Source organism: Limanda limanda, chromosome 10 (genome assembly GCF_963576545.1).
Source record: "Limanda limanda chromosome 10, fLimLim1.1, whole genome shotgun sequence".
In the NCBI taxonomy this organism is placed as follows: Eukaryota; Metazoa; Chordata; class Actinopteri; order Pleuronectiformes; family Pleuronectidae; genus Limanda; species Limanda limanda.
This window is the reverse complement of record NC_083645.1, coordinates 7,168,260-7,238,860: the sequence shown is the minus strand read 5'-3', so window position 1 is coordinate 7,238,860 and position 70,601 is coordinate 7,168,260. Positions and strand designations below refer to the sequence as shown.

Below are 70,601 nucleotides of genomic sequence, written 5' to 3'. Positions count from 1 at the left end.
GTGTAGCTCGCTCCTGCGGACGAATAAAGTTATAAAGTGGTGCTTATGCACAGCGTTTGGCCCAGGGACTCTTTATAATTTGTATTTGTGAATTTTATTGTTGTTATTTTATTTTGTTAACTCTACCTGTGGAAGTGATGTTGCTGTGTACCACTTTTTGTGGTCCCCGAATGTTTGTTCCTTCCTGTCGGCTCCTCCTTCCCTCAGTGTAGTTTCTCATCACTGAGGGTAAGTCACCTGTGGAAGTTTTAAAGTTTTCCTTGATAAATGGCCAGTCTAAATTTCATGTTGTATATTTAAGTACCTTGCGCTGTTGTTTTGAGTGTTTATATGTTTTGGCAAAGTGTAATTTAACATCCACGGAGATGTAATTCACGTAATGCGGCCGTCATTTTGTTTTCGCGCCAAAGCTTTGATGTGGATGTGTTCTGTTTTGTAGACTTTGGAACAGAGAAAAAGGAGCTTTTTACAGCAAACCTATGTTGATTTCTGCAGGTATGTGGTTGTCCTTTTTGATTTGATGTTTGTTTGCCCCACAATGTGTTGCTGTTGTGTGTAGTTTTTTATGTAATTGATAAGAGTGTGTATACTGTGTTCTTTTATACTGGAAGAAGAGTATAGAGTGTAGTTTATCATCACTGAGGACTTTGGAACAGAGAAAAAGGAGGTCTTTACAGCAAACCCATGTTGATTTCTGCAGGGTGAATAAAGACCTCAAAAACTGAGTCCTGAGTCCGTCTACATCAGTTACACTGGATGAATCACCGCGTTTTGAAACACTCTGCTGATGAAGACACCATCCGTGAGAAGATGAAAGCTACCTTAATTTATAGTCAGTCAATGATCAACAATGAGAAGAGAGCAGGGGATGTGTTCTCAGTCTTCCCGAGATTTCTAGACACACCTGGACTGGTAAGACATCTCCAGTTGTTCAAAATGAGAAGGCGGCAAAATTAAGTTTCCCCAGAAACAGTCCACAAATGTGGGCATCACACATGCAGTGCGTCTCATCACTTCTTTCTTTGCACTGTATTTTTGCATTACAGATAGAACAAGATTTCAGACTGCTGTTTGAAGCCAACAAATTCTTGGAAAAGTGGGCCACTAATCTGAAAACAAAAGTGATAAGAGAAAGCCATGGACCGGTACCGACCACAGAGCTCTTGGATTTAACGCGCAATGCTGAGTCAACTGCTGAAATTGAGAATGGTATGACTGGGACTGGTTTTAATTGCTATTTTTTTGTAATTATGCCAATTAAATGTACATGTGGCATAAATATTTCAGACTTGAGATTATCTGAAATTAGGTAAAAAAAATGCCCACATTATCAGAATCAGTATCTGCAACCACTACTACTTTATATTTGATGTGTGAGCATGCAGGAACACTACTATGATCCTCAGGCCAATACTGGCTATCTTGCATGGAGACTCAAGACAGTACAACATGATGGCTTCCGTTAGTGTTCCAGGCCTGATTTCCACAGACAGTGTTTTCAGTTTCAGTTACCTCGTGATTGTGGCGTTGCTGCTCCAAGGAAGTGGTGTGTATAGATGAAGCCACTCATGGTCTCAGTTCAGGTTCCAGTTGACTGTTGGCTGCTCCACAGCACCCCCTCCTGATCAAACTACAAAGCAGCTACTATAGATTCTATAGTAGCCCAACGAGAATCTCCGTTAACGTTAACTGGTGATCAGCTCCTTGGTGAGGAGTGCAGGGAGGCTCTCTCCATAATGAGACACTGAACGGACAAATCTGTGGTTAAAGAGAAGATTAGTCACCTTTCACTACAGACAAAAGCTGGTTCATGACCAGGATGCAACAGCTTCAGTGCTGGATGTCTTCCCTCGCTTTCTTGATACAGCCGGACTGGTAGGAATATGTAGAGATTATTATTTTTATTGTAAATTATTTGAAAACTGACTCCTAATGCAAAGTGCATTTTAGTAAGCTGTATATGGACATTGTGCCTCTGTTTAAAGATTGAACAGGATTTTTCCATGATGTTCAGGGACCATGTATCTGGAAGGTTTCTTGCGACTTGGTCTTCACATTTCAAGCACAGAGTCATCACAGAATGCCAGAGTCTTCCCTCAAGTCCTTATGTTGACGAGCTGCTGGCTGCTTCTGATCTTGAGGTTGAGAATGACTACGGTAAATATGAAGTTTTTCTGTATCCAACATACAATCTGTTGCCCATTTCAATAAATCACAATATGCAACAGTCATCCAAAGCTAAATTTGTGGTTCTGAAATAAATTAATTGATCTCTATTGTCATTTTAATAATGACAAATATGAGGTTGAGTTTTGTTATTCAACAAAAACAATCATTTTATCGAAATGGTAAATGGTATCTGTAGTAAGCAAGAAATAATGTTTTACAATGCTTTTGTTGTCTGTCTCAAATATTTGTCTTCAAGGCTGGGATAGTGATATGTCTGCTCTCCTGTTGCTGTTGCATCTCCTGCCCCCTACATCAAAAGGCCAGAAAAAAACTCCCAAGATGAGCTCAGCACAGGCACCCAATCATGTTGTCAGATCCATTAAGGTACCATCAGCTTTTTGTACTACCGTGTAAGAAGTGTAAGGTGCATTTTGGACTGTAAGAATAATTCTTGCTGTGTATCTAGTATGTTATGCTAAGTATATGCATAACGTGTCATTCAAACTACAGGAAGGAGCCAGCATCACTACATTCCTGGATAAAATTGATGCAAGGCAGCCTTTCCTCTCTTGCATCGGAGAGCAAAAAAAGAAAATCGCAAGGTTCTTCATTGTTGTGGACCAGAAAGCTAACCCATGCAACGCTCAGACATCGGTGGCTGCTTTTAATGTGCTGTTCAAGACTCACTATGTCTTCAGCCTCTCCTATGATGAAGCACTTTCTGCATTCTACACTTTCATCCAAACAACGCTATAAAACATCGAGTCATCACAGAATGCCAGAGTCTTCCCTCAAGTCCTTATGTTGACGAGCTGCTGGCTGCTTCTGATCTTGAGGTTGAGAATGACTACGGTAAATATGAAGTTTTTCTGTATCCAACATACAATCTGTTGCCCATTTCAATAAATCACAATATGCAACAGTCATCCAAAGCTAAATTTGTGGTTCTGAAATAAATTAATTGATCTCTATTGTCATTTTAATAATGACGAATATGAGGTTGAGTTTTGTTATTCAACAAAAACAATCATTTTATCGATCTTGGAACCACAAAGGAAACCCCACGAGTCAAGGAACTGAGGGCCAAACTACTGCAAGACCATTAAAATGTCACCAGTTCACAAAGGTCAGAGCACAGTTGGAAAAAACTGTCTGATTATGTTCACGTTTTGTTTGTAAAAAAAGCACCACAAAAATTGTTCAGTTCTTTGTCAACATTTAAAATTTCAGCATGGACTATTACCAGCAAAAAACTTTCGTTTGAAATGTGGAGAGCAAGGATGTCCTTCATCTTTTTGTACATACAATGGCCTCAGAAAGCACCCAAAGACTGTTCATAAGAACCATGATGAACAACTTCTGCTGCATCCATGTTACAGGTTCCCCCTGTAATTACACAGAACTCACTTGAAAGAATGTGCGGTTCAGTTGTTTCACACTTACAAACCTCTGGTTGTTCTCAAAGCACTATCCAAACGATAGTTTGTTCGATGGAGGAAGTTATTAGTGATGTTCAAGGTCGAGCACAAGAAGCAGTTCTCCAAACATTTTCCTCTGAAACTAAGGAGTCGGAAATTTATAAGAAAGTAGAGCACCGTTTAAATCAATTAGACAATCCCTTTTCAAAATGTAACACCCAGATGAAGAGACAAAAATATTATAATGAAAAATAGTTGAGTCTAAAGAATTTGTCCTTGGTGTGAGAATGGATACGCGTCAAAATAGAACTACAGGTGTATATAGTCAGATTCCTGTAACAGACAAGTACATGTATGTACCCATTTTAGGTACACTGAAATCCATTTTAAAAAATAGTGAGATAAGAGAGTGCTTCTTGCAAGAGAAACACTGTAAAAAGGGGACATACAAAGACATTAATGATGGGTTTTATTTCCAAAACCATCCTCTTTTTTCACAACAGAGACATGCTCTACAAATTTTACTTTATTATGACGATTTTGAAACGGCTAATCCGTTGGGTTCTAAGAAGGGGATCCACAAACTTGGTTGTGTTTATTTTACTTTAAAAAACCTCCCACCCTAGGTGAACTCTGTGCTAATGAACATATATCTTGCAGCTCTTTTCTACACCCAAGATTTAAAGACGTACAGTTTTGAAGAAATATTAAAGCCTCTAATTGACAATTTGAAAATTTTAGAAACTGAACGAATCCAACTTCCATTTATTGAAGAACCAGTGTTTGGCTCTGTAATTCAAGTCACAGGAGATAATCTTGCTTTAAATAGTTTGCTCGGCTTTGTTGAATCTTTCAGTGCAACATACTTTTGTAGGTTCTGTCTGACAAATAAGGAAGAAATTCAGTCTGTTTTTTCTGAGGATAATCCAAGACTTACTCTGCGCTCCAGAGGGCTTCATATTGAACATTGTAATGCACTAAGTGAAGATCCTGCTCTACCTACTGTTTATGGTGTTAAAAAACCTTGTGTGCTTGATTCATTACAGTATTTTCAGTGTACTGATAATTTTGCGGTTGATATTATGCATAATTTGTTGGAGGGTGTCGTACAGTATGAGCTTAAGCTGTTTTTTCAGTACCTGCTTAAAAATGGTTACATCTCTATCAACACGTTGTCAGATAGGATACAGAGTTTTAATTATGGACACATGGAACGTAAAAACAAACCGAGTCACTTAAAAATTGAGGACAACAGCAAGCACTTAGGTTTAAATGCAATTCAGTCGTATTCTACGCAATACCCCACTTATTTTTGGTGATGTGGTTGAAAGGGACAATAATCACTGGAACTTATTGCTCCCCTTGATACAGATTGTTGATATAGTCTTCTCCCCTATCCTTACTGATGGTATGATATGTTACCTAAAACATTTGATCTGTGACCACCATAACATGTTCAAAACTTTGTTCCATGATAAGAAATCCCTGATCCCTAACCCTGATTCCCAAACACCACTTAATGATACATTATCGAAATCATAAAAAAAATTGGCCCTCTTATACATATGTGGTGTATGCGATTTGAAGCAAAACACAATTTTTTTAAGAAGTCTGTAAACATTTTTAAAAACCTTACTAAATCTCTAGTAAACAACACCAGCGTCAACTGGCATTTTACTATGAAAATTATAATTTTAAGCGGTTTGAGATTGATCCTTTAAAAATAAAAAGCATTGATAGCTTGGAAGGTGGAGAATTACTCTGTCATACATTTCAATTAGATCCATGTTCAGATGTTTCAACTACATGTTGGGTCAGAAATTATGGCACAGAGTGCCAGATTGACTTGTTGGTATGCACTGGAACATCCCATGATGACCTACCTGTATTTAAGAAAATCTGTAATATCATAATACATGAACAGCGTGCTTTTATAATAGGCTCTGCTGTTGACACACTGTACTTCGATGAACATTTTCATGCATACTGTATAGAAGAGCAAAATAATGAACATATTGTGATTTTCATTGACCAGCTGACGTATTTTAGACCGTTTGATAAGCAATACTCTAATGAGAGTGAGAGGACATACATTGTGCCTTACTGTTGCATGTTCTAATATTTGTGGTGCAAGTTTGAAAATAAATGTTTTTAAACTGCCAAACATGACTACCTTTTTATTTTAGCAAAGTTTTTTTTCCAAGCGCCACTTCAGCCTTCGGTGTTAATAACCAAGTGCCGGCGCGCTAAGGATTAGCGTGGCGCGGCGGTGTTGCTTCCGTGTCCGGTGTAAACCCGGCGTCAAACGCAAAGTACTTCCATACACGACTCTTTGTGCCTTTTTAATAAACAAGTCGAGGTGGGGCGAACCAAGTTGCCGTCTTGGTTTTCTGAATGCAAACGTTGACTGGCGCAGCACCGATGCTAATGCTAAGTCCTGTCCTATGGGCCTTATTCTATTCTTGACATTTGTTGTGTTCTTCCAACCTATTTTGAAGCCACAAGGTAGGATGAGATTGACCATCAGCCAGCTACGTAAAAAGTTAATCTCTGGCCAGTCCCAAATCCAGGCCAGGCCATCAGCAGCCAACATATGGATGTCAAAAATGTATGAAATCGCATGGCTACCAATGTAATAAGGATGCAACCAGGGCCGACACGGATAGCAGTGACTCATCTGCAGGACATCAAGCTTTCTTAAGAACTTTTCATTACGTAAACCACCACCTGCCATGTTCACACTGCACTGGAACAGCAAGTTGACGCCAATGCTCACCAATGTGCACCAGTTGGAGGAGCGTCTGACAGTGGTGGTCAGAGATGCAGAGCGGCTCAAACTGCTTGGTGTGCCAGCATACATGAAGGGAACTAACGAGCCATGCGGAATGATCATCGCCCGGCTGACATGCAAGCTGCTGCAGGGGTGGTGCTGCACCGATCAGGTTGTCAACATGGCATTTGACACCACCGCGTCAAAGACTGGCCATCTCACAGCAGCCTGCATTGCCATCCAGCTCTCACTGGGTCGACCACTGCTCTGGTCCGGGTGCCGGCACCACATAGGGGAGGTGCTCCTCAGCCACATTTTCACTGACCTCAAGGTGGAGACGTCCCGTTCGCCAGATGTTACATTGTTTACACGGCTCCGGGACAACTGGGACCTGGTGCCACATAAGGAGCGCAGCCCATTGTCCCGCTACATTCCTGACGAGGCTGAACCACCGTTCCTGGGCAAGTTGCGTGCTGAACTCATTGCGTGCACTGCAGGAGTGCTTGACTACAAGCGAGACAACTACCGCGAGTTCGTGCAGCTGTGTCTTGTGTATCGGGGTGCAGACGGTGCAGCACACACTCCAGTTACCTTCCAGGCCAGGAGCACTGCACTAGGCGCAGTGGATGGCCAAGCTGCTCTACACTATCAAGCTGGCCTTGATGGAGCAGCACATTGCGTTGCTTCCTCAGGGGACCATCACAACGTGGCAGCAGGTGCGGAAGATTCGGACATTTGCCAACTTTACGCACATCTACGCAACGTGGTAGCTGACCTGTGACACGGCCGTAGATGCCGAATGGAATGACCTCACACTCTACCACAACCTGTATGCGTACAAGTCTGTTGACGAGCGCATTGCAGCATCAGCTATCAAGGCACTGGAGCGGCACCTATGGTACCTGACAGGCGAGATGCTGCCCCTAGCACTCTTCAGCACCAAGGTGCCAGTTGGCGAGCGGCGCGCACTTGCAGATGCCTTCTTGGAGCACAAGCCGGTTGACCTCCCCATGCGAGCCCCACAGCTCCGCTTTGGCACTGGATTCGGCAAGCCGAAGTTCCCAACCTGACCACCGACCACCAGCTTGGCTGACCTCGCCAACCCAGACTGCTGGTTCGGCATGCACCAGCTGCACATCGATCCAGTGTTTCTCTCATTGGATGTAGCGGATTGGGCTGCCAGTGAAGCATTCCAGATGGGTGCTGTTTATGTACGTGCCGTGCTCTAAACAGCCAAATCTGTGCCACTGCAAGTGCAAGCTAGACCACAACTAGCACTCAATTTCAATGTTGTTCTTTTTGTTCTTCAATAAATAAATGTAAATGTTCTCAAAAACAATTACTTTTTTTTAATTGCCTAGGAAAACAGCCAAAACGGCCCATTTTCATATTTTTCACATGTTGTGTTCCACCTCTAAATCTCAATGAATTTTCCCAAAACTTTGCATAAGTCATTTTTATCTGTGTCCGAACAAAATGAATCCCCAGACAGTTTGATAATTTGAGATTAAAATTTTGCATTGCAATTTGATGCACCCTACTCTAGGCAGCTGAATGTGTCCTGACTGAGGGGAGATTTTTGCTCTTTTGTGAAACATTGAGAAGTAACCATCATCATCCTCCTCATCTGACACATTCAGATACAGCTCTGTCTTCAGCTCCCCTCGTCCATCCTCCACTTGTTCATTTCCACTATCTAACTCTTGATGGTGTGCCACAGCACCTCCATCACTTGTCCATGTGGAGCTTAACATTGGCTTATTCTGAAACGTGTCACTACTTCTGCGGCTCACTACATTTTCGGAAAATCGCCGCACGCCAACCGGATTGAGGCACAAGATGTTGTCAACATCGCAGTCAAAAGAAGATACTTCATTTATAAAAAACCTAGACAAAGCCTATATGTAAACACATTGTGCAGCAGTAGCAGCTCCTCTGCAGAACATTTTGATGAACTGAGAAGCTAAATATTGTGCATTGAACAGTTATTTTAACTTATTCAAGACTTTCATGAGCATAAAATTAAGATTATTTAATTTTAGAATTGTTTAGAACAGCTTTTGCTGGGATTTTGGAAATATTGTAATAACAATGGTCCAAAATTGTGTGGAAATACCTAGTCACATTACATAAACACCCCAAACACCTCCCTCTCAAAGCCTCACAGTACATAAGCCCACCAGAGAAACCCTGAACAAACATTTCCACATAATCAGAAAGAAGATGAGTTAGTACGACTGAGGCGACTCACCTGAACTTGTGGATATAAGGTGTCTTCATAACTGGTGTCAGTTGAGTGGACAGTGGATGTGTCTCTTATAACTGAGGCCTGACAGTCATAGACAGGCTCCGTCACGATACCAAAAATTCAGTAGTCGGTGCCAATACCAGTAAAATAACACGATTCTCGATGCCAATTTCGATACCACAGTAAAAAAAAAGTGCATTCTTTGGATGTTGTTAATGTCATATATGGTAGTTCAATGTGCTTGCACATATGCTGAGGGTTATACGGTAGTTGCGGACGCATGTGAGTGACGCTTTGTTGTGAGACACGTTATGCATTAAATGATGCATCTGCCTCACACTGGGTTTACACCGGACGCTGAAGCGACGCCAAAGCGACGCCAAAGCAACGCGTGAGCGCAGCAACAAGCCTTAAATAACAGCTGGCTCCCATCCACTCCCATGTTAAACCTTTGTGCGGGTCCCACCGGAGGCTGAAGCGGCGCTTCAGCTTCCGGTGTAAATAACCAAGTGCCGGCGCGCTAAGGATTAGCGCGGCGGTGTTGCTTCCGTGTCCGGTGTAAACCCGGCGTCAAACGCAAAGTACTTCCATACACGACTCTTTGTGCCTTTTTAATAAACAAGTCAAGGTGGGGCGAACGCTGCAGCCGCAGTTGCCGTCTTGGTTTTCAGAATGCAAACGTTGACTGGCGCAGCACCGATGCTAATGCTAAGTCGCTAACAGCTGCTGGCATCGAAGCTCACGGTGCCTACGGTGCTTAAAAAAATGGGCATCGTCTGTGTTTTGTTATCTTAGTATCGACAGGTATCGTAAGTATCGGTTCTCGTGACATCCCTACGTCACACCGTGCTGCACATCCTCCGTCACCTTCCTGCTCGGCTCCATACCTCCACTCAACTTCACTCTGACACTGTGGCACAAAGATGACTCAAACATGGGGCGACCAATAGTCCACACCTCTTCAGAGTCACCTTCTAACGAATCAGAGTTCGCAGACTCCACTTGTGGTCCGCTTACAGTCGGACACAAATCACTAACTGTGAAGGAAATGTGCCGGCTAGATATCGCAGCTTGTTCGGATGAACTTTCAGGATAGCACGCATCCCATGGCTCTCTAACTTCATCTTTCCAATGCTGAGGGCTGGAAGTAGCTCTAGGCAGCTGAATGTGTCCTGACTGAGGGGAGATTTTTGCTCTTTTGTGAAACATTGAGAAGTAACCATCATCATCCTCCTCATCTGACACATTCAGATACAGTTCTGTCTTCAGCTCCCCTCGTCCATCCTCCACTTGTTCATTTCCACTATCTAACTCTTGATGGTGTGCCACAGCACCTCCATCACTTGTCCATGTGGAGCTTAACATTGGCTTATTCTGAAACGTGTCACTACTTCTGTGGCTCACCACATTTTCGGAAAATCGCCGCACGCCAACCGGATTGAGGCACAAGATGTTGTCAACATCGCAGTCAAAAGAAGATACTTCCTTTTTAAAAAAAACTCTCGCTGTTGCTAACAGTCCTCTTATCAACCCTTGGCCCTGTTTAGGAGCCATATTCCACGTGGTCTGAGCGCAAGGGGACAGTGAGTGGGGGGCTGCATTGATCATTGAAAGAGTCGAAAATGGCTGGAGTAAGCCTACTGCAAACTGTGCTCCTGAAGGGTCCTTTTAATTCTTTCATCCATGTCGGCTTTAACGAGTCAGGAGGGAAGAGGAAACTCCAGCAAGATAGAGGAGTCACGGTCGATGTGAGACTAGAGGATCTGTCGCCAAACTTCCACCTGCAGTTACCGCTTACATGTGGCGTTCTGAGTTTTCTACATTTTTTACCCCCTTTTAATAGGGTTTTTACGTGTAGTTTTTCCTTACTCTTGTTGAGGGTTATGGATAGAGGATGTCGCACTTTTGTATAAATTGTACATTTGTATAAATATTACTAATGTAGGGAGAGCCATTGAATACATCGATATTAAAACATATTTTTCAACAACACAATTAAGCCATCATAATTTAGTATGTTTTCTAATGTATTGATGTTCTACTTGTATTCTATAAAATATTGTCACTGCATATCTGAGTTATTTTAGTTCCATGTGAAATTTTTATTGCCAAGAAATTTGTTTAAAACAAGTGTATGAACAGTCTATATTATTATTCATTCTGTTAAACAAATCTTATTTCCTGCAATATTACAACATTTTGTGGTTACTCTGTATTTTTTTTGATTTATTAACTATCTAGTACTAAGTGACTGAGCTCTCTCTCACTCTCACTTTGGGTCTCTGTCTCTCCCAAAAAAACAAAAAGTCTCTTTTCTACCCGGCCGCAGAAGGCACCCATTCGAAATTTCTCGGCAGGAGGAATTTTCTAGTTATAAGTTATGATATTATTATACTAACTCAAATTTCAGGATTTGTTGTGCGACGGGTTCTGAAGAAGCTGTCCTGTGATGTCTGCCGTGCCAGCCTCTTGACAGACGCTGCATCTGCCATCAAGGACCAGAGCTACCACCTGCTGTCTCTTAAAAACAATGGAGACCTGGTGATTCCATCAGAGGGCACAGTGAGAGTCGTCGGGGCAGCAGTGGGTCATTCGCCAGCAATCAAGTTTCAGACCATCACAGCGCATCAAACTGCTAATAGTAATGTACATTGTACGGAAGAGGAACGGGTCAGAGAATGTGTTTGTGCTCGGGAGCAAATCGGCGACACGCAGTATGGCATAGACAGCCACCACCATACGCTACTTACACTAGTTGTGTCCCTGTTTTTTAAGCTAAGGCTACACCACATCTAGAAGTAAAGCCTTTTACTTCTGTCATGTCAGGACTGTTATCTTGACCAATATTAGTTTATCTAAAATATAAATACATCACAAGGGCAAATATGTAACTGCAATGTTGAAACTCACCTAACTCACTTTCTTTACCGTCTGAGCCTGGGCTGCCACTTCCTTCTGTGGACCGATCCACAACGATTGTTGAGTCACTTGAATCGAATTCATCTGTGTCCGTTGGCTGCTCAAGACAGCACCTCTTTGTAGAGCTGCAAAGATTAGTCAGTTAATCAATTCGTTGTCAACTACTAAATCAATCAATCCAGCTGACTTTATTTGTATAGCACTTTCCATACAAACAAAATGTAACACAAAGTGCTTCGTAATAAAAAGCAATATCCCCCACACACATCCAAAGCAATTACTTTGTAGTCAAACACTAAAATAAGAGCACTCATTAAAAACGGGAAGTGAGGAAACACTAGAGACCGATCACCCAGGACATTGAGATGATTGATAATTTTGAGTAATTTTTCTGTTTTTTATTCTTGTGAATATTTTATAGCTTCTTTAGTCCTCTATCACAGTGAAATTAATATCTTTAGGTTGTGGACCAAACAAGACTTCTGTGGACATCACCTTGGACTTAATATTGACCAGACAACTGATCAATTAATCTTGAAAATGATTAACAGATGAATCTTTGATGAAAATAATCATTAGTTACAGCTAACCTCTTTTAATGTCTCCCATCTGGAGTTCTTTTTTTGGGGGATCTCACATTTTGCAATCTTTTGTATAGCTTTGTACACAGTGACCTGCACAAGACATTTAATACATTTTTCAAACCGTCTGGACCGGGAATATCCTGCAACAGACAGAGGAAAGCAACCGCAGAGGTTAAGCATTTAATAGGCGCGGCAAAAGGCCCCTCCCTCCGTCGCCCGACTCGACGAGGCTTACTTCCTCCTGCACGGGCGGGAGATGACGCAAAAGGGCCTCGATCCCGGGCAGCTCCTCTTGAAAGCTCTCATCCTCTTCCTCCTCGTCCCACTACTCTTCAATCCCGTCGCCCGCGCCGGGATCGCGGGCCATTTCCCGCTGCAGAGCGCCGTTGCCTGTCTGGGAGTAGAGGTACTCCACCCCGCTGAGCTCCCTTGAGTTAAAGAGAAGAGAAATAGGGTTTGTACTAGGGCTGCTCAATTAATCGAATTTTAATCGTGATTACGATTATGGGGTCAAACGATCTCCAAACTATATATCGAGTTGAAACGATTATTGGGCATTTTTTTCGAAAGAGAGGTTCATGCGCAGTTCAGTCCTTCCCCCAAAGCACGGTGTGTGTTGTGCAAGGACAGAGGCCAGGCAGCAGTAGACGGAGGGCGTGTACTAGGGATGGGCATTCGATTAAATTGTCTTAATCGATCGTCGGGAGAATTAACGACGAATTTTCAATTAATCATTACTATTTTTATATTCAAAAATTCACTATTTATAGGCTGTATTAAAATGCAGTGAAAATAAAAAAACAAATCGTGTTTCCTTATTCAGATCTTTATTAAAAGATGAACAAAATATGCGCTGCCGTATTCTTAAGCAGCAGAGCCGACAGCTAGAAGCCGGTGCTACTAAACACAACTGACCCTCGTTTTGTTTCTCCAAAATAAAATACTAATATAAAAAATAATCATGTTAAACAATAACTTAACCACAAATATATAATACTTAGGTCTGACAGGTTTTGCCAAATGTAACTCAAAACTATCAAACAAGGCATTGAGTCGAGAAAGCTTCATAAAAATAACTAGTAACTCACATACAACTTCAGCACCAGCCTACTGACTTGTGTTGAGAAAGATGAGCATGTTAACATGCTCTGGAGTCAAACGCGAACGCAGCCTGGTGACCGTCGGTCCAGCCGCCGAAAAAACCCGCTCTGAGGGGACTGACGTCGCTGCGATACACAGGTAGCTCCGTGCTAACTTGGCTAGCCTGGGGAACCTTATTCCATTCACTTTCCACCTGTTGAGTAAGTTTCTCTGCTCGTTGTGCATCGCAGCTCCTCCGTGCTAACAGCGAGTTGATGCTAGGTTGAGAGTGAGACCGAGAGCAGGATGCGCCGCCATTAACCAGGATCGGATGTGCGTTCTTCAAGTGGTACATCATTTGAGTCGTGGCCGTGTTGTACTTAAACACAGCTTCGCAGTGTTTGCATATGGGGACATTTAATAATGAGAGGAAAGTTCTCAGTTACTAAGTGTTTTTTTGGAGAGTGTTAGGGTTGCCATAATTAAGGGTTAGAATAACCGGGCACCGATATACTGGTTTCACGAGGAATAAGACACGCAGTCGTCATCTGTGTTTACCGAAACCGGAAGTGAATGTTACTTCTGGTTACAGTCATTTAAAAAAATAAAGCATAGACTTCAGAATAAGGGCACATATTAATAATTGTTTGAATAATTGTGATTTCGATATTGTCCAAAATAATCATGATTATGATTTTTTCCATAATCGAGTAGCCCTAGTTTGTACTAGGGATGCACCGATCTGCTTTTTTCACCTCCGATACCGATATGAGGTTTAGTATCGGCCAATACCGATCCGATATAGAAAAACAGCGCGAAATTATGGTAACAAACTAAGTTTCATTGGGGGGAAAAGACTGGGATCATGAGACTTGACTTAAACATTTCTTTCCTATTTTTTAAAAAACAAACAGATATAAATGTATTGAATTATTTATTTAATAATTGTGCACCAGTAAAACAATCTTAATCATAAAAATATAGTGTGACTGGTTCAGTCAGTGCAATTAGGGATTCAAAATACAATGTAAAACAAAATAAATAATAAAATAATAAAGGACCTGAAATTGAGAAAACAATAGCTTCACTAGCTTGGTTGGTAGACTTCCAAAATAAATAGCAATCAGCTCTTTATATAGTTTGGTGCAAATGGGAATTAAACATCCATTACAAAAGCATCTGAACAAAACAATAGCTTTGCATGTTGCTGGCGTGTCCCTCAGAATGACATGGACTTTATTCAAAGGAATTTGCCACTTATCAAGCATTTTCTTTTAGGGTAGCTGCAATCGCGTCACTGGTGTGTGACCCACAGAAGTTTTTTGCATTTAACATTGCACTGTGTGGCACGAAACTCTCATCCAGCAAGTGTGCTGTTAAACTCAAAAGTGACACGGGGGAAACGTCAGAGCTCCAGATATCTGTTGTGAAACTCAGAGCTTTGACGTCTTTTATCCTCTCCAATATGTGTTTGGACACTTTACCATGCAGTTCAGGTAGAGCCGTCTCGGACAAATATTTTCGGCTTACCATGTCATACCGTGGCTCCAGGTGGCTAATTAGCAGCCGAAATCCCTTGTCTCCAACAACCGACAGCGGTTGCCCATCCATTACGATAAAGTTCAAAATCCTTTCGGTGATTTTGGTTGCCTGCACACTATTCATTGGACCCAGTGTTGACCTTCTGGGCCCTAATCCACCGCAATTAGCTGCAGACGGTGTCAACACGCATCAGCTTGCATCCTCAACTGCACCTGTGGCCGAAATACTTACGTTTTATACTCTGTGCTGGTGTCCTCGTACGAACGTCCGCACATGGCAGCCATCTTGCCACAGTTAGAGACCCACCAGGGTCGTAACATTGGGCTAATGCCCTTTGAAAAGGACTGTTTTATTGAGCTAAAATGACTACACTTAGCTTACAGAGCAACAACATGCGACAGAAGCTCCGTTCCTAGAGTTTGGACGGGACGGACAAGACCTGATGGTGTGGAGACGGCACCAGGAAAGGCTGAGTGTCATGGCCCTGAGGCAGCAAATAGCCGGAAACGCTGCTCGCCGGCAGAGTGTGAAAGCCCAGCAGAGATATGACGAGCAGCAATTGGAGGCAAGGGTCGCTGCAGAGCAGGCGGCCATGCGGAGGGAGTGGGACGAAATATTGGCCAGGCGAGGGCTGCGATGGACCACCCCTCCACCCCTTCCCTGAAGATTGCTCCTAAAAGTTAATTTTCTTATGTTCTGTTCAAGTTTTATTGTTCTTTTATTAAATTAATAAATAATTTTCAAAGGCCTGCCTAGTCTGTGCTGGTGGCTGCTTCTCTCCCCTCAGCGTTTTGACTTTGTTTGGTTTCACAGGACTGATCTTTGCACCACACTTTGGTTCCCTTCCACTTACTGATTTACACCACACTCCCGTTATTTTATATTCTTATTTATTGTTAATCCTTAGTTTAATAAATATTATGGATTTTTATTGATTTCACAGTTTTTTTGGTCATTTTTTATCTTTCTCCTCCATGTGTTTACCTCCACAGTAGTCTAGTTCTCTCTAGAGGGTGGGGATTTTCAACATGCAGCATCTCTTGATTTATATTTTTAAGGGAAATCTTGCACCTTTTTGGATGTTCGACTATGTTGCACAGCAACGCAGACGAGACATCTAGCCTTTATATATATGGGTGGATGACATGACGCATGATTTTTTCTATGATTAAGTATTTTTTCTATTTTGATAGTCGATTTCGGCTCCAGTCAACGCTACAGTTTTAAAAAATCATGGTGGCTGCAGCAGATTCCAACTTGGTTCCGACAGAGGGTCAGTGGAAACGTTTCCAAAGACCCAAGTTTTGGAAAGTATGGGAGTACTTCAACTTATCACCAAACAATAAGAGACCCCTGTCAATGGTAGAAGATGAGGGTTTCGGTGCTATGGTTAAAACATCCCAACCAAGCTACGTTCTCCCTAAAAGAACGTGCTTCACCAACATGATGGAGAAGAAATATGAGGACGAATTACAGAAAGTCAAACTTGCCTTCTCCTCATCCAGTTCCATGGTCAGTTAACAGATGCATGGACAAGTATTGCCACTAATGTTGGACGGTGTGTCAGTACTAGAAAGGGACCGCGGTACCCTTACGTTAAAAACTATACGATTCAGCACAGCTTAGTATCACACAGTTTTGTGTGTGTGTGTGTGAAGCAGGAGCACCCTCACCTGGGACAAAAAGCTTTGGAGCAGTTTCTACCCTTGGCCTCCACATATTTATGTGAGGCCTCCTTCTCTGCAATGACTGTGATCAAAACAATACAAAGAAACAGGCTGTGCCTGGAGAAGAGCTTGATCACAGCAGTTGCCTCCCTGCCACCAAGACTGACAAAGATCCTCAGTGAAACACAAGCACAAGTTTCTCACTAAAATGTAAATGCAAAAACACTCACTCTGTTCAATGCAACAATGTAATCTTCAGTGTGGACAGTTTGTAAATTTAAGATCAGTGTTTATTTCGATCCTTAAAGAAGATATTTTAAGAAAATTTTTATTTTGAGCTAATCTTTTATTTCGAAATTAAGTTAATGATTTATTTTTTGTGAAGAAAGTGTTTATCTATAATTAAGTTCACGAGTTCAGTTTGAGAACATCTTTATTATGATCCCAAAAGAGGTCACTTTAAGTTGATACGTCTTTAGTTATTTTTTTATATCATTTTATTTCCAAATAATAAGAGAGACCACTACAAATGAGCAATGTTATGGACATTGATGGAGTTTTAAATTTTAAAGTGTCTAGTTGGAAAAAGAAATGAAAGTCATTTGCAGGGGTGACGTCATGGAGGGATAGGTCGCACGGTATCAGAGCTCCCGATAGTCAGGTGCAATACCCCTGAAAACTCGAATATTCAGAGCTAGAAATCATCTCTGCTGCAATGTCAAGGGGGAGAGGTTCTAAGGGTAGGAAAACTGCGATCAATCAGCCTGAAATTACGGCGCAAGACGAAGCTAAAAACGCGCTAGCTGACCTCAAGATGGAAGAAGATGGCTGCCATGAAACTACCTGCTCTGAACTAGCCGACAGCGAGGCTGGAGTGCGCTCGGGTCTGGCAAACATTAGCAAGGACATAAAGGACTTAAAAACAGAAATGACAGCCTTACTCCGCGCATTCTGTGAAGATTTGAGGAGGGATGTGAAACGAGACCTGGATGATTTCAAAAAAGGAATTAACCAAGAGTTCACTAAAATTGGCACTGAACAGCAGCTGCAGAGCGGGAGGCTAAACGAGGCGGAGACGCGGCTGGAGAAGCTAGAATCTTGGGCACTGGAGGCAAACAACGCTCTCATTACCTCTTTGAAAGAACGGAAAACCCTGCAAGACAAGTTAACTGATTTGGAGTCGAGGTCGAGGAGAAACAATCTCCGCATCTATGGGGTCCCTGAGGGAGAAGAGGGCGAATCGACAGCTAAGTTTTTGCAAGACATGCTCAGGCGTGAACTGCAACTGCCGGATGACTTAAATCTCCAAATACACAGAGCGCACCGATCGCTGGCACCCAAGCCAGCAGCCGGCGCTCAGCCGAGACCCATCATCGTTAATTTCCTGGAATTCACCACCAAAGAGAGAGTCTTACGGGACGCGTGGAAAACCAAAATACAGCTGAGAAACAAACTTCTGTCATTCGATCACGATTATGCGACAGAGGTTGTTCAAAAGAGGAAAGAATACAACGCTTCTAAAAGAGTCCTGAAGGAAAAAGGCATCCGGTTTCAGACACCATTCACCAGGATGAGAGTCCACTGGAGCACGGGAGCCCGAACCTACAACGACGCGAGTGAAGTGAAGGAGGAATTGATGAAACGCGGACTCATTGAACCGACACCGGCTCGCGACACGGAGGAGACCGGGTTGGAGACACGGCTTTCCGCGGCGATGGAGTGGCAGCGCAGAGAGGGACCTCGGAGGAGCACCGCTTCAGCAACGACCATGGCAACGACACGCGCAAGGGATAAACTACAAGAATTCAGAAGATCTGGAGATTGAAGTAGGATCAAGACGACAAACATGATGACCTGTCCGGTAGGAATGTTCCGTTGCTGAATATTGATCAGCACGTTTGCCCTATGTAAGTATAATTAAGACTATCGGGACCTGAGTGTTACTTTAATTTTCATTCTTTTTCTCTCATAGTTTTTTTTTTTCTTATCCGTTGGACTCACTTAGAATGACGAAAGCCTGTACCATAGGCCATTATGGCATTACTAAGTTAGGGCCCTCTCCGAATGAGAGGCTTTCCCTTCGGCCCCCCAACGGGACTGGAATTCTGGAGGACGAGAAGACCCTCCTTCTTTTGGAAGTGTTTTATTTGTTTAGTTCGTATTGTGCCACTGTTCAGGCACGGTTAGTGGGGCCACTGATGTTCTTATTTGTCCTTAAGTGATGCACGTTAGTGATGTGAGGATAGCGTCCTTAAATGTGAATGGTTTAAATAATCCAATTAAAAGAAAAAAAGTAATAACCAAAATGAAGAGGGAAAACATCCACTTGATATATTTACAAGAGACTCACCTCTCTCAGCAGGAGCATTCTAAGCTTGGGTCTTTTGGATATAAAAATGCCTTTTATAGTACGTTTAAGAATGGCCCCAAAAGAGGAGTTGCCATATTAATCTCTAATTGTGTGAACTTTGAATTCATTAAAGAAATAAGGGACAAAGAGGGGAGATATGTCATCGTAAAAGGAAAAATTGACAATAATATAGTTACTTTGGTTAATGTCTATGTGCCACCCGGTAGTGATAAAACTTTTCTGAAATCAGTGTTCGAAATTATAGTCTTGGAAAATGAAGGGACCCTGATTTGTGCAGGGGATTTTAATATGATCTTGAATCCTAAACTTGATACAACCAATGCTAAAAGAAATAAGACACAATTATCAAAACTTGTCAATATCACACTAGTTGAACTGGGGATGTTTGATGTGTGGAGGGAACTCCACCCTTTAGAGAAGGACTACACACATTATTCTGCTCCTCATTCTCGAATAGATTACTTTTTTATGAATACAGCAGACAGACATAGAATACAAGATTGTAGTATTGGGATAGCTGATCTGTCTGACCATAGTATAGTCTATCTTAACATCAAATTGGAGGCAAGGAAGAAAAATTCACTCTGGAAACTAAATGCAGGTATGTTAAATAATCGGGACACAAAAGAGGGAATTAAAAATGAAATTAAAAACTGCATAGAAGAAAATATAGACAGCCCTGTTGATGATACCATTCTTTGGGATACGGTTAAAGCGGTTATGAGAGGGAGATTGATATCAAGGGCAGCATACCAAAAGAAAATTAGAGAGGAAGAATATAAAAATTTGATTAAACAATTAAGAATACTGGAACAGAAACATAAAAACCATGAGGGTGGAGCCCTTCTGCATCAAATAAACATTACAAGACGGCAGATAGACGACAGTTTAAATAATGAGATTGAGAAAAAACTGAGATTTACTAAACAAACATATTATGAATCGGGCCCCAAAGCGGCTAAATACTTGGCTAGACGCCTTAAGGTGCAGCAAGCTGCTAATACGATACACAAGATCAGAGACCCCTTAACAAAATACATTTTATTTAAACCGGAGGAAATAGAAAAGGTCTTCAAAGAATACTATGAAAACCTGTACTCTCAGCCCCCAGCAAAAGAAAAACACGAGATGAAAGAACTTCTCAATTCATTGGACTTACCGGCTATTGGAGAAGATCAAAATAGAAAATCAAATTCTGCTATTACTAAAAAGGAATTAGACAGTACTATTAGCAGATTAAAATTGAACAAATCACCAGGCAGTGATGGCTATCCGGGCGAGTGGTATAAAACATTTAAAGAGGAATTGTCTCCACTTCTTCTGAACTCCTTTAATGTAACTTTGACAGAGGGTAAAGTGCCCCCCTCTTGGAAAGAGGCGGTGATCTCAGTGATACTAAAGGGAGGTAAAGAAAAGGAATTATGTGAATCTTATAGACCTATCTCGATTTTAAATGTAGATTATAAGATTTTCACGTCAATCATCTCTAAAAGGTTTGAAAATGTTATGTCTGATTTGATCGATGAGGATCAATCAGGATTCATTAAGGGGCGACAGACTCAGGACAATATTAGACGTACTCTACATATCATAGATCACATCCAGAAACAGGGACTGGAAGCAGTATTAGTGAGCCTTGATGCCGAGAAGGCCTTTGATTGTGTCAATTGGGAATTTTTATATCAGGTACTGGAGAAATTAGGTTTTCAGAAACAGTCAATACAATGTATTCAAAGCCTTTACAAAGAACCCACAGCAAGGATAAAAATCAACGGCCACTTAACCAATAGTTTCAATCTACAAAGAGGCACTCGCCAGGGATGTTGCCTTAGCCCCACTCTATTTGCCATATTTATAGAACCTCTAGCACAGCTGATCAGACAGGATAGCAGTCTGAAGGGAATCCAAATAGGAAAACAGGAACACATCATAGGACTTTTCGCCGATGATGTTATTGTGACCCTGCTGCACCCAGATAAAACCTTTTCTAACCTGATGGCAATATTAGATGACTTCGGTAAATACTCTGGCTATAAATTAAACATGGCAAAAACACAAATCCTCACTTTCAATTACTTTCCTAATAAAGAAACCAGAGAAAAATACAAAATTAAATGGAAGGCTAAAGTATTAAAATATCTTGGAGTGACATTAACAAAAACCCTTGGCAACACGTTTGAAATCAACTATAAACAGGTCAACGAAAATATTGGAACAGATCTCAGGAGGTGGTCAGCCTTTAACCTAGATATGGGGACACGTATAGATATAGTGAAAATGAACATACTACCAAGACTACTATATCTATTTCAATCTATTCCACAGATGATCCCAGAAGCACAATTCAGGCTGTGGGACAAATTGATTTCTAGGTTTATCTGGGCCGGCAAGAGACCAAGGGTCAGGTATAAAACACTTCAAATAAATAAAGAGGAGGGTGGTGTGTCTCTGCCTAACTTGAGACAATATTTCTATGCAGCACAAATTAGATTTGTAGTATTCGGAAGCTGCCCGCAATATGAAGCCAGATGGAAAGACATTGAAGTTAACATAGAGACCTCTCCAATCCAAGCAGTGTTAGGGGACACAGCGAATAAAATGCGCCAAGAAAGCAACAATGATATTATCAAACAGACCCTGGGTATTTGGAATAAGATGGTGAAAGACTACAAAATGGAGGGAGACGCAAGGATTTTGACTTGGCCCGCCCTGGATCACAAATTTAAACCAGGAACGAATGATATTGGCTTCAGACAGTGGTGGGACAAGGGTATAACAGCTATATGTACACTCACACAGGGTGGGCACTTCAAGAGTTTTGAACAATTACAAAAGGAATTTGATCTAGATAATAAAGATTTTTTCAGATATTTGCAAATTAGGGATTACTTTGATAAAAAAATTAAACCAGAACTATCTGTAGAGGGTAATGCAGTGGTTGAAATCCTAGTTGAAGCTTATAAAAAAAAGAGTAATAAAACTATTTCCAAAATATATCAGGGCCTACAGAAACAAAATGGAGAAAATACAGGATATGTTAAAGCAAAATGGGAGAAGGAATTAAACATAGAAATATCACAGGAGGATTGGTGTTCTATGTGGAAAGCACAGCATTCATCCACAAGCTCAAGGAAGTGGAGAGAATTTGGTTGGAGGAACTCAATTCGTTATTTTATAACACCACATATTAAAAGTAAGCAAATTCAGTTAAAGGAACCGTGCTGGAGGTTGTGCGGAAACACGAACTCCCATCACTCTCATATTTTTTGGCTATGCCCAAAAATTCAGATATTTTGGGGGAAAATATGTCTGTCTTTAAGTAAGATTCTGGGATATGAAGTCACAAACAATGTAAAGGTGCTTTACTTCTGTATTTTAAAGGATGTCATCTCAGGAAAAGATTTGTATCTGTGTAAAATATTGCTCATGGCCTGTAAGAAAACAATCACTAAGAACTGGTATCGAGCGGACACTCCAAACCTCAAACAATGGATGGACATAGTAAATCAGATTAAGACAATGGAAAAAATTACTTTCTCTCTCAGATCCAGAGGAGCGATCTTCCCAAGTAAATGGGAGAAATGGACCACCTTTATTGAAGAATTAGATGACGCTTCAATATCAGGATAAGCTTTGGACAATCAAAGAAAATATGTATAAAACTGTTATACCGGTGCGCCCCCTCGTTATTGGTTATGTTATTGTACTTGTATTGTGTGTATGTCCTTTAAAAATGTGAAAAGACTAAAATAAAAAGTTAAAAAAAAAAAAAAAAAGTGTCTAGTTACAAGGTTTAATAAATCAGACACTAATGGCACAGTACTGTGTATTACATCTTTCTTTCAACCAAAAATGCTTTGCGCTGGTTAGGGGGGACTGAATTTTTTTTCCGAAGGGGGTATATCACTGAAAAAAGGTTGAGAACCACTGCCTTAAATTAACACTTCAAAGGTGTTAATTAAAACTATAGGTAGTGTAGAGGAAGAGCACAGGGACACTCAGAGGTGAAGAGTTCAAGTCCCAATGAGGGCAGAACATTAACATTTTTCTTTGTCTTTCAGAGAGGAACTGTTGAACTCTTTAAACAAACAACTGTCAATGATATTTAAAGTCAATTTGATTGGATCAGTGGGTTGAGTCGCTGACTCAGTGATCCACTGGTTGTGAGTTCAAAACCAACTGAAGCCAAAAATCACTTTTGAACAAATATATTAATGGGTATGCAGTGATAGTAATAGCTCCACCTAGTGGTATGTGTGAAAATGAAGTTTGAACAATCGGTCCCAATCGGTCACATGATCAGTCAAAACCTGATCAGGTCCAGGCTATCCTATCACTGCATAGACACTTATAGTGATAGCGCCATCTAGTGGTCTGTGTGGCAATCAGTAAAATAAATACTCAAAAAATGAGGGATGTCATCATTTGGTCCATAGATATTAACCAAATTGATGTCTTCTCTCAAAAGAGTGCACTCTACCACCAAATATCTTCCAGCTGTATCCAAGATAGTGTTATTCACTTGAAATGGCAGAGACTTGTGAACTAACACCATACCCCCTCTAGTGTGAGAGGAGAAACATGATGCCAGTACCTGGCCTGGCCATCTCCTTCGCACCTTCAGTAAGTCCTCCCCAAGTAGATGAGTCGCTTGGATAAAACCAATAGATGAATCAAGCTGCTTAAGCCTAGTAATAACCTGTTTTAACTTAGTCATTTTAACCATCCCCCTTACATTCCAAGAAGGGAATTTTAGATTTTTGTTTGTAGTAATCTCAAACTAATGACAAACCAGATTGTCCAGATATTGTCTGCTCTATATTGTAACAACCCTGTTACTTCGTTGTGGGAATTACAATGTGCCATTGTAAAAAGTTGTATTGTAAAGAAACACAGACATGAAAAATAAAGAAATTCTGCCATAACCAAATCCCCTCAGCCGTCATCCCGAACAGGACGAGGAACCCCTGGCTGCAGCTCGCAGATCGAGGAGGAGCTTAATTTTCCCTAAATGTGGGCTGGTCTAAACGTTTAAGCAAAAAAGCGGGAGATCGTATTTCCGTCTGAGTCCATAATACTGCGCGCTTTTCTGCCTAGAGGTAAGTTGCCGCTCTCTGTTAGTGTACATTGTAAACTAATGTATGGATAGACCAACAAGTTGATAATTAAAATATTCATGCAAGTAACATGCATAGGCCTAATGTTTATGTCATGAGGTCGTTTGAATAATAGCATTTAGGCAGTGTTTTTCCAGCTTTTTTAACCCTTTTGTGCATGGCGTCCACATATGACGACAATTAAATAAACTCCAATATTTTGGGCTTATCATGGTAATATTCTCTAAAACCACATTGGTGAAATATATTTCGTGAAACATTGAAACCTGATTTAAATTTTGCTTTTCCCCTCCAGATTTGCCTACATTGTATCGCCATCCTACCACAGCTCGCACACGCACACTGCACAACCAAATTGCACCACATTACACACACATTACAAAACCAACAGTTCTTTTAAGAACGTCTGTCTGTCTGTCTGTCTGTCTGTCTGTCTGTCTGTCTGTCTGTCTGTCTGTCTGTCTGTCTGTCTGTCTGTCTGTCTGTCTGTCTGTCTGTCTGTCTGTCTGTCTGTCTGTCTGTCTGTCTGTCTGTCTGTCTGTCTGTCTGTCTGTCTGTCTGTCTGTCTGTCTGTCTGTCTGTCTGTCTGTCTGTCTGTCTGTCTGTCTGTCTGTCTGTCTGTCTGTCTGTCTGTCTGTCTGTCTGTCTGTCTGTCTGTCTGTCTGTCTGTCTGTCTGTCTGTCTGTCTGTCTGTCTGTCTGTCTGTCTGTCTGTCTGTCTGTCTGTCTGTCTGTCTGTCTGTCTGTCTGTCTGTCTGTCTGTCTGTCTGTCTGTCTGTCTGTCTGTCTGTCTGTCTGTCTGTCTGTCTGTCTGTCTGTCTGTCTGTCTGTCTGTCTGTCTGTCTGTCTGTCTGTCTGTCTGTCTGTCTGTCTGTCTGTCTGTCTGTCTGTCTGTCTGTCTGTCTGTCTGTCTGTCTGTCTGTCTGTCTGTCTGTCTGTCTGTCTGTCTGTCTGTCTGTCTGTCTGTCTGTCTGTCTGTCTGTCTGTCTGTCTGTCTGTCTGTCTGTCTGTCTGTCTGTCTGTCTGTCTGTCTGTCTGTCTGTCTGTCTGTCTGTCTGTCTGTCTGTCTGTCTGTCTGTCTGTCTGTCTGTCTGTCTGTCTGTCTGTCTGTCTGTCTGTCTGTCTGTCTGTCTGTCTGTCTGTCTGTCTGTCTGTCTGTCTGTCTGTCTGTCTGTCTGTCTGTCTGTCTGTCTGTCTGTCTGTCTGTCTGTCTGTCTGTCTGTCTGTCTGTCTGTCTGTCTGTCTGTCTGTCTGTCTGTCTGTCTGTCTGTCTGTCTGTCTGTCTGTCTGTCTGTCTGTCTGTCTGTCTGTCTGTCTGTCTGTCTGTCTGTCTGTCTGTCTGTCTGTCTGTCTGTCTGTCTGTCTGTCTGTCTGTCTGTCTGTCTGTCTGTCTGTCTGTCTGTCTGTCTGTCTGTCTGTCTGTCTGTCTGTCTGTCTGTCTGTCTGTCTGTCTGTCTGTCTGTCTGTCTGTCTGTCTGTCTGTCTGTCTGTCTGTCTGTCTGTCTGTCTGTCTGTCTGTCTGTCTGTCTGTCTGTCTGTCTGTCTGTCTGTCTGTCTGTCTGTCTGTCTGTCTGTCTGTCTGTCTGTCTGTCTGTCTGTCTGTCTGTCTGTCTGTCTGTCTGTCTGTCTGTCTGTCTGTCTGTCTGTCTGTCTGTCCTGATTTTCTCTGGTCAGGTAGGTTCACTGCAATGCTTAAAAAAAAAATCATATTTCATATCCAGGTTTATAAAAACAGTAACTAATGCGCTATATTTGTGTGTGTTTCTACCCTATAGTATGTCTGAGAGAAATAAAGAAGGTAATCAATAAATCATTCACTGGAATTAGAGTATGATAAGGCATAATAACAGGATTCCAATATCAACATCTAATGCATGGCCTTATTCTTTGCATAGTGCATTACATTTTGAAATTGGAATTCTGCATTGACAATGGTCAAAATAAATGTAATGAAATACATTCCTTTATTCCTTATGTGTGTCCATTTGTTACCCACAGCTACTTTGATTGACCTTGTGTTGCCTTCATACTAGGGGTGCAACGATTAGTCGACGTCGTCGACAAAAATCGATGACCAAAATAGTCGCCGACGAATTTACCCGTCGATGATTCGTTGGTGACGTCATAGCGCGTGTTTCTCGTGCCGCGCAGCGGAACTAAACGGCGTTTTACCGGAGGTGCTGATGGAAGTACCTGAGGAGTGAGACATCTCGCTTCCTTCCTATCTCTGAAAGTCGCGCATGTGCAATAGCGACGAAACATGGACCAATGTCGGCGTCCGCTGCCGCGCGCAGTCGCGCACCAGGAAGTAAAAAGTTCGGGAGAACTTCACTCTTAACATGGCCCGAGAAAATCTACCTGCAGTATTTGTGCGGCGGACCTGCTCTCCATGGAAGCAGGACACGTGCATGTGAGGAGGAGGCACGTGTGACTTCGTAACGGAGACGATGCGGACTCGCCTCTGTCAGATGTTATATATACACGTATATATCTGCGCGCAGGATTCTAGCATCCATTACAAAAATATGGTTTAAACTTTTTATTAACGAGTTTAAAAGCGTTATGTTATCCTATTGCCTGACAAACGTCTTGTTTTAATCACAATTATTTAGTCAGAAGAAGACTGTAGTTTCGTTTGTTGATGTTTTTATTGCTGTTACTTTCCCTGTCATTTTTGTTAACAGGAAAAATGAATACTTGATTTTTAATTTATTTGTTTTATTAGCACTTTGCCTGTCCTTGCTTTTAAATGGACAAAAACTTGATTTGTCTTTGCTTTTGTGTCAACAGTACCCTTATATGAAACAAAGTTTATTAAAAGACATTTTTTTTTAATGAAGTATCAATATTTATTGCCTTTATTTTCAGTCATCACATGCCTCGAACAACCTCAAGCTAAATTTAAAAGCTGCTTGCTAAATAAGAGCAATTGAGAATTTGTGTCATTCATAATCCGATTAGTCGATTAATCGTTTCAATAATCGGTGACTAATCGACTATCAGAATAGTCGTTAGTTGCAGCCCTACTTCATACATGTGCGTGCGTGTGTGTATGTGCGTGACAGGTGTCCCACTGCGGTCCCCCCCGCTACATGGAGCCCCACATCCTGGGCTGGAGGCCTCTCATGCTCAGGCTCATTTGAAGTATCCTCTTCCTGAGGCCACCCCCGATGACGTCAATGTGGTAAAAAAGATAACAATTTCAGTGTCAATTTCAGATGGTAAAAGTTATGTTTTAGCAGGGGTTTAAGTGATGCTGTGCCTTTTAATGTTTATTCTTTTCCCCTCTGATATATAGAGACACATTACTATACTTACGGATGGTGATACACCAAACATTAATAAGATCACCAACAGTGAACTGTTCCACTGTCCCTTCTGTAAATACGTGGGTGCAAAATTCAAGGTCGACTACCATGTAAAAGGCCATTCGTCAGTGAAACACAAAGGTGCTTATCTAAAATATTACACAAATGAATTACTCTGTATTTTTTCACAAGTATGAATCTTACTCCCTCAATTCCTCTCTTACAGAGTTCACAATAATCAAGTGTGGATTAAGTTGTCGGACGGCAACACATTTTCATTGTTGCTATTGTGCAGCAACACTTAGAAATCGATCGCAATTGGTAAGGCACCTACAAATACACCAGGAGGAGGTGCAAGCTGCAGCCCCTGTACAGCACTTTGTGGCCCCCGCTCAACTCCCTCAGCTCCCCGTGGCCCTCGCTCAGCTCCCCGTGGCCCTCCCTCAGCTCCCCGTGGCCCTTGCTAAGGTCTCTAAGGTCCCTCAGCTCCCCGTGGCCCTCCCTCAGCTCCCTGTGGCCCTCGCTAAGGTCCCTCAGCTCCCTGTGGCCCTCGCTCAGCTCCCATTGGCTCCTGCAGAATGTTCCACTGCCACTAAAGCATCAAGTGAGCAAAATAAATTCTGAATGAGTTGATGAAATATGCCAAATCCACTTCTTTATGCTAATAAAAAATGTGTTTATGCTATATTAACAATATCAACTTAATTGCATGTTCACAACAGGTACAGGAGGTCAGGGCACTGTGCAAACAGTGTGGTGTGGATGATAAGGGGTCCAAGATAGATATGGTTATGAGACTGTCTGACAAAATGTCTAGTAGAGTCACCTACAACAAGGTGTTTGAGAAAGTGTGGGGTGCTTCTGGTAAGTGAAATGATATGGAATGTTGAAGATATTTTCACTTTGTTATACATTGTTGTGTTAAAGAAATTACTTATCATTATGTAGTAGGTTAGCTATACATGCTCCTAATGTCAGTTATTACTGTTTTTTTCTGTTTCACAGGTGGTTGGGCAGTTATCACTTGCCCATGTGGGGTTGTCTTTTCAGTAAAATTCAACCTTAGAGCAGAGAGTCCACGTGACTGTCGACCTCTTGCTGTCCTGGAAACACCTCCCCAATGTGGCTGTGTATGATTATGCCAGGGGTCTGGCACTGCATGCCAACCACAGGCAGCCAGGAATATTTGCCCCTTTTCAGGGAAGGTTACTGGATCCCACCCCAGAAAACGTGAAGAAGGCCTCGGAGGGAAAGGTCCATGTCAGCTTGCCCTGGCTGAAATTTCAAAAAAAGCCAGCTGACAAAGATGGTCACCCTCTTACTGGATCTTCACAGCATTTTGCTTTAAACGATGTGTTCCACCAGGGGAACAGCAAAGACCAGTGTGAAGTTCTAAGAAAACTGGAGCTTGTTCCTGAACTTGCTGGTCTAATTAACAGCCAGTGTGCCGAGCAGCTGTTTTCAGGGATGAGAAATAACAACTACTTTTTAAATCAGACAACCCCATCAACACACATTTTTCTACAAAGAAACATTCTCCACCACTACAACATGGCAAGAAACCAAACAATCAAAAATCAGTACAGCAAGATTGTTCCTCCAGATGTTTCATTGCAGTTTGACACCCATGGAAGGGTAGTCTTAGGTATGGAATTGAATAATTATGCACATTTGTCGTCTTCATCTACTTTAGACAATAAAGTTTGTTGCATGTTTTTCCTATAGCTCACTCCCCATCAGCTGCGATGTCAACTGGGTCATATGGGAAAGAACAAGAAGACTCTCATGAGTATGAGTCAGAAGTAGAAATGCAGTGTGACACCCTTGGAATGGTAGTCTTAGGTATGGGATTGAATATTTATGCACATTTGTCGTCTTCATCTACTTTAGACAATAAAGTTTGTTGCATGTTTTTCCTATAGCTCACTCCCCATCAGCCGTGATGTCAACTGGGTCATCAGGGAAAGAACAAGAAGACTCTCAAGAGTGTGAGTCATGGCTCTATTTTGCACATCAATCAAATGAGAAATGTGACATTTCACACTTAATTTAATTTTTCGGTTGTTTCTTTCTACACTAGTAAATGATGACAGTGAGCAGAGACCTCATGGACACTTCCCTAGTCTCCACAAGTTTTCAGCACACAGAGCATACTGGGGACAGAAACTCCAAGACAGCCAGGAACAACTGGTAAAGTTTACCATTGTGCCACTGTGGTTATCTATGAATGTCACTCATATAATCATACATGTATAAAGACTTTGTTTTCTTGCACTAGCTGTCTCATGTCTTGGATGAGACCAAAAGTCACACTCAGCACCTTGCAATGGTGAATAACATCATCCTGACCCGCTTTGACTTTTGGACTCTGGGTTTGCAGCAGGACATTGAGGGAACGGTAGGCATAGAGAATGTGCTGTGCTGATATGGTTTATGTAATATTTTTAAAAATCTTTCAATAATTTGTGTTTATGTGTTCTACTAGATCCTGAACTCTTGTCTCAAAATGATTGAGAAGGTAGTGTAACTCCTGTGAAATATTTAATTCAAAATGATTGGATAGTCTAGTTCAGTGGTTCTTAACCTGGGTTCGATCGAACCCTAGGGGTTCGGTGAGTCACTCTCAGGGGTTCGGCAGGGGTCAGGACACACACAGTATAGCCCGGTTCACACTAGCAATGTCTGGCCGTTTTTGTCGGCCGTCAAAAAATTGGCTCCCCACAATTTTGCAGCACACAATTTTGCTTCGCCTGTCAGATTACAAATACTTAGTTGCTTAGTAAAAATGTGTTACACAAAATAAAATCAGCCCACTCGTATTATTCGTGACGTCACGCTCCGCTTGGCCGTCATTGGCTGCAGATGATCACGCCACATTGCTTAGGTTTGATATCTGTGCTGAGGGGAACTTGGTGCGCTCAGTAGTCGACTTGTGGCTGTTGTGATTGTACGTCATTCAGCAGAGCCAGCTTCAACAGCAACTCTTCAGAACAACAACGCTCTCAACGTTTTGGTCTCACCAAATCGTACCATACCCCCTTATTGCTAAGAAAGCCCTTGAGATACTCACACCATTTGTTACAACGTATCTTTGCGAGCAATCCTTTTCAAGGATGGTAGACATAAAAATTAAGAAAAGGAACAGACTTTTGCGAAAATTATATGAGTGGCACTTGCCAAGGTCAAGACACGCATTTCTGAACTTGTATCTGAAAGGCAACAGCAGAAGTCACATTGATTTGCAGTAAATATTCATTGAGTTATGTTTTTGTTGTTTTTCATGGTTGTTTTTGTTCTTTGAACACAGTGATTTTGTGTGCAACTGATGCATGGTTCATTTTGTGCACTAACAAAATATATACCTATGTTTTGAAGAAATCATATTGAATTTTCCAATTACGAAGGGTTCGGTGAATGCACTGATTAAGCTTGCAGGGTTCAGTACCTCAAATAAGGTTAAGAACCACTGGTCTAGTTCAACAGTCAATATATTTTGAGAGTAAGAGATTTAGCAAACTTTCTCTGTTATAGAGAGTAGAGAACCTGTTTGCTGCAGACAGCTATGTCATTTCCTCTTGGTTCCCACCATCATCGAGGAACCCCATGGATCACCTTCCGGTAATTTGTTTAAAAGTTTTGCTTTATTGAGTGAAGTTTGAGCATTTAATATTCAGCTATCGTTGTCTTTTTACAGGATAATGCAGCCAGTCTGCAGTGGATTATTTTCCCAGTGTCCGTACCTGGACATTGGATACTCTGTGTAAATACCTTTTTATATTTTCTTCCTTTTTTTTCTTTACACAACAAGTTGCTCATTGCTGATTTGAATGTATTTCTATAATTAAATCCATGTGACTTCTGCTGGGATTCCAGGAACATTACACAACTCACTGCAACTGGTTTTATTTGAATTGAAATATTTAACAGATACTGAGGCCACAGGCTAGGGAGATTTTCTTCCTAGATTCCCTCTGGGGCAGCGGTTGGAGAGATGAGAGTAGAACCAGTCTATTCAGGTTTTTAGGGCAACTCACATAATCCCATCTGGACAGTGGTAGTTCTGTTTTAAACCACTTGTCCTTTTGTTGGTTTTAATCAATGGTTCTGTTTTTATTTGATCTAAAATATTCCATTCCATATTCCAACAATTTTCATTCCTTAAACAGATGGAAACAGAACTATTTATCTTTTTGAGTTGGGCAGTTCTGTTTAAGCCCGTTATGAGAACTTTTTTATTTGAAGTTCCAACCTATTCCTTCTTCAGTTCAAGCTTTGTTCCAAGCGTTTATGCATGCTTTTCAATCAAAAGTTGATTGAAGTTGAGTTACTTTTATTTACTTCACTTATTATTTGTACAGACACGTAGCTCACAGCCTCTCTTCTGGCCCCTGGAGAGAGCTTGGTGTGGATGATGTCCAGGTGAGACATTACATAATAGCATTTGCTAACTTTTTACTATTTTCTTGCCATACTTTTATTAAAATACATTGTTCACACCTCAGGGCCTAACAAAGCAAGAGTTCTCCAACAACTGCGGCGTGTTTGTTTTGATGGTAAGACCTAATCAGCATGTTATAGCATTGCTGTAAAAATGTTTGCTTGCTACATTAAAACCACATTAATTTGTATTGAAAAAAATGTATCATTGGGAATACGCCTGACATTATATTAACCAGTACCTCTTGACTTACAGTACACTCTGTACATTGTAATGGGGGCCAAGTGCGATTTCAGCGAGGTATGTGTAAATCGTGACACATTATGCTTAGTGTACAAGGTGTTATTTTTTTTTTACAACATATTAACATCTTCCTGCATTTCCTTCTTCAAAGGAAAACATGCTGCAAATTAGGAGATGGTGGTGTCTCACTCTCCTGCAGAACTTCCCCATGCCGTAAGTGCCCTGAATATCACACTTTTGAATCAAATCACACAAAAAAACAGTTTTACTCACTGTCAACAGACCAACATGAATGTTTTCATAGTGAATGTATGTTGTCATTAAATCACTAAGGTCTGAAGAAGACCGATTGCAGGACAGGAAACGGCGACGAGTGGAAGGAGGGCTACAGGTGAGAGGTCATGTGATTAATTAGTCTTGTAGTCAACTATTGCTAGACCAAATCGTAATCCCTCCACTTATTTCAATTATCTGTTTTACATCTTGCATTGTTATCGTGCTTATAAGAACTGCAATCTGTTTCCTTTATAGACGCTGGGAAATTGACAAACTGCAAACCGGGAACAGGGTTGGAAGGATGGTGAAAATAAAAAAAATCAATGATGCAAAGTCTTCTGTCTGGTTTATTTGACTTAGCTAATATAATTGAGTGTTCAAAATAATATGTGTCTGGTTTTTATATATATTTATTTATTCATTTTTCATAGTAAAAAAAGACATTTGACAAGTTAAAAGTATGTCTCTAAGTCATTGTGCTGTGCTGTATTGACGTTTGAGAATGTGCTGCCGGATTTGCGCCACAAGATGGCGCCCCCGAGATCGAGCGAAACGTTTAGACCAGCCCACATTTAGGGAAAATTAAGCTCCTCCTCGATCTGCGAGCTGCAGCCAGGGGCACTTGAACAGGACAGCCTCACGTTACACCCCCCGCCCCTTGGGGTGTGGTTAAGTGCACAAACTGATCACGTGCAAGCAAGGGAGCAGTTAAACCAAGCCGTCGGTGTTTTAAAATTAAAAAAACAACAAAACGAGACTTGTGTGTCTCCTGGCAAAAATGAAAATAAAAAATAAAATAGTTTTTCACGGCCGAATGTTATGAAGTAAACATAGTATCCTCTCGTACAGTGTAAGGCTAGCAGAGCTCGAAAGACAAGCGACCATTCCTACGGAGAACGTGTACCTCTCTGTTAATCTGAATGGCAAATATCAGACCTCTGAAAAACACTAACATCCTGATAAATGGCGCTTGTGATTAATGAAAATCTCCACAGTTCAATGTGTAGCTCCTCTGTGAGTCCTCTGAGCAAAGTTCTGCTGGGGAATCAAACTCACTGTGTTTGTCCATTGACCGTCAGAGGAAGCTTGGCTGGACGCACTGTTCCACAGCGAATGTTCAGGGATCCCAGTCGTGGCTTTACCCCGTCGAAACGCCTCCTCCGCCGGTGCAGCTCCGCCGAGAAGTCCGGGAAGAAGATGGCCTCCGCTCAGAACCTTGCCCTTGGCCCGGGCTGCTCGCATCACTCGAACTGCATCTTGAAAATTCAAAAACTTCATAAAAAAGACTCTCGGTGAGGAGGTTCGATCAGTCCGTGTCCCACCGGGGAGTCTGTGCTCTCTCCATGGCAGGTGGTGTGGGAGAGGCGGCAGGTCACCGTGCTGCAGGTGGCCATTTCTCCAGGAAAGCAACTGCGTCATGACTTTCCACTTTTTCGACCGGAGAAGTCCCGCACATCCCCATGGACATCTTGAATTACCTTGAGGTCTCCGTCAATCTTTGTGGCAATGTCATTTCTTATCGAGTCAAGCTTTTGAATGACATCCAAGTTATGAACCGTTTCAGCAACCGCCACTTCTGACTGGAGGGTAACGTCGGGGCTAGCGCCACATGTTGAGCCAGCATGGCAGCTAGCTTAGCTGTTAGCTTGGCTACTAGCATCCAACTCGTCATCCTTCTCGGTTGGGAAAAAGTTCGCTTTAGCGGCGTTCTTGGCTTTTTTCGTCGCCATAATAGCGAGTATGTACACTGCAGAGGTTTTACAAACGACTGGTGGTCGTGTCCGTGCTCTTCAGGGACAATGTGCAGGAGTTTCCTCGAACATCGCCGGGAGCTCGCAAAAAAATAACCATGTGCCGAGCAGGTGCCGAGTTCACTGCCATAACCACGCCCCCAAAATGTCGGCAATATAAATCCCCCCCCGCCCCCCCATTCGGGCCCAAGCACTGACTCTGTTGAAATTGTAATAATTGTTCTTATTAATCCAGAATTGACGTATTATGGAGTTATTTGAAATGTAAAGGATTGCTTAACCATAATTTCATTAACCTCTCCTGGTATCTAGCTGTTACATATTTATTTTTTTCATTGTGATCTTCAGATACTGGTCTGACTCCACTGAATGACAGCGGTGCATCTAATTTCTTGATTTTAACTATAGTCAAAGCTTATAGCTGAAACGTGCTTCAACAAAATTCCAGTTTATGTTATTTGTTTCAAATGTATACTGAATAGTTCATCTTCAAGTACAAAATGAAAAGGTAAGACTAAGTACTTAAAGCAAACTAAACAAGCATAATACATATAGTAGATGTAGCAGGAACAGCAGGTAGGATTATAAGGTTAAAGACAAGTGTGCTGTCAAAGCTCCACATCTTCAACTTAGTGATCTTACAAGCACAGGATCAAAAAGATATAAAGATAAAACCCCCAAAATGGACAAAGCACTGCTGTCCAAACAAACGTCTGACTCAATCACTTTAAGTTAATGTGTTTTTATTTTTCACATTTGAGAATAATTGATAAGAATTTATTTGAATTACCACTTGACAAAAAAAGAATCTTACAAACAAATAAAAAACATCTATATTCTAAATTCAATTTGAAGGATTGAATTCAATGTGCAACAATTTCTTCATGGCAGACTTTTCTCGAGCGATCCTGAGACAACATCAGTGACATCAGGTCTACTCGTTCCTCACACACAGGGTTTGTGTCACTGCTCTGTGTTATGCCACACTCTGAATAGTTTTCATCCATCCAGCTGTTTCTTCTCAATGGGTTCACACAACGTAGACAACAGAAGGTGGAAGAAGACATGTCTCACTCAGGGAGCCAAACAGAAACAACACCAGGACAGGATCAGTGTCTTTTTTTTAACCATCTCTGACCCTGGCAGCCACTCAAGTCCTTTCCCAACCATGTCCCGATGGCTTGAAGACACAGGAGTGTTTTTCTGACAGAGACGGCAGCTTGTCATTCCATGGAAAGCTGCACGCTGTCTGTCTGACCTTGTTGTTGATTCTGTTGTTGCTCCTGTTTTCTGGCTAAGAGACAAAAAGAGTCAGGGGAAGTTAAACACAAACATAGAGAAACAGGTGTCTATTCATCATTAAACAAAATAATTGAAATCACTACTCAGTGATAAAGTACAGAGAATCCAAAGTTCGATGAGGAATGACAACTGGGGAGGATCTTGATTGACATTGTAAGTAAAATCTTTCAGAGAATCCTGAGTCATATTTCCAATGCAACATGAACAGCCCAGTCTTCTTCTTCATGTATAAGTGTATCGCACTGACGGCTTTTTAAAACCTTGTAGAAGTATTTTACGATGGAGTATTGAGGGGCCACATAAAGGGAGAAAAAGTATCAGAGATTTTAACAGTTATGTCATAATATCAGAAAAATGTTGTAAATGTACTGGAACAAAGAGGCAATAATACAAGTTTTTTTTCTTCAACGTTGACCAACTACTCCAACGTAGTATTTGCATTGGTGTGTAAAATGTAAACACTGTTTTCTTTTGTTTCTTCTTCTCTCTCTATTTGTTTGTAAAAGAAAAAGAAAATATTTTGCACGTCCCTTGAGACTAGTGGCCTGAAACTTTCCTTCTTTGCAAACTGATTCTATTGCCAACAGATCTGCTGTGGCCCCACTAAACTGAGCTGATAAACCCTGATGTTCTTCTTCTCCTGTGCAGATGTGCGCGGCTCCTCACCCAGAGAGTACATCTCCAGCTGCTGCCGCAGGCGGACCTTCTGCAGACTGTCGTAGAAGTTGGGCTCCGGGCTGCTGCCCACGGTGGGAGGCAGAGTGAAGATGCGCATGATCTTCCTCTTGTTTCTGGATTGTATGTGAATAAGCACAAACATTAACACGGCAAAGGGCAGGAGTGAAAAATAGCAAAAATTCTATTGTAACAGCATATTAAGATAATTGCACATTGCAGCTAATATTTCAACATCAAGTCATTTGATCATCTAGTGGTGAAGTTTCATGTTGCAGTTGGATCCCCATCACCTCCCCTTCCACATACTAGAGAGAACCTGTGGTAAACTTCCTGATGTAAATATAAAGCATTTGAATATAAAGGGCCCATTCTAGGGTAAAGACAACAACAATTCGTACAATTTAGATGAAACACACTACTGAGAACACCATTAGGATTCTTTTATATTCTAATTTGTGCCAATAGATCCCTTTGACCTAAATCTTACTCACTGAACCTTTAACACGTCTGTGGTGGGTTTTAATCACAGACCGGTGCTGTACCTCTGTCCATCATAAGCTGAGAAGCAGAACGAGCGAGTGACTGCAGGAACAAGCCGTGCTTACTTTCTGGCGTACATGAGCAGCCCGAAGCTGACCAGGATCACCAGCAGGTACACGTTCGTGGCCTCGTTCCACGCTTCGTGCACAGAGTAGTCTATCGTCTCCGGCTCGTTGCCCAGCGCCCCGTGGCCGCCCATCGAGACAGGCCCTGTGGAAAGATGCGTGAACACAAAGAGATGTTGTGATCAAGTAGCTACGCACTCGCTGCTGGAGAGTCAGGCGACTGCTGTAAACACTGCGGCGTCACTTCCGCATCCGTCTTATTCTAAAGAGAAAGCAACCGCACGCTCCGGGGGGTGTCACTGCCCCCTACAGTCCAAAACCTCAACTCCAGGAGTTGGATGTATTTTTGATCTATGCAGTTTAGTCCTCTGCTTAATTGTGTCCATTAAAAGTTTATAAAAATAATAATGCTTTTGGTTGGTCATTAAGCTCTGCTATATTAACACCCAGTATCCTGCATTAGTGTGGTCAAGCCCTTCACTATTGATGAATTACATCATACAATCTGTATTAGGAAGATCACAATCAAACTGGGTTGTTCTCGACTTTGCTCTGATGCAGCTTTAATATATTATTGCTTTGGATTCCACAGATTTTTGGAAACTTTCCTAATTCTGCTATTTGATGTAATCTGGTGACAAAAATACACAGCCACACTTCAGGATGATGTCATCATAGAAAAAACAGTAAGGTGCAAAAATATAAAGTTTATACATCAAGTTTCAGTGTTTCTGAAACATTGACTGAACTCACATTATTATATTACAATGTGATTTAGCCAATATCTAAAACATTTAAATCACTATGATGGTGAAAGTTTTAGATGAGATATTAAATATTTCTAACAATGACACTGATGGAGTTTTCACAAACAAAAACATAGCTTTACTATAAGTTTGTTCTTTAAACCGTGTTTAATAATTTCAATACCATTCATTTTCAGCAATTACATGGTACCTTATGTACACAAATGACTTTATTGCATCACACTGTGGTTTTTTTTCTTTTAAAATTATCTTATTTTTCAAAATAGAGTTTTACTAATTCATTACTACAGAATACATGAAGCTGCTTTCAACCTAAACGCTGTAATTGATGAGTGTAAACACAAGACAGAGACAAGAACCAAAGCTCAGTACACATAAAGAAACATAATATAAAGGACAACAGGCTGTTGGCAGTGGTTCGTCAGGTTACAACTGAAAAGTGTTTCCTACAAGGTAGAGAGAAAAACAACTATCAAAACAGCATGATTGTTACAACTCCAAACAAAGATGTTGGTGCTTCATCCAAACATTGTTGTTGACTTTCAAAGTAAAATAAGTTATTGGCTAAAATGTTGGATGCACATGCTCAAGTAACCAGCTGAAAGCCAAACCAGTTCTACAGCACAGACAGAAAAACTTCTCGTGAGACTCAGATCATTCAGAATGCAAGTAGTAAGTGATGTAGAATCCAACTGTGGCAGAAACACAGCAGGAGCTCTTGTAGAAAACCAAAATAACAAAGGAGAAAAGGACAAAAGATTGTCTGAGACCACAACCAAAAGACAAAACACAAGTAAATTCTTAAAAATAAGATTTTTGCAGAGAACCTGTGGCAAGAAAAGGTTCAGTGTGTTCAAGATTTAGGTGAAAGGAATCTACTGGAGGAAGCTGGACATAAAATAATCCTGCTGATGTTTTCACAAGTGTGTTTCACTTAAATTATCTGAATTGTTTTTTTTTCTTTACTCTAGATTGGGCCATTTAAATACTCTATATTTACACCAAGAGCTTGTCGTCTCTATGGAGGCTGCCATGTTTTTACGGTAGCCCAGACTGGACAAACTAAACCGCTTTTGAGTTTTTATGACAACTGAAGTTTACCGCAGGTTCTCTGTCATGTTTGGAAGGGGAGGGAGAGGCAAGGGGTATTCAGCTGTAAGATGCAGCTTCACCTCTAGATTTCACAGAATTCTACACACTGAACCTTTAAATCTTTTAAGCTATGACAACCAGTCAGTTCATCACTCAGTCGTCATATATACACAAAGGGAGAGAAACAAATTAAATTAAAGCTTTAGCACTGAGGAAAACTTGAAAGCGAGCAGTAAATAAGCCGTCATTTATCATTTATTTACAATACAGGTAAGCCAATTCTAAACAAGGGTATGCAAATAAGTGATGCAAGTTGTTAGTTACTGGACCACACGGTATGGTGACGATTAAAACATGCAGTGTTTCAGTGCTCCCTCTAAGCCTTGAGAGTGAAATGGAACCACAACACTCAGCAGGTAGAAAGACAGACCAGCTCGCTTCCATTTCCTTATCACAAAGAAAAACTCTTAAACTCTGGTGTATTGGCAAGATTTGAAGGTTGTTCTCTTTTTTACTTCATCCTTTCAAAAGACACTGTGTATAAACGGTAGTATTTCCTCATGTATTTGCCGCTATAACCTGAAATTCAATGGATTAAACTCTAGCCTCAGATTAGCAGAGTTTGGCTGGTACAGATAAAGATCCCTACAACCAGTTAGGGCTCAAATAAAGCCAAACAACTTCATTAGTTTCTCCTGTAATGTTATGAAAAAATAAACTTTTCAACCTCACAGCATCTAAAGGATAAAGCCAAACTCTGCTTGTCTTGCCTGATCTGTCCGTCGGTCAGCGGTGGCTGTATTAGTAGCAGTGGATAAACGCTGGTTCAGCATCTTTAAGCGACTCCTCTTGTTGTATTAAGCTGAAGTAACTGCAGTGCATAGCTTTGTGTATCTGCGAGCGTCTAGGCCATTTCAGCATTAGCACTGGTTATAAGCAGGTTAGACTGAGGTCAATATCTAATGAAAGCATTCGCAGTATTGCTGTACCTACCTTGGTAGTTCTAGCAGAAGCTGGCAATTAAAGCTGTAGCACGTAACGCTAGTATAAGTAAGCAAGATGTCAAGCTATGCAGAAAGGCTACTAAAATCTACATTACTTTAAACAAAACCCATTATTATGGTAGCCTACTCAAAGCAAATGCGTGCAGTGATGAAGATCTAGCGTGGTTTCTGAGCTCTATGGCAGTGGCCGGACTTGGAGAGAGCAGGCATAGAGGGAGCACTGATTGATTCACTGCTGTCACATCAGTATGTCCAGGTCGTCGCTATGGTCGTCCTCCTCTGTCACCCGTAGTGACAGCACCTCCTCGTTCAGAAAGAGTCCGCTCAGGCGCTCCTTGCGGGCCTGTCGCTGCTCTTTCAGCTGCCGCTTGCGGAGGGCTTTCTGCTGGAGCTTACGCTGCTTTGAACGTTTCTGAAAGACAGTGTAGCAAAGAGAGAGGTGAGGATCAAGGAGATCATTTGACCATCTCACATGCTCTGAGAAATGGTAAGGCTGTAAAAGTAACCCCCGTGTATTTAACAGTACTGTAATTAACAAGTATATAATTTAGTTACAATAAGGGTTTGGTATAGTTTGACAGCACTATATCGATACTTTAAACATGTTTTTCAGTGCCTAAACAGTGTCAGAATTAATACTTTTACTTACAAAAAGCAAAAAGTGATGGTCGGCGATAAGAGTGGCTTGTTTATTGCTAAGACAAATTGGAAGATGAAATTTAACACAATAAATTTTAACAGTTTAAAGTATACTTAACTTAAACATACAAATATAAGTAAGTGCCAAACTCAAACCAGTGTACGTAACATAATCACATAATAAATCAAACTGCAATAATTTAAAAGTTTCAGTGCTCAATAAAGTAAAACACTCCAAACTCATAATCGATTGCTGCCCCCCCCTTCACATCTATTTGTCAAATAGGAAACAAATGTATAGGAGCTGGTGACTGATCTAGGTACCTTATTTCTGTACCCTTACAATATAAACAACATGTAATTGGAACAATGGGATTAGATCCATTAAGGTAAAAAAAAAAAGAGTACTGAAAGTTTGAAAAATAAACCCCTTCCCCTGCGATTCTTCCCGTTTTTTTGTCGGAAAATGACGGAATGATGAAACACATTAAACATAACACCTATGATACTATAGACTAGCTTATCCAGAGGTCTCTTACTTTAGAGTCTCGTATACGCTCTGCAGCACTGGAGAGGTTTCCATCACTGTGCGCTCTGCTGATGTTGGCAACACTGCCTCCACTACAAGCCGAGGCTGTGCCACCTGCAACAACAGGAAATACAAACCCTATTAAAACCAGACAGGCTAAGCTGAAAGTTTGACTCTGATCTGAAACGCTCCACTCAACAGGCTCCTCTTGTGGCAGCCCTGTTGTCACATCTTAACTAGCTAGCTCACCAGGTAGCGTCTTACCAGCTACAGAGTTGGAGGCTGTGGAGCAAGTGGAGGAGCTGGTGGAGCTGACCATGCTGGCATTACTGCTGCTGGCTGCGCTCACGCCGCCGGTGCTGGCGCTGCTGTGACTGCTCCTCTTCCAGCTCTCTCTGGTGCTGCTGGCCCGCTGCCTGGGGCTGTGCTCTCTGATGTAGTTACGCACCTGAGGACAACACACTCTCCGTAAACCAATCTTTTCACACGCAAGTAACACTTTTATCCTGCTGACATTGTGCAGGGACGCATCAGCAGCGAGCACTTCTCTCACTGCAAATAAATAATGACAAAGCGAAATCATTCCTTAAGACTGTCAACAATCTAACATCTATCTATATAGTCATACTGGACATATTGACTTAAACAAGCAAGTGCAATCTATGAACCAGACCTGCTGATAATGCAATATCATACACATATTGACCTATTATCATCTTGTAATGTTTTGTGTGAAAGAAAAACAGTTTTGTATATTGGTGCAGTAACTAGTGTTGTGAAAGTGTTTTTGTGTTTTAAGATCAGTCCCCACCTGTTTGAGCTTCTCGTCTGTGAGACAGTTGAGCTCGATGATGAACTCGCTGTCGGTGGGAGAGATCAGAGCACATGGGTCGATGATCTTGATGATGTCCAGCTGCTCCCTGAGGCCCATCTCTGTGCTGACCTTCCGACTCAGGTACTCGATGTACTCCACCTGGAAGCGGAGAGGAACACACAGAGAGGTATTGTCTGTTTCTAAGCCTGCAGAGAAGTAAGCTAGTAGCTTGAGATAGTTTTCAACTTTATCGTTGTTGATTCTGAACTGAGAGGTGCGTCTGCTTCGTTTACCTGTTCATCGTTGGTCATGGCACTCCAAGGAAGTTCATCCAGGTTACGATGGGGGTGGGACTTCGGCCTTCTCTTGGAAAACAAACAAGGTGAACTTGGCACGCTCGGGATGATGTCCGAGAGGACATCACTGCCACTGGCAATGTCACTACCTGGCAACTGAGAGGACAACAGAGACAGATGTGGAGAAGACAGACTGTTTAGAAAATACTTCCAGTTACTGTTTGATTTTAATCAGATTAATCACTTTCATATCAATGTCCAAACAAATAATGAAAATCACTAGTAAATTGACCAAAAGGCCAAATAATAACTAACCTGCCACTCAAACTCGCTGTCAGACCAGTCCCAATAGGTGCTGATGGAGGAGGAGACGTCGCTGCAAACACTGCCCTCTGGAAACAAGTCCAGCGATGTTAGTTCCTGGTCATCTAGAAGGGAGTAACAGTCCTCCTGGTCCCCAACAGACACAGAGGTGAAGAGCTCCTCGCTGCACTCTGAGCTGGCAACACTCGTTCCACAGGAAGTGAGGTTCCATCTGCAGAGAACAATGAGTTGAGTAGAAAGTTAGTGAAAAACATAGTAGGAGGGATGCAGACAGGGCCAACCTTTTTATAGTATAACAATGCCATTTCACAAAATCGTCATTACCATACCACATGATGATAAATGAGTACGATAAAATAAGTTAATCTAAATAAATTGTAGATGTTGTCTCTAATGTTACTGGTTGTAATATTTTCTGCATTACTAAACTATAAGATGTCTTTTTCAGACATTGTAGTAATGTCATTGCTACCATATGATAATTAATCATTTTTCACTCATCTCTATAGTTCTAAAGGATGCAGGGATACCTACAAAATATTTTGTATGTATGAATGGTGTATTGTTTTAACTTTACATATTATATTATGGGGGATGATTTTCTTAACAATACAAGCTCTCAATTGTTTCTCCATGTTTTGCAAAGATGTCTTAGAAAAAATGTGTTTTTAGGATAATGTATTTCTTGACCTTTGAGACTTTAAAAGTAAATTATCTGAATACATCCTCTGAAGCAATATTCCCTCCAAGTTTGGTGAAAATCCATCTGTTATTTTGTCCAAGCACACACACATAGTGGCTCATACACACACAAGCACAAACAATACCCTTCCAGCTACACCAACACACAGTGCAATGATGACTCATTTCTGAAAATTGTTCTCATAATTTTCCAGAGAGTAAGTGCAGTGCAAACAAGATAAGGAAACTGGATTTAATGGGATCCGAACATCTGACCATCAAAACATATTCTAACAATGTCAACAGAGTTTACTTTCTCAGGGGATATGTACAAATATATACAATATGCAGGACCCCTTGTGTGCAATATCTCAATACACTCAAGATTTAAAGCTAGTTTTTTTTTAAGGCTTCAAAACAAGAGAAAAACATGATACTTTTATCAACATTTTATAAGGGCGGCAATTTTTCTGTGAAATATGTGATTATGATTACGATACTAATATTCAGGCTGTAATCTTTAACTGTATTCCAAACATTATTACTCTTTCATAGTGGCAAGAGGTATGATACAGTTTTTGTTTGAGTGGAAGCATGTGTTTATGTATTTTATTGTATAAGCAATAAGTGTTTTGTAGCAGTTTTAGGAGGTAAAAATAGAAACAAACAAACAAACATTGGTACTAATATGCTGTCACAGCTGTAAACAAACTTGACCAGCACTGTCAGCCAGGAATCCTGCTAATTAACCAGCACATTGACATTCATCAATGCTGAGGTAAGGTGAACCAACAGAATCAACAGTTGCAGCTGCACATCCTGCAGCAGTTTGTGTAGGGTCCAGATTTTGAGCCAAACCATACACGTCACTACCTTCAGTTGAATGCCAAAACAATGGCATCTTCTTACAAATCAGCATTGCATGTTTCACCTGACAGCTTTAGTTTACTTCAGAGAGAGGTGACGCATAAGTGTGAATCAGCCAGTACTCGATCTCTACTTGCCTGTTACTGTTGAAGCGGAGTAGAGGATTTGTTCTGTGACAAGATGAGAGCTGACATCCAAAGTCACTGACGTCCAGGGTTCCCACATCACTGAGGTTGGCTCTTTGGGAGAGGAGAGGGAACGGCTCCTCCGGGGCCAAAAACTTCTCATACAGTGATTCAGACATGGTCAGATGCACCTGACACAGAAAGACAAACATCAGACACAAATAACAGGGAAACTTTCAATACAGCTACAGCCTCAATTATTACATTAAAGCTGAATAAACAGAGCTTTTACACTCTCAAAATAAATCAAAGTAATTATGTATCAGTTGTGACTGTGTTCATTGTTATTTTTCGCTAAATTAGGTTCAGGCTCTAGACAAATGTTTGTTAACTATGGACACACGACAAACTGGTAATGTTTCAGATTTGTGGCTTTGTGACAGGTGTCCACAAACATTAGCAAGCTAAATGACCATGAAAGACTGATACGGTACAGGGTGGAGAAATAAGCTTTACATGGACAACATGAATCTTAAACTGTGTTAATAATGATGTTCTCCTCATGCCGCTGTCATAAAGCATCCTGAGAGATTTCTGATTCTACAAATATCCCTGTAAAGGAGATGTGGAAAAGATTCAGGCAAAACCCAGACCACAGTTCCATTTGTCACAATTGAGTAATAAACTTTTAGTGAACTTTAAACCTCTTTATTTTGGAATAATTCGCACATAACTCAGTTTCTTAACAACTTTGGTCAAAACAATACATTTACAAACCAAAAAAAACTGCTCTAAAACATTATCAAACTATAAAAACGTGCCACATTCACTAAATATATATTGAACGAAATTTGAGTATTAACCTAAACATTAATGAATGAACTTCAATTGACTCGCTTTTCATGTGTAAGTTTGTTTTTCTTTCATAAAATATATTAATATTTACAGTAAACAGTTAATTAATAATTTTAGAGGTCATGGTTGTTAATATTTCTTACTGACGCTTAATTATAATCGTTGATAATGATAAATAAATGGAGTCCATGCTGATTGTTTACAAAACCATTGAATATGATACATGTTAAATGTATCGCTCATGTAGCTTGATTGTTGAAACCTTTTTGAAAGTTGTTTTAATCGGACGCTCTCTCGCGTCCGATTAAGTTCGGTTACACTGAAAATTACAGGTTATCATATTCAGTAAAACCAAACAGTTAGCTTGGCAAAAACCAAAACAACACACGCTAACAGCGTTAGCTCGATGCTAATGCTACAGACGTCCACGTAGCGTTTACCGGCTCACAGAACGACGTCGAACTAATCTTTTCTCCGCGCTAACAAACCCATGCGGTGTGAACACACGTTGGGGACGCACCGAAGAAGGTTCGAGTGTAATAAAAACCTACCCTTTCTCTTTCAGAGGGAGAACATCTCCGCTGCCTCCATTTGCAAATCCTTTCTCTTCTGTCGCTGAGCGGAGACGTCACCGCGAGACTCCCGGGAGCGAGCGAGGCGCGCGTCATGTGACCGCGAGGCGGAAGCTGTCACGTAAACACAAGAGAAGCAGAAGAGGAGGACAGCACTTCTTCTTCTGCTGTAAATGTTCCGTTTCTTCTCCCCGTTTTCTGTGTGTATTTTACAGAAGTGTGTGCTAAGTCATGGCCTCCAGAGACATCAGCTTTCTGGGAGGCAGGATACCACCGGAAGTTGAGTCTATGTCGAAAAGCCTCAAGGATGTGGACCACGAAACGTTCAGAAGAATTTTGAAAGGTACGTGCTAATCCTCGGTCTCTTTAATATAACATTATCACACACTACAGACTTTAACAGCATTAGATAGCATATCTGTGGATATACATATATATAGAATGTATCAACTGACCTTTGATTAGTTGCAACCTTTACTGCTAATCTGTGATATGTGCATTGGTTAGTGTGATAACAGACAGCTATGTGGAGGAGACTGGGGACTGGGAGAATCTTTAAACAACGTGTCTGTGAATATACTGTTCCTGCAGCTGTGGTCAGTGCCCTGGAGGGGAAGGACAGCAGAGATGTGATGAAGGCGATAGCAGAGAGCAGCACCATCTCACAGGAGAGACTCAGTCACATCATAGCTGGCATGTACCGATTGCTGTCCGAGGCCATCCGTAACCCCACAGCATCCCTCAAACAGGAGGTAACCGCTGCCGGCCGGCACTGCAAATCACAGTCTGCAACAAACTGACAGTAAACCACCAAAATCATGGTGCTTGCAGCTGAATTCATCCATTGTTTTCTCACTAATACAAGATATGACTGGTGTCCTGTTATTACACAGCATACAAATGAGCAGGGGTTGAATATTTTCTCACATTGGAACTCTGATCAATTAAAGTGTAGTGAAAAACGTTAGTGTGCTTATGTTCTATTAATGGACACCATTTGACACAATGCTTTTCTTTAAACATATTTTGTCATGTTACGGTGAGAGAAGTACTGGCCTAAAATAAAGGATGTATGAATAGTTTTTAGCTTTTCCGTTTTCAAGCTCCTGCTATCACAGCTTAAACCACTCTACATGCTACATAGGGCATATGCCCTCTTACTGATTTTAGTGTGCAATGTATGTACTATTTAGTGCCCTTTATGTCCACATTGTCAGTGTTGATGCAAAATCATGACGTGATGATGAAGTGTTCAAAACAAAGTTTAGTTGACAGTGTGATTTCATAGTTGCATTTTAATTCATGCACATTTATGGACATATTTCTAAATGGTCTGTTTTTGTAGTAAAGTACATGCTTTTTTTTAATGTGCTGGCTACAAAAATACTGCATGATAACAATAAGAATACCAGACACACAACATATACCATGAGGAGATGGTGTGGAATGAAGACACTGCTGTAAAAAAGCGTTATTAAAGGCCTTAGCTTCCCATGGGTTATCTCTCTGTTTACATCCACACCTGTAAAATATTATATATAGAATATATATATATAGAAAATTCAACAGTTTCTGCTTTGTGCCTGTTTAGGCCTTCAAAGATGATCTCAGAGAATTAAGGTAAGGCTTTCATGTTTGTATCACACGCTCAGTGTTTTGATTATCACTCTCATGTTCACAAGTTACACAATGACAGCCTTATATGCTAAAGTGCTGAATATTTTGGATGTATTTCTGTCAATTAGGATACCTGAAGACTTTATCACAGATTTTGCCAGTGTGGTGTTTGGAAATCGGTATGTTGAACTTAAACAATTTAACACATTGTTATTGTGTTATCTTCCCAGGGAACTCAATAGACTATTATTGCAGTAATGAGGAAATACATTTTTTGTATTTTTATCATTACATAAATGACCTCTGTCACATCATATTGACATCAGATATTTGTCCAGGAATACCTGAACTGCTGCTGTTGTTGAGGCATTCAGATGCCATTGATGAAGATGTTATGATTCCCAACTCTCTTTGTATTTGTAGACGTGCAGCTCTAGAGGCAGCGACCTCCCAGAATGATCCTCACCTACCCACAATAGAAGACTTTAAATGGAGAGTGGATGTTGCCATTTCTACAAGGTAATATACTAAGGTGGAGTGAAAACACTGTATCCAGATAAATGTAATCGCAACAATTGTAATAACCTTTTCAACAAAATGTTCAAGAGGCCGCTGTTATTCTGAATAACTTTGAATGACATAGCACAAAGTGGTTAAGAAGTTAATCTATTTGTTTGTTTTTCTAATCTGTATTACAGAGGATGTTTCCAGTGTCTGATATAAACATTCCTTAGTTAATTCTATTGAAAATCAAACACATTTTACAGACAAAATCCTACAGAACTGGAAACACCTTTTTACTGACAGTTGATGTTAGGACCACACTGTATAGAAAAAACTCAGAAAAAGACCTTGAACATCAAGGATGTGTCCAAAATGTTTGTGTATTGTCCAGTTTTATTGTTTGAATTTTAAAAGATAGATTCTAAAATAGAGTAGTAGAAGATTTGGCCTCAGTGTAATGAAGTTAATGTTTTTCTGTTTCTCCAGCTCTTTATCCAGGGCTCTGCAGCCTTCTGTACTGATGCAGATGAAACTGTCAGACGGGAGTTTAAGTCGCTTTGAGGTACATAAACTAATGATGTGACTCTTACATGAATATTCATCCTGTTTTCATTGTCCATTTATGCAGAGTCTTATAGAAATGCTGTGAGCTGATGAAAGAACTTTCTGGAGACTCAGACCTTTTTAAATCAGGCGAATGTATAGAAGCTTGATCTATCAAGGAAAAGAGTGAGGAGAACAAGTTAACTCTGTGAAATTATGACATCACCATTTCCAAGGATTCATTCATCATAGACTGTATATAACCCTTTACCACACCTCAATACTACGTGTACAAAAGGTTTATTCTTCATGGAACCACATCACAACTATACATGTGTGAAGCTTCCATTGGTCACCTAATTCAACCACATTTGACCTTAGTCATGCTGACTACTCTCAAACCATTTGACCCACTTTGAGAAGACTTTTGTAACTTATTGGCACTGAGACCTGTGAAAGCTGTTAACCTCCTTCTCCCTCCCTCTCTCTCTCTCCCTCTCCCTCCTGGCTCTCTGGGGGTTTCCACTACGACTAACTGACATTGATTTTCCAGGCACTTGGATTTCCTTCCTTTTAAACTCTCAGGTCTTAAAATCTGTGGATTTCCATGAGTGTTAAATAGATTCCAGTTTGCATTAGAACTGTCATAAGTTGGACTTTCAGAAACCCATATGTATTTTATAGATGGTAATTTTATCCCCCTGGTGAATGCTAGCTCTGCACTACAGTGTGTGTGTGTGTGTGTGTGTGTGTGTGTGTGTGTGTGTGTGTGTGTGTGTGTGTGTGTGTGTGTGTGTGTGTGTGTGTGTGTGTGTGTGTGTGTGTGTGTGTGTGTGTGTGTGTGTGTGTGTGTGTGTGTGTGTGTGTGTGTGTGTGTGTGTGTGCGCGCGCGCGCGCGCATGTGTTCCAAGTTTATCTTCAGCCTGTTCATAGAAAGATGTTGGTTACTAGCCAGTGGCCCAATCTAGGTCAGTTTCATGTCTTACATAAAAGGATCACATTGAAAAAAGTAACCTATACGAACAGCAGCCTAACCTAGAACCTGTACTTCACTACTTCACAGATTATATCTGACATACTTTGACAACAGTGTGTCTTGTTAATTTTCTGTATCAAAAACTATAGCACCACCCCAAAACAACATTTGTAATTTGTATTGTAACAATGCATCTGCGCTTATAAAAAATTTGTGATGAAGCTGTTAATGTAACGAGTGAGCAGACAAAATAAATCGTCCACAAAATTAGTGAGTTATAGGCTCAACAGGGGGCGCTGTACTCCTACCACAATATACTTGCCTTGTAATGGTAAAATAGAAGCATGATTAGACACTTTACTCTTTTCAAAGAAGGCTACTAATGTGGACAGACACAAAGGGATGACTTCTACTACTGCTGTCGTTGCACCTAGCGCTGCAGCTACGTAATCAGATCCCAGCAGGATTAACTGCTATCAGGATAACCTAGAAATATTGAGTAACATAAATCAACTTTGCTTAACATTTCATTTTTTTGTCTGAAAAGGAGTAGAAAGAAGCAACATGCTTGTCTTGTCCAACCTCAGCCTGCGCCACCCATTCCATCAGCACATCCATGAAAGTGTAGAATTGCTATCCCTATGTTACATGTAAGTGTTCGCATCCTATTGGATAGTTAAGCTTTAAGTATGTATTCCTTAATTACATTGTGTCCTTACATCTTGCCACTGGTGAAATACGCAGAAGAGTTGGAGTGATGCCTCTCTGTCTGGATGCATCTGAGTTATATATGAAAGTCCTTTGGCTTTAACATAGACACTACAAAGTACTGCTGGTTGGTCCATTATTATCTATAACATGACCTTGGGTACTGCTTGGAGAGAAGGGAGAATGTGTGGAATGAGACAGGGTCTTTTCTCCTACAGATGTAATGTGGGAGGACATCATGTGTGATCTTTATGGCTCCATTTTCTTAGCTGTACTTTGGCCACGGAACTGTTTGTGTGACATTGACAGTGATTTGTTTTATTTCCCGTTCAGGTGCCTGTGTCTAAGTTCCAGGAGCTCCGTTACAACGTGGCGTTGATTCTCAAAGAAATGAACAATCTGGAGAAAAGGAGCATTCTCCAAATCCAAGACTAATACACCATGTATCAAACCATCTTTTCTACTTGACTTTTCGTTTGTGAGATTTTATGGAAATTTACTGCACACACACAAACACACAAACACACACAAACACACACACACACACACACACACACATGCTCTGTGAGCGTTTGCATCCAACATACCTGACTGTCCGTGTCAAGTGATAAAAACAGCGCAGGTAGGATCGTCATCAGGCTGCACCACATGAATAACGACAAGACTGTTTTGTGTGTTTCAACCTGTGTTTAAAACAAATCCATGAATCAGACTGTATCGTTTGTTTACTTGACTTTGGTTGTTATCACTTTAAGTTTCCATTATTCAGTTTAGTCACTAGTATATCTGAGACGGCTGCCAAGCTCCATTGTGTCGACACACGAGTGCAGCCTAGTGAAATCTTAGACCCTCTCACTAGGCCACTTAGACAGGCGTCATGTGATCTGCTCTTTTGATATAGACTGAAATTTGGTTCAGATGCTCCATAAATTTGAGAACGAAGAAAGTGATTATTTTTTCATGTTTTTATACCTTGGACAGTAAGATCACTGTTGTAAAAAAAGTAAAATGATGATGATTGTCCTGTTATTTCTTATGTTTTTCATGATAACATCAAGAATGTTTACATCTGTAACCACATTTACCTAATAAAATCGATCTGTTATTGTCTTTGCAAAGAACAGATTATGTGCTTTTGACAGAGTAAAAATCGTCCTGACTTTGATCTATGGCACCACCCTCAGGTTCACTTTTGTGGTTCTGAATAAAATGTCGGATGTCTGTATTTCCTCCATTACTGTAACTTATGCTCTTTTCCATCAGCAGTATAGGACAATAGACAAGATTACACCTGCTAAGCATTAGCATTAGACTGTCCACAATTGTCCAATTTGAATTGAATTTAATCTGAAAAATAAATGAAGAATTCCCTTAAATTCTTATAGAAAAATGTATAACTCTGTGTCGACAAACAAATCCCTTAGAGGCAACTGTATGATTTAAAAAAGGAACAGTAAATAATGTGGTCATTCACTGGAATAAAAGTACCTTAAAATCCAGATATTTTTAGTGTGTGATAACTTGGCAAACATTTGTTTCCAGTTGGTACTGACAATTTGTTGCTTATCTAATTTCCCACATGAAAACAACCAAAAAAGTTATGTTCCTGCCATGAAAAGATAAAAATGTCATACGGTGATCATACAGGCTTTAAGCACATAGAGTATGACAAATTCAGATATTCACAAGTTCATATCTGATATAAGATCCAGCCTGTAACCTTAATTCCTGTATGTGTATGCATTCCTCCTTAAATGAAACCCCTAAAGGATGAGAAATCCACAGTGAAAAGTGAACCTCTGGTGAGATCCATCACATATCCATCTTTCCATCATTTACTCTCGGCCAGAGTTTTATAAGTGAAGTGACCTCTCTGAGCTGCTGGTCCTGACCCAGTATTTACTATCCACCAGGTGAGCCGGCTAGACTGCAGTGTTGACCTATATTCAAACAAATACAACAAACTATCAAAGTGTGAGAAGATCACGGATTTGTGTCTGTGTCTGTGTGTGTGTGTGCCTGACTGGCGGTGTATATATGTGTGTGTGTGTGAGTGTGACTGACTGGCCGGCAGGGTGTGTGTGCCCACTATGTTTATATTCTTGCATAATACCCTGCAAGTCTCCTCATTTGCAGGGTGTATGTCAGTCCGTCTGTTTTTACAAGTTTGTTAGTCTGTGTCTGCAGCAGTGTGTGTGTCCGGCAGCGTGTGGGTGTGTCTGTCTGTGGGATTGAGTTCACAGGCTAGACTGGTCGACCTATATTACCAGCACCGCTGCTGCTACTACTGACATGGACACTGATCGACAGAGTAGCCTGTAATCCTCACTCACTATCTTCCCACTGCAAACCCCAGCAGCAAACCCTGCTTATTTAGAGACTGGAGGAACTGATAGGCGTTAGGTAGAGCTAATAATACCATGTGGCCGAGTGTCAGAAGCCTTTGTAGGGCAACTACCTTAACTGGTAATTAAACTATGACCCTTAAGCATAACCTACTTCTAATTTTAGCCTTACAGGGAGTCTGTGTATGCAGACAGGACAATTTCCTAAACGCAGCAATATTTGTACTATACTAAAATATATCAACTTCAACACTGGCAAATTGAATTCCCAGCCTCATTTTAGTGTATTATGACAACGTATAAATGTTTGCATTATCACACCTTCACATCCTTATTATTGATCTACTTTCAATAATACTTATGAGTATTTACTACGTTACTATATGTCATTAAGCACTCATTCTCATTCACTTTGTGTCATTTTTCACTGCCATATATGCTATATATCACTATATATTAATTTATCATATCAGTGTTTGTATGATAGGCCTCAATCATTTAATTTTTACTCTAGGTGCTTCAACATTATGGTTATCCTGAAACTGTCCATTTCTCTGTAGACTGCTATGTGACTTAAAGGCACTACTGCTTTGTTGAAGCCCTGAGTCATGCTTAAAGCCCCTGAGGTGCGTCCCTGAGGTTCAAACTCTCAAGACGTAATCTGTGTGCCATGGGCTGTGAGGCTCCGTCTCCTGTGTGCTCTACCAGAAGTACTGTACCATCTCAATCCAGAAGAAGGAAAACGCTGTGACGGATGCTCAGGGCATAGTCCATAGAACTTCGACAGTGAAGCTCTCCCCCCCCGCCCTGAGATGTGCCAGAAGTACAGTACCTTTCAGTTCGAGGGGAACCCCTCAGATCAATTTAACCTTACATTTTGTCTTTGTTTCTACAACATAACATTATATTGACGACCAATCTCATAACACTTAAAATGAGTTGGGTGCAGATACCTCACAGTCCCCACTGCATAACAGAAGACATTCTCACAGATTTCTGTCTGGACAGGTTCATTTTTATCTTGATTGTTGTCTGATAGGATAAACTGTATTGCAACTTACTTAGGACAACTGCTGTTGTCTTCTTCTTTGAGAGTTCTTTCTGACTGCAATACAATCAGAATCAACATTGTTTTTTGAACATAGTGTCGGAGCAGGACTCTTTTTTTTTTCTGTGCCAGACCAGGGTTATATCATTTAATGCCTAAATATTCTAACAGTGCTGCATATGGCAACCCATGTAAACTGTCTTTAAAACTAACATCATCCTCAAACTGCTGTCTGCCTAAACATGAGTTCCGGTTTTCCAAGAGCATGTGAATTGATTCAATTTGATGAAAGCAGCTATGTGCAGATCATGTAATTGCTATTTTGTCTTGTGTAAGTAAATGAGGTGAAACAGGAAGTGAGTGTTTGTGTAAGTCCGCAGTCACAGGTCATTGTTGTACAACATACATTTCGAACAGCTCACCATGGACAGTTTTATAACAAAGCTGACATCTCTTTTAGCTTGACTCCAGCAAAAACGTTACTTAAAACAAATTACCAAACAAAATGAATAAATACATAAATCAATCTTTGCAATTGCTTCAAGGGCTCATAAAGACAATTTAAAACTCACTTAAATCTCATTTGACACAGGCTGATCAGGGGGTCGAAGGTTTGTGGAAGTGCCTTTAATTACAGCTACAACTGTTTGAGCAGCACTGATCTCAATAAAGACAGAGCTCAGGGGTTCATTTGGAACAGGGATGATGGAATGACGATATGACCTCCAGCATTACCAGATAGGAAGTGTTAAAGTATCGTACAAGATGCTTAAAATTATCAGATTTTGGGGTAATTGTCGTACACAAGTCATATCCAAGAAATGATTAACCATACACAAACAATTAATACATTTGAACTCATATAAGGGAATAATACTTTCCTAGCAAAGGATTATGTGAACAAGTTTGGGCTAGGAAGACGTCACATAAGAAGAAAACAGCTGAATGATCATATACATCATCAACAAGCGTAAACACTTACATATATTAAACTGTTCTGATTATAATGTCAACGAAATGGTCCTCCTACACGTATTATTGGTTGTATATCGTACAACAACCACATATTAATGTAAATGGTCACAGTTATTGAAAAAAATCATTATGACGTGTCACAGGGGAGAAGTCAGGGGGGTAGTGGCCCCAGCTGAGATCTAATGGGCCTCTGCAGTTCCCCTGTCCTCTCAGGAGTGACTTACCAACAATACAATGAATATGATAATTTATTCCGATTTTTATTTTCTAAAAATTATTAGGTATACAATGTGAACAACGAATCATTAAAAAATTGGAGGAATAACTTTAAGGAATGACTTAAATGTGCATCTTACTGAATCGGGAGTTGTGCACAGATGCTGGACATATAATTGTCCCCTCTGTGTAAATTGTGGCCCCTTTATGTCCCCCTTAATATAGAAAAAATCATTGATCCACCACAGACAGGTAGATACTCCGGAATGTAATATTATGTAGTATATCTCCCACTCCCACCGGGTCCTGGATGCAGACCCTGGCTCAGACAGACTCCTGGCCCCGCCCCCGACACTGAAACTGTTACATGACAGATTGTTTCGTAACAGTTTGCCGAACTCACCCAATGAGAACAGCTGCTCGGAGTCACATGACACAACTTTTACGTAAGACTTTTTTTTCCTGCTGCGCTGCTCCATTGAGAATATCAGTGAGCCACTTCGTGGAGGACTCACGATCGCGCAGCCTGCTCACCAGTTCCCGGCAAAGGACACAGTCATGACTGGCAGCGGGGACACTTCATCCCAGGTGAGAGCATAGGCTGCACAGCACCTGCAGGGCATGGGCACGGAGAGCGACAGCATGCTGCAGCTCGCAGCCGAGGCGTTCCAGTCCAAGAACTTCGACCTGGCCGCGGACATCTACGAGTGCCAGCTCGCCGGTGTGGGAGATCCAGGGAGCCGACAGGACCTGATGGTGAAGCGGGGCGACGCGCTCGCTTTCGGGGGCAAATTCACCGAAGCTCTCGACTTGTACCGGCAAGCCTCCGAGACCGAGCGACTGAAGCCTGCCCAGCTGACCAACCTCATCGCGTACCTGTCGGGTAGCATCCGGAGGCAGGACGCGGGGGGCAGCCGGCGCAGCAGCGGAGGAGGAGGAGGAGGAGAGGAGGAGGCGGCGGCGGAGGCTCCTCCAGCTCCACCGGGGCGTGCAGCGGCTGCCGGGGCTACAGGTGGCGGGCAAGCGGACCTCTCCTGCCGGATATGTCTGAGCTTTCTGTTCGAGCCCGTGACTCTGCCGTGCGGACACAGCTTCTGCAAGAAGTGTGTGGAGAGGGAGACGAGGACGAAGGAGCGGCCGGTGGTGTGCAAGGAATGCGGGGACAGCTCCCCGGCGGAGGGGCACAGCTCCCGGATGAACGTGATGCTCAGCAGCCTGCTGGCCAAGTGGCGGCCCAGCCTGCAGCAGGCCGGCCGGCTGAGGCGGGAGGGCAACGGGCTGTACGCAGACAAGAAGATGGAAGCGGCGCTGGAGAAATACAACCAAGCCATCCTGATAGGTAGGACCCGGGGCCATGTTGTGTTAGTGACACACAAAGTTTTTTAACAGTGAGTAAAGATGGTTCCATGTGCTACTTTGTTTCCATGTTCCTGCCACACGACACCATGTGTGGCGACTTGTCGTGAGTCAGCAGCACACTGTTAGAACATGTGAGGGAGTTACGTGACTGTTCCGTGACGTGGGACGGCGGCTGTGTGGGGGGGCAGCAGCCGGGGCCCGCCGCCTCTGTGTTGGATAACAGGGGTTACGTATGGAGGCTGAGCCACTGGACTAAACATTGCGTAATCGCCCCCAGCTCCCTCATTGTGTAACGTCACACCATGGTTCAGACGAATGTGGATCAAGGGTATTACTGCAGGTCAGCTCGATGCGTGTGAATAGCTGCAGAGGTGCTGGTCTCAGGCAGACTGACCCATTGAAACCTCCAGACAGGGGTTAAAGCTCTAACTCATCTTATTGGCCCATTATTGATCAGGATTTATGTTCCAGAGGACTGTTTACTTTCTTAAAGATAAGAGACAGGCTGCTTTTGAGGATTGATGCGTTTGATTTAGAATCTAAAATGATAGATGGATGGACTTTATTGATCCCAAACTGGGAAATCCCTGTTACAGTTTAAGGGTAACAGGAACACACACTGGATAAATAATCTTTTACTTATTTAAGAGAGCCAACTCAAAGCTATCAATTGTGTATATACAACTTGTTAATTTGAATTCGTTACAATGTAAGTGTATTGTTAAAGTTTTCTTTAAAGTTATACAAAATGGATAAAGGATATGGGATTTATAAAATCGAAGAATATATATAGTGGATGGTGCTATGATTTTAACTACATTCCATTTCCCTGGGTTGAGGTCAACTGGGGTGTAGCACTGTTGGTGGACTGAGGAACTGCAGTCTCCACAGCCCCAGGCCCAGGTCTTTCAGGACTGAGATATTTGACCTGATCCCAATCGACTCTGTGCTGGTGCAGCTCAGTGGCTCTGCACAGGCCGGTTGTGTACGTTTACAGTTCCCCCCCCCCCCCCCCTTTCACTGACAGCTGCATTGTCTGAGAGGTGTACCGTGGTTTCCCTGGGCAGAACAGACAATAGAAGCCACAGTCTGAATTGCGTAGGGAGTTGTCAACCTAGCCAACATCTCTGTACGCAGAAGCCGGGGGAGTAGGGGGGGTGATTTATCTCCCAGCTGCTGCAGTGGAGCCTGCTCAGAGACCAACATTTTGCTGTTGTTGTGTAGTGGTGGCTCCCACAGTGATAGATAATGATCACCCTGGGCTGTTGTCCAGGTTCGGCTGTGAGGATGTTATTCAGAGGGATTCTGCATGTTTACCAAAGGTGCTTTAATAGATAATAATTAACAGAGAATGACAAAACTGTCTCGGTTTGGTTGGAGCCACTTCTGACCTTGTCTATTGCTAATATTTTGGTTATTAAGTAACAGCATAGAATACCTACTAATGTAAATAAAGACTTTGTACAAATTAATTTGCAAGCTGGGAAAAAAAACAGGTCTCATTTGTGCACCCTAATTAAAATATATTACTACCTGCATAGTGTTTGAACTGGTGTGGGGACTTGATTTGTTGGTTGGTTAAGGTTAGAGTTAGAGATGTCCACAATGAATGGAAGTCAATGCAAAGTCCTATTAAGGGTGTGTGTGTGTGTGTGTGTGTGTGTGTGTGTGTGTGTGTGTGTGTGTGTGTGTGTGTGTGTGTGTGTGTGTGTGTGTGTGTGTGTGTGTGTGTGTGTGTGTGTGTGTGTGTGTGTGTGTGTGTGTGTGTGTGTGTGTGTGTGTGTGTGTGTGTGTGTGTGTGTGTGTGTGTAAAATTCTCTCTCCTCCTAAGTTTCCATTTCTGTTTTTATTTCATTAAATGATTTACCACCTGTGTCTGTACAAAAGCCAGCTTCTGATTCCCATAGGGCTAACTGCGATATTTGCATAGGTTTCTATAGTTATGAAACTTGCAATGTGGGTGACCTTGATAGTGCTGCATGGTTTTGTAACGCAGCGTTTTTTTGTTTCATAACACATTGTGTAATTTGGAAGTTTTGTAATGTGGAAGCTGATCCAGTTGAAACAGTCCTCTTTTCATATAACTTGATATATAATATATTATGATATGATATCACCACCAATGGAAGCTTTTAAAGACGGTACAAAAAAATAATTCATTTATTGAGCCAAAGTACTTCCGGCCTCTCAGAAATGACATCCACTACAATTTTCTCCTTTTTTACATCTTTGTAAATTCAATACATCTGAGTTGTGGATAAATACATTTGAAATATTTATATATACATTTCCCCTTACATTTTATACATTTATGATTGACCAGAATTAAATATTTTCCATTAAATAATTATTATTTTGCTGATACTTTTCCTAATCTGTTCTTCAATCTCAAGTCCTGCATTCAACAATTATTTTCCTTATCTATTAATTATCTTGTAATTTTGTTTTTAAATACGATTAACTGATTCATTGTTTGTTACATACAAGCCAGTCTAACACTTGAAGACATTCACTTTATTTCTGCTTAAAAATAATATTGAATGATTTATCAACTATTCACTTAATGAATGAAAGTTTCAGTTATTTTCATCTAGTTAAAACCTTGAAAGATCTTGGTTTGATAATGTGTGATGGATTTTTCATTCCTGGGAAATGTCTTAGTTTACCTCCAGTCAGGAAATAATCTGTTTTCAAGCTCATTTGTTGAATATAGTTTCCAGTATCTTGTTGAGCATGCATTTGGAATTATCCCCTCACATATTATCATTTAGCCCCATGAAACAAAGTTTTGAGGGTTTAGTCATTTTTTATTAGACCTACTCAGTTCATTGTGGTCTGTTATATCTCGCAGTGGAATACCACTTGGTATCTGTGTCTTTCCACCTGGGATTACACACTTGTGCTCAATATAGGTTTTCAAAACAATTGCCTTGGTCACTGGCAAATTGCGATGGATTCTTTTTTACACTGCCTAAAGCTTTGTACTTAAACATATGATAAATGGATTAATTGAAAAAATATCCAACACATTAATTGATTGTGAGAAACTAACACAAACCAACCGACTACCTGTAACTAACTGTCTCGTCAATTTTTCCTCATCTCCTCCTCAGCACCCATGGACCACATACTGTTCAGTAATCGCTCCCAGATCAACTCTAGCCTGAAGCACTATGAAAAGGCTCTGAGAGACGCTGAGACTGCCTGCAGACTCAAGCCTCGCTGGTCCAAGGTACGGCGCAGGAAATTGTGGCTCTATTTGTCCAGCATACTAACATGTCTGTGATAAGGAGCTGATATAAGAAAAAACATTCCCCATCTTGTCAGTGAAGTAATGTCTTTCCCATCTGCCCACAGGGTCACGTCCGTAAGGCCCAGGCCCTGGTGTCGCTGGGTCGGGTGGAGGAAGCTCTGAGAGAGTACCTGGAGTGTTTGTCCATAGAGCCTGACTGCAGACTGGCAAAGATTGAGGCTCACAAGGTAAATCACACATTAGTGTAGTACAGGTGGGCACTAACTGGTCCATATGTCTTCCATTACAAAAATAAATTAATTAATAGATAAAAGTCATAATAAAATAATCATTTATGGTGCATTTCCAAGGACACCTTACAATACAGCATATTTAACACAAGAATAATGTAATGGTTTTGCTGCATGTCATATTTAGACATACTATAGGATGTTGTAAATCTATATACATTCATGTACATTGTATAAGAGGCAGCCTGCACACTGATCAGATATTATATACTTTGTACCTTTATAAAATAAATAATACTTTACTGAAGGGGAAAGATTGACTGGCAAATTAGTTTATGATACACATTGCGCTCCAGTCTCACTATTACAATAAGGGATTTTTCTCTGTAAATAAAACATGATACACTGCCTAGGGAATACTTGCATAATCATAAATGCACATCTCCTCTCAGCTCCTGAGTCATCTCCTGGCTCCAGTCACAGACCAGGTTCCTGAACACATCTCCGAATACTCCATCATAGGGTCTTCCAGAGCATACATCAAGAGCAGCTTCAGTGCTCCCTTCCAGGTAAGAGATGCCCTCCCCTTTGTTCGTCAGCCCAGTCAAAGTCAAGAAAGATATTGAATAGAAATGAGGTTTCATTATTGTCTTCTGTCGTCCTTTTCTTTCCCTCAGTCTCTTAGTCCCAGCTTGTTGTCTTCAGAGTCCAGACTCACCTCCACTCCTCCCGCCCTTCTGATGTCAGGGGGCAGAGTTCCCAGTTTCCTCTTAAAAAGAAAGCGAAGAAGCTCAGAGGAGAATCTGGAGGTTGAGGAGCGAGGACTAGAGAGGAACGACGAGCACAAGAGATGTAGATCTGGTGAGTTTTTGTTGGATATTGTACACAAATAGTGTACATGATGTACATGTACACGAGCACTTTCTTATGTTTTGTCTGTGGATGTCTCCATACAGAGGCGGTCACCGGCTCATCCAGCTGTGAGGTCTTGGACCCATCAGATGTGGAGTGTTCCCTTTGCATGAGGTACAGTTTGCTCTACAGCGACTTTCAGATGTATCGCAATACATGCGATAAATGTATAGGCAGTTGTGTAACATGTGCAGTAGTATTAAGCCCGTAATATTCAGATGCCCCTGTGGGACCAGACGATCCCAACAGGCAATATGGACTAGCTTTTTCTCAGTTCTTTAAAACATATATGGAAGTCTTCTTAAGCTGCTGAGGTTAACTCAATTTTCATGTAGGGACTTAAGCATTGATTATTAAAACTCAATATAGAGGTATAAAATACTTTTCCCCAATATATCTGCAAGATTTAAAACTCATGAAGAAACTTGTGTGTGTGTGTGTTTCCCACTTAGACTGTTCTATGAGCCTGTGACGACGCCATGCGGTCACACCTTCTGTCTTCAGTGTCTGAAGCGGTGTCTGGACCACAACCCGAAGTGTCCCCTCTGTAAAGAAGAGCTGTCCGAGGTAATACTCATCTATAGTTTTAATACAAATGTCATTTAGTGTGGTTTAAACTCAGCCCAGTAGGGATGCACTCTCGATACTGATTGCATGGCTAAACGTATCTGCCCTGGCAGAGTAACAATATCATCCGTGCTCTCTTTTTCCTGGAGTAAAAATTGCCTCACTGTGCAGAACATTTTTATATAAGGTAACGTGATGCCAGGGAGCCAAACTAAAGTTACTCAACAGATGCAACTGATAGTGGCAGTAATGATTTTATAATGACACAGATGAGTTTAATTAACATTGGTTACGTCCAACCGATACCTGCTCACAGTTTGAGTTCACCGTATCAGATTGATGCATCCAGAGTGACACACAGAATAATATGATACAGGACAAATATAGAGCAGGCCCTAACATGGCTGTCATTGAAGAATATGTGGACCAAATAAACATATTTCTATCATCTCTTTTCTTCCCAGTACCTGATCCAGAGGCAGTACTCTAAGACAGTACTAATGGAGAACCTAATATCGAAGTATCTTCCCTCCGAGCTCATGGAAAGACAGAAGATCCACCAGGAAGAGATGGCTGAGCTCTCCAAGTGAGTTTGTGTCCCAATATGCTCTTGTCCATCGTGTGATTACCACATCCTGCGTATAATTATTATTATTATTTTTGCTTTATTTTCTCTGTTTTCTCTGGTCATATCTATTCTTATCACAGATTATGACTTGTACCTGTCATAACACTCCCGATGTGAATATCTGCCCCCGTTTTATGACCTACTGACCTACATTAGATAACACACATATCTGACACACTGACCTGAGCGCACGTCATGTCACGTATCGAGTATCACTATCCTTGAGGCCAAGGCCAACTCAGGTCTCCAATAAATAACTTCTCTGAAACGGGAGCCAAAGTGATTCACCCTCACATTGGCCTCTCTTCTCACTGCTAACGGAATATCCTATTTCCCTGTATTCTGACCCTGCTAATGACTACATTAAACACATTCCCTCTCTTCTTTCCAGCCTTAACAAGAATGTGCCTATATTCGTGTGCACCATGGCCTTCCCCACTGTGCCGTGCCCTCTCCATATCTTCGAGCCTTGCTACAGACTGATGATTCGCCGATGCATGGAGACGGGAACAAACTGCTTCGGAATGTGTCTGGCAGACAACGTCAAAGGGTCAGTGCTCGGATAGTGACTGTGTGCACCCAATTAATGTGTCAGAGTGTATATATTATAGGAATATCGTATATATCTAGAAATGCAATATCCGGCTTCCTGTCTACAGGTTTGCAGAATACGGTTGCCTGTTGGAGATCCGCGACGTGAAGTTCTTCTCTGATGGTCGCTCAGTGGCAGACACCATTGGTAGACGGAGATTCAAAGTCATTCGGCACAGCGAGAGGGACGGATACAATACAGCTGATATAGAGTACCTGGAGGATGTTAAGGTAAGAGGGGGTGGGAGAGAAAGGACAGCTGGGAGAACTGGGAGTTGTAGTGGAGTTAGTCGACATCTAAGAAGGGCGGGGGTAAAGAGACATACCAGAAACTGTTCTTCTGTAACGCATAGGTTTTTTTTGTTTGTGTGTGTGCAGGTGGAGGGTGTAGCAGAACGAGAGCTGCAGTCTCTACATGATGCAGTGTACGACCAGGCCCTGGTGTGGGTCAACTCCCTGAAGGCAGAGCAGAAGGAACGCATTGAGGGACACTTTGGACCCATGCCTGAGAAAGACCCCGAACTTCAGGTACAACATACCCAGGCAAACACACACACACACACACACACACACACACACACACACACACACACACACACACACACACACACCCCTTAACCTTTACCATCACACACACACACACACCCCTTAACCTTTACCATCACACACACACACACACCCCTTAACCTTTACCATCACACACACACACACACCCCTTAACCTTTACCATCACACACACACACCCCTTAACCTTTACCATCACACACACACACCCCTTAACCTTTACCATCACACACACACACCCCTTAACCTTTACCATCACAATTAAATGCTTAACCTCAACCATTTAACCTTAACCTAATTCAAAATGTCACACGTACACACACACTCTTTTGTTACCTTCGTTGCTCAGGGCTGGAAGGACACATTACAATGTCCTCTTTTCTCTGTCTCTTTCAGGTCGGTCCCAATGGTCCTTCATGGTGCTGGTGGTTACTCGCCGTTCTTCCGTTAGAGGGCAGAGCCCAGCTGCCGTTTCTGGCCCTCACTTCTCTGAAAGATCGTCTCAGCGGGATCCGCAAGGTGCTGCTCTTCATGGCCCAGAGCAGGCACCGGTGATATGCCCCCCCACCCCCCACCCCGCAGCTGCAGTTGACCTGTTGTTCTTCCTTTTGATGCACAACAAAATTGACAATAGATGTTGTTGCACCCTTCCTGACGTGAAGCAACTTGTTTCAGAAAGCCACGCTGGATTTCATCTACACCTCAGCAGCAAAGATGAAATACATCTAATGGAACTGACCTCTTCCCAACATTAACTTCTCAACACATCGCAGAGTAAACTCAACTAAGGTGAAGACTTAAGCTACATTCAGACAGGAGAGGAATTACGTTGGAGAATCATCACCTTCTATTGTAACATTTGATGTCATTTGATGTCAATGCTAATGAAGATAAGTGTTTGTTTCTGTCCAACCTCCCTCGTTCAGCTCCAAGCTTTGGCGCTGAAATGTCTTCATCTGTCCTTGCTCCAGTGTTGCCTTCTGGCCCTCTTCCATTCTTTTTGTAGTTCTCTGCTCTTCCTGTTGCATACATGTTGTGTGTGGAATGGCACACCAAAAAAAGTCATAGTGCATCTTTGCATTCTTAAAAAATAGTGTCTATTCTGTAAAAAAGCGGAGCTGCCTCTCTCATCGTAGCTTCAAAGCAAAGATGAAGCAAAGTTCAGAATCAAAGTGTCTCCATCCTATATCTCTTTATATGCACATGTAAATTCTATAAAAGACCAAACTATGAATTTGCCTTTTTGTGTAAATACACTCACCACAGTTGAGTGACCAATTATGTTACAAGTGATTAGATAAGATTTTCTTCTTTGATTTCAAACTATTTGCTGATTGAAATCAATGTAAACTGGGTGCAGATATTTATAGTGCATCCTGTAACTTGAACAACTATTCATTTTTAACAGTCGTTCGGTCTGCTTCCCTTCCTTTCCTCTTCCATTTCGGTCTCTGTCTCTTTCAGCTGACAGTGGACTGAACCTTTACATCGATATGCTTCAAGGCTTTTGTTGTTGTGTTTTGTTCATCCAATTTTTTTCTTATTTGTTGGATTTTTTCCATTATTTATTTTTATTATTATTTATGCATGCAGTGACATTGTTTACATTTCACGGAGAGAGCTATTTTTTAACTTATCATTTGACCCAAACTTCAGCAATAGTGACCTGCTAACAGAAACACCCTTCACTCAATCCAGAAAGGGTAACAACATGGCTGACACTGACAACTGCACAGGGCACTGTGTATTTTTATTGGCCTGTCATAATCGGTGCTATGTTGACTTAAACATTTTGTATTCATTCGCTGTCTGCGGCCTCTTTCTGGCTGAGATATTTGTAAAGCCCACAATGCAGCAAGAAGTCCTGACCGGGACCGGGATTCCTGACAACTTAATATCCCTCAAGAGTATTTATTCAGTATTTATTCTGACTTATTTTGCACCACTTTAAGTAAGGGAATAGAAACAGTGCAGACAGGCTTCTGTGTATTTATTTCCTCCATGGCAGGAGTTGGAATATTTCTCTTTTGCATCTCCTCACAGGACAACATGACTGCTAACGATTTGCATTCATTAGAGTGTAACCGGTGCTACACTATTAGTAAAGGCTAGTGCCTTCACTTCACAGAAAAATGTAGTGTGGATATATTAAACGCCTAAAGTATATACATACCAGGTTCATTTTACCCTTCACATTGAAACTAGATTTTCACAGGAAGGAAATACTGTAAGTGGACTGAAAAAAAAGCAACATTTTTGTGAGGAAAAATGTGTTTAAAAATATTGAGGCCTTGCTGATGTCTGTGGCATAACTGTTTTTACACAGCAAATGGAAAAATGCAGAAGAATGTTGGGCTTTGTTTTATACATTTTTTTGATTTTATATGTTTCTATGTCAATCAGGTTCTCTGTATTTTATAATTTTCCTCATTCACTGGTGTATTTGCATCTCCTTATTTCATGTGATTGTACATGGAGCGACATGTGAAAGAATCCATATTTAGGATTTTCTTTTGAAAGGGCCGAAGCCATGTAATGAGGAGGAAAAATACAACAATCTGTTTATATTTACCCACAATAATTTGCTGACAGAATTAATGCATTTTATGAGTTTTTTTACTGCCATCAAATGGTGGCTATGTGGCACAGAATTAAACAGCAATACTTTATAATGTAAGCTTCCATTCTATATTTCTGTGTATTGAACAGAGTGGTAAATGCTGGTATTTGAAGAGAGATTTGCACAGAGAAACCCACTCTGTACGATATTACGTACAATGATGGCCTCAGTAGCATCGCTGCTATCATGATTCGATAACCATTAAGAAATTATAAATTAGCTCAGACTGGGCAGGAAAGGGAAACTATCAATAATCACACCTCAAGTATAACAGCATATCACATAAATAATTCAGAAAAGGAGGAGGATATGGTAAGCTATTACTTTCCAATTTGTGGCATGGAAATAATTTTAAGTTAGAACGACAGTATCAAAATGAGCTACGCCTAACAACTGCTTTGACGCAAAGGAATAGTTTGACATTTTGGGAAATTGGCCTTGTTGCTTTTTAGTCCAAAGCTAGATGTGGATATTATTTTTAGGTTTTGTGAGGATCAGTTGTCATTTGTGAGATTAGTTTTTGATGAGTTTGACAAACAAGCTGTAACATGTTTCTGTTGTTTTGGAGGTGCTGATCTTTAGATAGAGCCAATCTAACAGTTTCCCCTGATTCCACCCTCAATGCGAGTTGAAAGCTAACCTGCTGCTAGCCCTAGCTTCAAATTTAGCATACAAACATCAGAGTTGGATCAATCCTCTTAGCTCTTGACAAGGTGAATGAGTGTTTTCTTAAAACTGTCAAACTATGCTTTCATTACATACGTTTGACACTGGCAAACAACATACTTAGCTTCATCCGCTGCAACCTTGGGCGACTCCTAATAGCAGTAACTATTAATTTAGCTGCTATATTTATAATTTTTATTGTACTCTTTTTGTCACTGCTGAGATTCCATAGCCCCGAATGATTAAAACAGATTAGAAGATGCAACCAAGTTGGACTATAAATACATTGGGATTTGTCTCTGTGTCACCTACTGAATCCTTAAAGGTCAGGATTGATCTATAACCTGCTTTTACAGCTTGATGGTAACATTACATTTTGTGTAGCATTCAAAATTCCTGATAACTGTGATTAGGAAAAGAGCCACTGACAGAAATGTTTGTCCCGAGCCTTTTTATTTCTTTACCTACAGTTTGTATCTCTGACCATGACATTGCAGATGTAGAGGAAGTTTGATATTTTTTTACTTTTTTGCCGCCTAGCTATGCAACAGTTCACATCTTGACCTTTCAGAATTCAGCCGGTGACCTTTTGCAGAAGTGTAACTACCTCTGGTACCCTCTTTGAGCACTTACACATAGAGAGACACAATAATTATGCTTCCTGATTCTATTATTTTCTTGTTTAATCTGTGTTTGAAATGAAATTTCAGAGTCTCGAAATGTATATCATCACGTGTCCCATCAGTGCTCCAAAATGTACTTTTTGTTCAAATTTGTGCCTGTGTTAAAACGCACCATCGTAAACACCTCACATTTGTTAAAGAGATTATGTCCCTGGTCAGTTCAGTGAAGAGATTTCTTTGTGATGTGCTTGATGCTGATCCCAAATATTTTACGCGTTTGAAGAAGTGCACAATTTTTCTTCCCTTCCAATTTGAACAGCGTCTTAGAAACAGAGTCAAACAGAGTCGGATCCCTGGCTGAACCGCCGACTTCACATTCTTGCTCTGCTATTTGGCCTTAAACACTTCACATCTTTAAAAACCAAGCGCTTCTCACGTGTTCAAATATTTGCACTGACTTCAGTTACTAGATTGTCTGAATCTTAACTCCTGTAGAACTCCATGGCCTCTAAATGTGTCCGGGTGAATTCGCACAAGATGAATGTATGTCTCGACATCGTTCTGATGTTTTTTTGTACGTGTCTGCTTTTGATAGTTAGACTTTAGTATTCATTAACTTTGCAAAAGTGGAGTCTGAAGCTACGGCTTGTGAATAAACCAAAAGGATTGTGTTCATGATTCTCTATTGGATTATTGAATGCACCTGACTGGACTAGAATCTGAAGTCTCCTTTGTTTGTCTTCTTCAGGGTTTGGTGTGTGTTTCTAAAAGAGTGCTGCTTCAGATTACAGGTTACATCACTGAGATTGTGTTAAATAATTCACAATATGAGTCACATCCTTTATCTAATCTGATTCTTAAAAAAACACTGTCTGTAAGAGAGAAGCCAGATGAGTCAGCATTATGAATGATATTTAGTTAAAGCCTACAATTTAAGTGAATTTCATGCAAGAAAATTTATTTTTTATATCAGGACCATATGAAATGGGACAAGAGACAAGACTATATTACTGTTTTTCAAACTATTCTTTTATTAGTGTAATAATATTTTGTTTTATTTTAAAATTGACATATATATATATTTGCTGTGAGAAACTTTGAAAAAACAAATCCATCTGACATTATCACATAAATATTATAATCTGTTCTAACATTTCACTGAGGCGTAAGTTCTCTCTGTCACTTTAATATTTAAACTCAGTATAAACCTCAAGGTTTTGTATGGCTGCTTCATTATATGTAAATGACACAGTCTAAATTAAAAAATTAATTAACGATCTACTCACCACTATGCCAATTGATGGGCGGGTGAAGAAGAGTCCACAAAACACGTTTGGAGTTTTGTAGACTCTACAATCCAATAGAATATTGGTGATACATTTTTCAAAAGTAAAAAAACAACAATAAAAAAACATATGCCTCCATACTGCTCCTGTGGTGTCATCCAAGAGCCCGTAAGACCCTTGAAACTAGGTCAATTACACGTATAACTGATATCCTCTTGCGGAGCGCCATTAACACGTTGATCACACTGGACATTTAAACTAAAAACATGATAATAAGTGAATTTACATTTTTGGACTATCCCTTTAATATTTTGTGGATCTGAGCACTGTTCAGTATTTGCTTATATTGACTCTCCTGTCTATGGGACAGTGAATTTAAAGAGTTTGAATAATGTGGATGAAACTACAGGGAGAAAAGAGCAACTGCACCAAGGCCTAACAGTCGACTTAAATTCAATCAGGCTGCACTACATTTAACACATTCCTTGTGTTAGTAACCGACCTCTAAGTATGCCTGAGTATTCCTTTTGGAAATCTGTGAAAATGTGAAGATTTTGCAATGTTAAAGAATGTGATTGAAACATTCCAGATCCATGCTAAATTTTCTGGGTTCTTTTTGGGAATACTATATCTCTGTGATTGAAAGCCTGCTCAGGATTCTTTTGCATAATCCTGCTCAGAAACAAACAGACATAACCTCCTGGTTGAGGTAAAACAGAAATTAGAATGACACTCATTCCTCCACCAAGGATCAAGAGTCCCCTGAACTTCAATCACAAAATTTCACAAACTCATAGATATCAGTTAAAGCGCCTGAATTTTAAAAATCAGGATGAATTATTTCCTGGGGAAATGCTGAAAATGTGGCAACAACCAGTTATCGGTCTTGTGGTTTTTGCATAATCTTGGTTAAATACTAACTGACAAACAAATGGACAGGCAGAGGTAACACACATTTAAATCTGATTGAGGTTAATGAGCCCAGTGGCTCATAGGGTGTTTACAAGTTGGCAACATGACAAAAGTTGTTGCATTCCATAAGTAAATCCTGTAAATCCAGAAACTGGTCAGCTAAGCTAAGGTCTCAAACAAAGGATGTTAAGAGTGGAGTTCCTCACAGCAGAAGCTTGGCTGACTAAGATACTTTATGTTAAGAGGTTGTGGCCTAAACCTAAACCTATGTCTGATACGGTTGGCCCTAATGCCAATTAAACCAATGTGGGGCAAGAAAACATTCAACTGAATGAGAGAGTATATAGGGAAGAGCCACAGATGTACACAGATTCAAGCAGAGTTGGAGGAGAAAGAGGAGGAAAGCGTGTGTGTGTGTGTGTGTGTGTGTGTGTGTGTGTGTGTGTGTGTGTGTGTGCGTGTGTACATGTGTGCAAGCAAGAGTGAGAAGCTAAGAAAAGACAGCTGAAGGGAACAGAACTGACACTTAGAGAGAAAAACAAGCATACGACAGACACAGTGACTGTTTATAATGAAATGTTGCATGTGGACGTGAGGAGATTTCAAACCAGGGAAGGTGACGGCTTGTCTCCACACACTTGTACGTCTTGAATATGTTTGAGCTGTGCAATCGCAGTATAAATACACAGACCGTTAACGTTCAGCCCCATGGGAGGGATGCAGAGTGGGAGGGGGAAGCCGGACAGATAGGAAGCCACAGTTTATGCAAACGGCAATGGCAATGTAGACCACTGAGTCACAGTGAGACACTTAAAAATAGAAAACAAAAAAACGATTAGAGAAAGAGATGGATGGCAATTGTTGAACTACAGGTGTGAAAGAGCAGCATCTTTTCCCCCCGCTGTCTCGCTCTTTATTTATGGTTATGCAGCATAATTACACTGCAGATGATCAAATTTAGCTCACTGCAGTCACATAAGGACTCTGAGTGAGAGGTGTGAGGGCCTACTTATGCCAATCCTAGTGTCCCTAAATATAGAGACATAGGCAAGTTAATGAGACCAACATGCTGCGTTGTCTGGGAATTATCCTGTATAGGTCAATTATCACCATGGACTCATCCAGGTCAGCTTCCATGGTTGTTGGATAATCACTGAATGACAGAGCAGTATAAATCGAGATTTTATAAGTAACACAGACTGTGTTCAATTCTCCACTACTTCAACATCTCTATGCTCTATTCTGCAAATGTGACCTCATATCGCATGATGTCAACATTTTTATCAGCTGCACTATGACTGGGGCTTCTTGGATGTCAGGGTCAATCTGTGGGTAGACAGAAATATCTCAATAATCATTAGATTGATCGCTAAATACTGTAATTTGTCATCGAAAGCCATCCTCAGGTTAAATGTGTCATTCAATATTATTCTAACTTCAAAACTTAGTCAGCACATGGTCAAAGCATTCTGAGTTCATCTAAAAAAATAATTATATAATATTTGAAATTATATAATATTTGAAAACAATATTACAAAACTCAACAATACTTAATAAGAATCTGTGCACAAGTCAATACAGAGAGTAGTATTTCATGCAGAAGGTTGTCTGTGGGAGATTTCAAACGACGAGCATATAACTGCTGAGTTGGAGATGCAAGTGAGCTTTTTCCTTTTTTGAAATGAAAACACATTAAGCATGAACAAGGACAAGTAGCCAACTGTCCAGTCACAGCTTACGTATTTCCTGAAGTAATAGGCAGTACTTATCATCTCAGACACAAGCTAATGGCAGCAATCACACTGACCATAATCTTTAACAAGTATAGAATATGTTTTTGAAGCACCTTTAAGTGTGATGTGTTTGTGCAGCTTTTCCACATCATGAAACTTAAACTTAACAAATGTTTTGTGGCAGAATTAAGTCTTTTTAGTGGTTTTATACTCACCCCTCCTCCGGACAGAGAAGGGTTAATAACACACGTTGAACATTCTGTAATGTGTAATAGAAATATGTTCAGACATGGTAGTGGTTTGTAATGAAAGTTTTTTCAACACAGGATAACAAGAGCTGCAATTCCACAGCAAGAGCCCCCCCCCCTCTCCTTCCCTCGTCTTCTCACCTCTATGCTTCTGATCCTTGCCAAGTTGGTTGCTTATATAACCTGTAAATGAGAAGGTCAGCACCCAGCAGTCATCGCTATGGATACTTGGCATTGACACACAAACACAGACACACATTGTGCATCTTGGCTGGTTCCCTTTGCAGCCACATGTGTGTGTGTGATAGTGCATGTTTCAGAAGTAGGGCAGCAGCGGTGTTACCTAACTCACCCAGAAAAGACATCTGGGGAGTTTGAGCAGGCCTGATTACTGCTTCACACACACACACACGCGCACACACGCACA

At 41.1% G+C, this 70,601-nt stretch overlaps 5 protein-coding genes and 1 long non-coding RNA gene across 6 annotated transcripts; 4 read left to right on the top strand and 2 right to left on the bottom strand.

Moving 5' to 3' along the window:
* Nucleotides 1-27,012: 27,012 nt before the first annotated feature.
* Nucleotides 27,013-27,604, top strand: LOC133011977 (uncharacterized). Its single transcript, XR_009680784.1, has 3 exons — nt 27,013-27,068; nt 27,183-27,333; nt 27,419-27,604. It is a non-coding gene; the product is annotated as an uncharacterized LOC133011977 (long non-coding RNA).
* A 397-nt stretch (nt 27,605-28,001) lies between these two features.
* Nucleotides 28,002-29,719, top strand: LOC133012249 (uncharacterized). Its single transcript, XM_061080227.1, has 7 exons — nt 28,002-28,056; nt 28,259-28,837; nt 28,918-29,034; nt 29,115-29,180; nt 29,273-29,382; nt 29,471-29,590; nt 29,678-29,719. Exons 1-7 carry the CDS (start codon nt 28,002-28,004, stop codon nt 29,717-29,719), a joined length of 1,089 nt encoding a protein of 362 aa, XP_060936210.1.
* A 4,907-nt stretch (nt 29,720-34,626) lies between these two features.
* On the bottom strand, nt 34,627-36,723 carry smim19 (small integral membrane protein 19). The gene is made up of 3 exons (XM_061079656.1): nt 36,486-36,723; nt 35,869-35,993; nt 34,627-35,194 (listed from the first exon to the last, which is right to left on the bottom strand). The coding sequence occupies exons 1-3, from the start codon at nt 36,617-36,619 to the stop codon at nt 35,124-35,126; spliced, it is 330 nt and encodes a 109-aa protein (XP_060935639.1). The 5' UTR covers nt 36,620-36,723; the 3' UTR covers nt 34,627-35,123.
* A 1,858-nt stretch (nt 36,724-38,581) lies between these two features.
* Nucleotides 38,582-45,100, bottom strand: fam199x (family with sequence similarity 199, X-linked). Its single transcript, XM_061079033.1, has 8 exons — nt 45,030-45,100; nt 43,636-43,814; nt 41,942-42,161; nt 41,624-41,782; nt 41,328-41,489; nt 40,781-40,964; nt 40,527-40,630; nt 38,582-39,760 (listed from the first exon to the last, which is right to left on the bottom strand). The coding sequence occupies exons 2-8, from the start codon at nt 43,800-43,802 to the stop codon at nt 39,587-39,589; spliced, it is 1,170 nt and encodes a 389-aa protein (XP_060935016.1). The 5' UTR covers nt 43,803-43,814; nt 45,030-45,100; the 3' UTR covers nt 38,582-39,586.
* A 65-nt stretch (nt 45,101-45,165) lies between these two features.
* On the top strand, nt 45,166-50,623 carry commd5 (COMM domain containing 5). The gene is made up of 7 exons (XM_061079520.1): nt 45,166-45,393; nt 45,642-45,802; nt 46,642-46,670; nt 46,796-46,846; nt 47,091-47,186; nt 47,658-47,733; nt 49,732-50,623. Exons 1-7 carry the CDS (start codon nt 45,282-45,284, stop codon nt 49,831-49,833), a joined length of 627 nt encoding a protein of 208 aa, XP_060935503.1. The 5' UTR covers nt 45,166-45,281; the 3' UTR covers nt 49,834-50,623.
* Nucleotides 50,624-54,461: 3,838 nt separating this feature from the next.
* Nucleotides 54,462-66,713, top strand: LOC133011692 (LON peptidase N-terminal domain and RING finger protein 3-like). The gene is made up of 12 exons (XM_061079521.1): nt 54,462-55,321; nt 58,455-58,573; nt 58,699-58,821; nt 59,277-59,393; nt 59,502-59,685; nt 59,781-59,850; nt 60,189-60,303; nt 60,768-60,889; nt 61,323-61,481; nt 61,591-61,753; nt 61,901-62,050; nt 62,483-66,713. Exons 1-12 carry the CDS (start codon nt 54,604-54,606, stop codon nt 62,639-62,641), a joined length of 2,199 nt encoding a protein of 732 aa, XP_060935504.1. The 5' UTR covers nt 54,462-54,603; the 3' UTR covers nt 62,642-66,713.
* The last annotated feature ends 3,888 nt before the right edge of the window (nt 66,714-70,601 follow it).

What these genes read in the sequence shown, in the direction of transcription:
- LOC133012249 (XM_061080227.1), top strand. Translation starts at nt 28,002, where the DNA reads ATGTCTAGTAGAGTCACCTACAACAAGGTGTTTGAGAAAGTGTGGGGT. An exon ending in GAAAGTGTGGGGTGCTTCTG is followed by an intron (nt 28,057 to 28,258) that starts GTAAGTGAAATG and finishes ATTCAACCTTAG; the next exon opens with AGCAGAGAGTCCACGTGACT. An exon ending in CCATGGAAGGGTAGTCTTAG is followed by an intron (nt 28,838 to 28,917) that starts GTATGGAATTGA and finishes TTTTTCCTATAG; the next exon opens with CTCACTCCCCATCAGCTGCG.
- smim19 (XM_061079656.1), bottom strand. Translation starts at nt 36,619, where the DNA reads ATGGGCGGCCACGGGGCGCTGGGCAACGAGCCGGAGACGATAGACTAC. An exon ending in CTGCTCATGTACGCCAGAAA is followed by an intron (nt 35,994 to 36,485) that starts GTAAGCACGGCT and finishes CATACAATCCAG; the next exon opens with AAACAAGAGGAAGATCATGC. An exon ending in GCTGGAGATGTACTCTCTGG is followed by an intron (nt 35,195 to 35,868) that starts GTGAGGAGCCGC and finishes TTTGTCTCTTAG; the next exon opens with CCAGAAAACAGGAGCAACAA.
- fam199x (XM_061079033.1), bottom strand. Translation starts at nt 43,802, where the DNA reads ATGTCTGAATCACTGTATGAGAAGTTTTTGGCCCCGGAGGAGCCGTTC. An exon ending in CTCCGCTTCAACAGTAACAG is followed by an intron (nt 42,162 to 43,635) that starts GCAAGTAGAGAT and finishes TGTTCTCTGCAG; the next exon opens with ATGGAACCTCACTTCCTGTG. An exon ending in CCATGACCAACGATGAACAG is followed by an intron (nt 41,490 to 41,623) that starts GTAAACGAAGCA and finishes CTCCGCTTCCAG; the next exon opens with GTGGAGTACATCGAGTACCT.
- commd5 (XM_061079520.1), top strand. Translation starts at nt 45,282, where the DNA reads ATGGCCTCCAGAGACATCAGCTTTCTGGGAGGCAGGATACCACCGGAA. An exon ending in GTTCAGAAGAATTTTGAAAG is followed by an intron (nt 45,394 to 45,641) that starts GTACGTGCTAAT and finishes CTGTTCCTGCAG; the next exon opens with CTGTGGTCAGTGCCCTGGAG. An exon ending in GATGATCTCAGAGAATTAAG is followed by an intron (nt 46,671 to 46,795) that starts GTAAGGCTTTCA and finishes TCTGTCAATTAG; the next exon opens with GATACCTGAAGACTTTATCA.
- LOC133011692 (XM_061079521.1), top strand. Translation starts at nt 54,604, where the DNA reads ATGGGCACGGAGAGCGACAGCATGCTGCAGCTCGCAGCCGAGGCGTTC. An exon ending in GAGATGGCTGAGCTCTCCAA is followed by an intron (nt 60,890 to 61,322) that starts GTGAGTTTGTGT and finishes TCTTCTTTCCAG; the next exon opens with CCTTAACAAGAATGTGCCTA. An exon ending in AGTACCTGGAGGATGTTAAG is followed by an intron (nt 61,754 to 61,900) that starts GTAAGAGGGGGT and finishes GTGTGTGTGCAG; the next exon opens with GTGGAGGGTGTAGCAGAACG.